We start from the raw sequence: 72,089 nt of genomic DNA, 5'->3' as shown, positions 1-72,089 counted from the left end.
TATTATTTAGCATTGTTTGTAAAAAAAATCTGCTAATGTCAGCCAACTGGTGACTCGTCAGCTTTCAGTTCGCAAAACCACTAAAAAAAACCCAGAATAAACCGGCGACCTGCCAAAACCACGCACACAATAAAAAGCTCAGGCAGAATCTTAGAACTATGGGAGGTTCAAACTCCACTCATCCATTTTTAGCTCACAGACAAAATGCTAACCTGCCAAATAAACAAAAGTAAGCTGGCCAATAAGATTTAGGCTGTGACCCCCACAGACTCACACAGATGTGCGCTACGTACAAGATATTTTGACACAAAATATCTTTTTTTCTCCACAATTTTGTTAATATTAAAAAGGGTTGGATAATAAAAAATACAATAACTATTCTTTTCTTTTGTTATTTAAAGGAAAATCTCAAAGTGCGTACAGCCGTACGAACTTTGCAGGCGCTACTGCAACAATCCATATTGTCATTCACTTGTGGGGAATTTAGAATAACAGAACTTCAAAAGGGAATCAAACTTAAAACTCTGTGAACCAAGAACTTCTGATCACATAATAGGAATTAACCATATCTGCCATGATAAATCATTACTGATAACTATTGTGATAGTCCCTAACATTAATATGATCAGGCAGCATGTAATCATATATACATATAGATTATTGTTACAGCTTGAGCCAAGAAAATGTATCTCTGTATCTATGTTACGTCCAACAAGGGCACAACATATCTGAGGCAAAACTGAGGGTTCAAAAAATTATTTTTTTCAAAACTCTCTTGAACTTTTCTTTTGGTTCAGATGCTTTCATTTTCTGTGGAGGAAAAAGAGAGAGAATTAAATATCCTCAGTTCTCCATGTCCATAAAAAAAAAAAAGGAAAAACAAAATATCCCAAAAGTATTAACAGAAAGTTGGACCTGGTGAGCCAGTCAAAAAGAACAAAATGGTACAGCAGGGGGCCAACCCTATACAGGGCCGTCGAAGAATCTACTGCAAAGAAAGAATCGAAAACAGGACAACCGGTCCCACCAGGCCAAAATCACAACAAAAAACGGCAAACAAACAAAGGCTAACAAAAATACCGCATGGCAGGCTGGAGACGTCAGCTGCGGCCGACAGCTACTGGAGACGTGCTCGCACCGCGTCAGGACGCATCCTCAGTGGTGGCGGTGGAGGAGCGAGTGGAAGGTCGGTAGAGTCGACCCCAAACATGTCGAAACCCAGCCTATTTATAGCCCACAAATTAACGAGACCAAGTTAATTACCAAAAAGGAATTATCCAAACTCCAAAGTATATTAAACAAAAGTCATTCAACTAAAGTCAGTACAAAACAATCTAGAAAGAATAAGCAAAAATAATTATAATGTGCCCAAAGAACATAACAATCAAACAATTAGCCCTTCGCGTTATTCTGTACCTGTGAAGTAGCTCCCAGTGTTGATCTTGGCTTACTTAACCTTCCGAATGATTCTGAGACAGAGAGGAGTGCCAATTATCCCACACCAGAATCAGCTGCAGATGACTCTTCTACACCACCCATTGGGTCCCCTGATTCAGTTTTGCCCGTGTTTACAGTAGTGGGGGTACAATTCAGGGAGTGCCTCATGAGAGCCGAGACGTCACCGGAGACCACCTACCAGGTTCGGGGAATGGGTGGACTGAGTTGTTATGGACATTGATATGAGAAGTTTAACTGCAAAGGTTTTTTTTAAAAAAAAAAGAGTTATGTCAGGTTTCCCTCTGCTTGTTTTTTTCCTGTATTAAAAACAGGGGAAAAAACTTAGGAAGATGTAATTTTCAACTACCGGTTTTGTGTTCACTTTATTTCTTGTGAATTGTTAGTCAAGAAACAATTCAGAGAATCACCTACGTTGATTGTTGTAATGACTAAGCTCTACAAGAGTAGTTGTTCTGTGCTCATGGTGTAATGGCAGTGTATATTGGACTGTACAATATGGGGGCTGGAGTGGAATCATTTTGTAATTATTCCCATCCTGAGTGTGAGTAGTGTTGCACTAGCACTGCCACACCAGCAGGGGGGACACACATGTTGTTCGGCATAGAGAGCTTTATTAGAGTAAGTGGAGTTCTGTGTGTAGGAGGGTGATCTGTATATGTTTGTTACCGCACTGAGAAATAAATGTGCAGCTTCCGAAGGAACCTTCGACTGTCTCTTGCTTGCTGCACCACACCGCCGTGATAAAAAAGGGAGTTAACTCTGAAGTCCCCAACCACTTCAGCCTTGGAGCGAGAAGGTGCTCCCCAGTGTTTCCCCCACACAATTTAGAGGTTCAGCAGAAAAGGTTAACACAGAGGAGATCAATTTTTTTTCAGAGATCTGTCTTATGGTAGGACAGCGAAAGTTTTAGTACATATGTAAAAAAAAGAAAAAAGTTTATTGTTGTTTAAGTTACATGCTGCAGCTTTAAGCAGTGTTCAGTGTGAGAGTTCATTGCTCAGTGGAGGGTGAACGGCGCTTCATCTGTGAAATATTACTACCAGTAGCGCGTAGTGGTAAGCCAACAGCGGGAGCAGAACCAGTGTTTTACGCCGCTAGCTCTTTGACTTAAATTATTTTTCGGGTTACTTTGTTTAGCTTTCTGACCATTGTGCTCTTCCGGGTGAGTGTTGATAGTTGTGCGCTGCTTTACTTGCTATCTGGCCACTCCGGATGTCTTTTTTTTTCCTGTAGTGAGCCTTGATGTAGCCAAACTCCGTCAAGTGCTTGTTTTTTTAAATATCATATTAGATTTGTTGAGTTGGCACATTTTGAAGACTGGGCGATGTATCGAGTATACTCGATGTATCGCGAGTTTTTCAATTTACGATGGTTAAAATGTCTCTATCGCAACCATTGAATATAAATTGTCATTAAAACAATAAACTTTCACCATCAAATTCACTGAGTATGGTTTATCTGACACCCTACGAATACATCACTAGTCCCTCCTCCTCCCAACCTGAAAATGTTATAAAATCACACTGCGCGGAGAAACAACCAACATGGTGGAGAGTTTGAAGCGAGTGGGTGAATGTGACGGTAACTGAAGAGGAATCAGTCTAGTTCCAAGGAGAAACAGAGCTGGATCAATAATTTGGCAGTGGTTTGCATTTTATATGGAGAACATCAAACAAAATGAGGCAATTTGCAAAACATTTCATAAAACTGTTGCCACAAAAGGTTGTACCACAAATTTAATTCACCACCTAATCAGAGTGTTTTTTTACAAGCCGTTCATAGCCGCACTGCTGCAGTAGAACTGACAGATCATCAGTAGAGCAGGTGTTTAAATTAGCTAATCAACTATCACTGTGTAAGATTGGCTAGTAGCAGCGATGTCTAATCTACCACAGCAATCACTTATTAATACTCTCAAAATACACATAAAGCCTAAAAACCAAAAACTAACTGAATGTTCTGTTCTGTGTTTGAGTGTTTTTGGTGCTGAATCCTGATACATAAAGTTGTGCTGTTGTCAGCTGCTATGGCAACAAGTCTACATAAAGCCCGGAGAGCGAGAAAAAATAATGTGCCATTTTGAGTTATTTTTCCCATTGCAGAGCGCTAAATGAATCCTACCAACATCTAAAGGTTTCACTTTAACAGAATAGTTGTTTGTGTGTTTGTGTTATTTTTAATCTGAACCAAAATACACCTTATTCCACAGCACATCTATATGTTAAGTTTGTCAAAGTCAACCAAGTAAATTACCTACTTTCCTCTCCCTCGCTATAAACTTTTTTCTGACCTTGTTATCTAGTCATAGTGTAGACAATTCATAGCAAAACACTGCATTCCTTTTTATGTCATATGTCTAGCAAGGAAATGGGGGTGGGAACTTGCGTGGGTGACATCATTCTGCAAAGGGTCTATCATTTAAAATAACGTTGGAGCTCATTTATGAATATCGTAATATGTATAGTGATATAGCGAAAATACAGTGATCCCTCGTTTTTCGCGGGGGTTACGTTCCAAAAAGAACCCGTGATAAGAGAAATCCGCAAAGTAGGAACCTTTATTTTTTTAACAATTACTATACAATGAAATACTCCATAATACATTTTAAACAAAGAACAAAACCTTTTTTACAGGGCCAAGCATTTTTTAACAAATAAAAGTACTGTATATACGTTTTTCTTTTTTTTTAATTATAAATAACTACTATACTAAAAGATAATAATTTTAATCATCAATACGAAGTGAAGGCTTCAAATTGCGGAGATCAGCACCGCCCCACCGCGACCCGAGTCATTGGGTTAGAAAGGGAAAAAAATTATTATGAAAAACAAAACAAAGTGCAGTAGCACAAATAGTGATTCACGTGTATTTCACTGCTCTTCTGACCGAGCAGCTGTATCCTGACTCCGCTCTGTAGCGTTTTTTTCTTTTCTTCTAAAGCCCGCGGTGCAGGTGTGTTTTTTTCGAGAGAAGAACATAGTTATCGGTAGCTGTTGTTGCTCTTTTTTCTTCTGGGCAAAAAGATTCTTATAAACCGACATGCCACCATCGATTATGTTAAATCTGGCAAGCTGTTTTACGTACGTGTACATATTAAACCGCAACCTTGTTGACACACAGGTAGAGAAGAAGCGGAGAGACTGTTTAGCCAATCAGAATGCAGAACACAATGCACGATGCAAATCCGCGAAGCAGCGAGACCGTGAAAGGTGAACCGCGAAATAGCGAGGGTTCACTGTATATTGGAATTTTTGATATTTTTAATATCCCCCAGCCCTATTTAGCGTGGCTATGAACGGCATGTAAAACTTGCTTTGTTTTTCATCCATACCGCTTCCCACAGCCCCCCTGCACTGGCACAGCATCCCCCCTAGGGGGCGCACCCCACACTTTGGGAACCACTGGGTTAGGGTAGGGATAAGTAAGAATTCGACATTCTCCTTATGAAATCCAAACCACTGCCAAATTATTTATCCAGCGCTGTTTCTCTTTGGAACTTCAAACTCTCCACCATGTTGGTTGCTTTCTCTGCACAGCGTGATTTTTAGAACATTTTCAGGTTGGGAGGGGGAGGGACTAGTAATGCATTCGTAAGGTGTCGGATAAATCGTACTCAGTGAATTTGATGGTGAAAGTTTATTGTTTTAATGACAATTTATACTCAATGGTTGCGATAGAGCCATTTTAACCATCGTAAATTGAAAAACTCGCGATACATCGAGTATACTCGATACATCACCCAGCCCTAGGCTAGGCTTCCCTTTTTGTCATCCTAACCCCCAACTTCTTACCCTAACGCTTCACAAAAATATCACCGCTTCTCATGGGGCCCAGGCTGTGTTAGCACTCGATCCCCACAATGCCGTATTCTTTAGAAAAATGGTCCTTACAATGTATCTTGTATGCAAGAATTAGTTCTTTTGGTCATGACCCAAAGCTCATGACCATAGGTGCTAACATGGAGGTCTAAATGGGCTGTTGCCCAGTGGACAGAAAACATCTAGGAGTTAGGAAGGCATGTCTAAGGTAAATTGGGATTGAAATCTAACATTTTTCTCTGGATCAAATAAGCAAATTTACAGGCAGAAAAAGAGAAAGATGGCCAGGAGCTTTTGATTCGCAAACCTTCGTTCCTTTCTTGCACCCAAGTTCTGTTTTTGGATTCTATTTTCATGTGTGTGGCAGCGTCTGTGTTATTGTGTGTATGCATACATTTCTTGAGTTCCCTCTTCACCTCACGCATTCCCACCACTCCCACAGAAAGAATCTGAGCCTTTCCCTTTGCAGAAGAAAGGCGTAATGCTGGGTGTGGCCTGCAGACATTTGGGGAAGTGATGAAAAACTAAAACACACACCAAGGTCATGTGTGTTGTGTGAGTGTTACTGTGTGTTATGCTGTTGGTCCTGACCGCCTGGAAGTCAAAGCGTCCCCATTGCTCAGCTTCATACAGGGCTGCCAGCTCTGACGGCTGCTGATACTGCTGCACTGTGGTTGTGAACCCCTCAAATCCCCCAACCCCCAACGCAGGGCATTGATTAAGTGGCACTAGCTGGCTAATACTAAAGCAGGGAGACATGTGGGGGCTGGAGACAAACTGCCAGGTAGCAGATAAGTGATTTTATTTTGTTGGCAAGAAAACTAAAAATCATTAAAAAGAAGTAGCATGGAGGAGGAGTGGGATGAATGATGAGATAGAGGTAGAAGGAAAGGTTGGTAAGATGATGGGAAGAGTGAAAGGTAATGAAGCGGGATGAGATGAATGACAGAAGAATGTGAAAAAGGTGGATGTAGAAAGATAAAGAACCAAGAAAACAGGAGAAAGACAGAGAAAAAAGAAATTTATTTTCAGACGGTACAAGGACAAGCGGGCTGGAGAAAAACGATTTACTGATTTTACACACACACATACACGCACACAAATATTTTGAGCCTTTTCACACTGCTTTAATGAAGCTGTCAAGATGAAAAATGAGCTAGTCATATCTAATAACGGAGGAAGTTAGGAAGCAAACTTTTCATGCAGAACTGTAAAGGAAAGTGGATTGTGTGCTGATTAGAGAGAACAGAGGAGACACCCAGTGTTTGTCAGGAGTTCAGTCATGAATTTTGTTGCTTTAGTCCCCTGAAAAAAAACAAGAGATTTAACAAATTATTAAAAGATTTTATGTTGTACATAATGTAAAGTCATACTTTGGTCACATTTCTGCTGCTATGAATACTAAATACATTGTGAAAGAAACATGTTTAAAGGTGTTGCATGTCAAAACCAATGATTTAATCTGAAAGAACATAGAGTACTTTCAAACAATACATATATATATATGTGTGTGTGTGTGTGTGTGTGGGTGTGTTGGGGGGGTGCGTGCGTGTGTGTGTCCATGCTTCTTTAATGCATTGGAATTTTTTGCTTTTGCATTTCAGTAGTTGAAAGTCCTGAAAACTTAGTGTCAAATGCAAAGATGATCAAAAGATGGTCAGAAAATATGACCTTAAATGCAAGTAAAATAACAAAGATTAGGCTGGACCTTTTTCGTTTTTAAAATGGTCAGAGCTTTAACAGCAAATTTACTCAGTCACAGACACCTAGTCCATGTATTTAGGATTTTGTTTACTGACACGGCTTGAGTGTTTTCTGTAGAGATTGTTTATCGTGGTCAACAGTGATGGCATAGTTACTTTGAAAAAGTAACCTTAGTCGGATTACTGACTACTTGATTTGGAAAGTAACTAAGTTACATTAAAAGTAACCTTTTTAGTTACTTTCAGCAGCTGCTAATAACAACGCTGTGAAAATTACATTGATCTTTGCCAATACTTAATTGTAAGCTACTGTATTTTATAATAGTAACATCAACAATGTGTCTATACTTATAAGGTTGAACTGAAGGGGAGATTTTTTTAATGGTTACAGTACAAAAAAAAAATGTTAGTAATTTTTGCATGTTTTTGTGTGGTCCACTATTGTCTGGAAAACTCTAAGAAGGATTTTTACGGCCCTGCGTTTGGTGTCAGAACGCAGCGCTCCTCCTGCGGCTCCACAATTCAGATGGCTGCTGCACAGATTTGTGACACTTATCTTAATATTAATAATTATAATAGCGTTTAGTTGCACAACTTTACAGACTCGTTCATTCATGGCTGTTTTCACGTTTATTGCGCTCCATCATCCGGGAAATGATGGACAGGGAGAGCCTGACTAAAACTAATTGGAGATCAGACACATTCTGGGGTTTATGTCTGCTTATTTCCAAGCCCAAATGAGCAACTTCACGTTCAAAAACCAGCGACTCATTAAATTTGCTAGCTACTTAAAAAAAATAAAAGCCCACAGCCGCTTACAATAATCGGACTTGGCGACAGAAACTCAAAATAGTTACTGTTTTTCTACCAACAAAATGAGCATCTCCCTCTTCCCTCCATTGTTTACATTTTTGTCGCTGCTGATACTGTCGCATAGAAACGGCGATCACTCGACAAGATGCGTAAAGGAAATAAAATTAAATTCCAAAATAAAATAGTAACGCACAGTAATGCAAAATGATTTTGATAAGCAACTGTAGTCTGACTACTGGATATGAAATAGCAACGTGTTAGATTACTCGTTACTGAAAAAAGTGGTCCGACGTCAGTAACTAATGTTTAATTTCTTACTAAGTAACGCGTTACTGACATCACCGGTGGTCAAGGACAAATCAGTAACTGGAATTTGGACCCTACAATGCTTAGAGTCCATTTTCTGTTCCGAGATCCGAGTATGGTGTCACAAGGTGCAATCCTCACGTTCAACAGGTTGAGAAAGTCCCTGTAAGATTTCTCCATAAGACTCTTAACACTACCTAGAGCTCTCTCAGCTAATTCTTTGGACTGAGGGTACTCAGTGCTACTTGTAACCTGAGTGAAGTCATACTGTTTGACAAAGTCTTTAAAATGTTGGCTTGTAAGCTGCCTGCCTTTGTCTGATATCAGAGTGAGGTGCGCCATGGACTGAAAAATGACATTTCAGCTTGCCAATGACTGTAGCAGATGTGAGATCGCGAAGCAAGTCAATCTCAAACCAGCTCCTGAATAAGAGTCGACAAGTACCAGACCTGCTTGTTGCACCATTCAAAGGAATGGTGGACTGGGATAGCTGTGGAAAAGAGGGCAAATGCAGTGGCTCATTCTGCTGATGGTTTAGTACTATTGCACACATAGCAATAGTACATAGCAATAGTACTTCCTCGTCAATGCCTTTTGTCATTGTGAGCCAGAACCCTATGCCTCTCACCTTGCGGTTGGTGGCAGGATGTCTTCTGTAATGAGAGGGATATTACAGTTTTCTGTCCCTGTAGGTGGCATTGTGGTAAATAAGGACGTACTGTCCAGTGGATTGGACATCACGTGAGTTACTGTGAGTGGCTGTGCCACATAAGCTGTTGCTTTACAGCGTGTTCCAAATTATTATGCAAGTGATATTTTCTCAAATTTTCTTAAATGGTCAATGCAAATGATGGCCAGCATAATTTTCAAGTCATGAACTTTTACAGTATAAATCATATTTTACTGAACAAAGCTCCCCATGAGAACAGTATTTTTTTCAAAAATAAAAAATTCAAAATGCACTGTTCCAAATTATTATGCACAGCAGATTTTCTAAACATTTTATGGATTATAAAAAACTGCAAACGGTCATTCTTTGAATGTGCAGCATTAAGTGGTCACATGTACTAAAATCAAAAGCTATTTCAATCAAAACATCTTAACAGACCGAGTTACATGTTAACATTGGACTGTCTTTGATATCACAGCATAATTCTTGCATCCATTGAACTTGAGAGTTTGTGGAAAGTTTCTGCTTGAATTTCTTTACAGGATGTCAGAAAACCTTCCCAGAGCTGCTGGTTTGATATGAACTGCATTCCACCCTCAGATCTTCTGCTTGAGGAAACTCCAAAGGTTCTCAATAGGGTTGAGGTCAGAGGTCAGAGGAGGATGGTGACCACACCATGAGTTTCTCCCCTTTCATGACTATAGCAGCCAATGACACAGTGGTATTCTTTGCAGCATGAGATGGTGGATTGTCATGTATGAAGATGATTTTGCTACTGAAGGTCTGGCTCTTCTTTTTGAACCATGAAAGAAAGTGATCAGTCAGAAAGTCCATATACTTTGCTGAGGTCATTTTCACACCTTCAGGGACTCTGAAGGGGCCGACCAGCTCTCTCTCTCTCTCTCCATGATTTCAGCCCAAAGCATGACTCCACCACCTCCTTGCTGACGTCACAGTCGTGTTGGGACGTGGTGGCCACCCACCACCAGTCCACTACTGCGTCCATCTGGACCATCCAGGGTTGTACAGCAGTCATCAGTGAACAAGTCTGTTTGAAAATGAATCTTCATGTACGGCTGGGCCCACTGCGACCGTTTCTGATTGTGAGCTCTGGTTACGGGCCCAATAGTAGGTTCATGCACCGCAAGCCTCTGGAGGATCCTCCATCTTGAGGTTCCAGAGGCACCAGCAGCTTCAAATAACTGTTTGCTGTTTTGTAAGGGCATTTTAACAGCTGCTCTCTTAATCCGATAAATTTGTCTAACAGAAACCTTCCTCATTCTGCCTTTATCTGCACAAACCATCTTTGTTCTGAATCAGCCACAAATCTCTTCACAGTACGATAACGCTTCAGTTTTCATTAAATATCTAATATTTTCATACCTTGTCATACGGCAAGGATGATTTTTGCCCCAGAGAGTTCCTTACTCTTTCCCATATTGCTTGAAACCTGTGGCCTGCTTAATAATGTGGAACATCCTTCTTAAGTAGATTTCCTTTAATTGACCTCACCAGACAAACTAATCAACCAGCTCTCTTAGAATCATTATAGTGATTCAAAGAGAGCTGACACACAATACCGTCTATAAATTTAATAGCACAACGAAAAATGTAATCTTTATGACACTTAAATCCAATTTGCATAATAATTTGGAACACAGTTTTTGAGTAAAGAATATCGGTGGTCAGGGTAATGACACAATCAAGCAAAGAATCTGAGAAGGGGACGCAAAGTTTTGAGATTAATTGTCAACACTATGATAGCAAGATAACAAGGCCTAAGGAGATCACATTTCACAGGTCAGTAAAAAGCTTTAATTAATAAACATATATAAAGAAAGTGGAGAGTATGCTAGTTATGCTAGCTTAACTTTTATCACCTTAACATGTACTCTTGCTGACCAGTTTGGAGTATTTCGGTTCAATTTACACAAAAATAAGAAAGTGCAGGTGTTTAAGTTAGCTAATCAACCACCGCTAATGTTCAGGCATCACTAATGGTTGCAAAATGGAAATTCAAAAACATAAATCTGCAACGGACAGAATATCAGAATATTCTGTCCGTTGCAGATTTATGTTTTTGAATTTGAAAAAACACCAAACAGATTTGGTGTTATGTCCTTTTTTGTGTGGAAAATGTTTTGTGGGTTTTTTTGTGTGTGTGTGCGTTAATTCCTAATGCACTTGAACATAATCTGTGCTATGGGTTAGGGGGTCCGGCCCGGGGCTGTTGTTTATTGGTTTCCATGGCAACGAGTCTGCGTGTAACATTAAGCTGACACACTGAGAAAAAAATACTAAAATCACCCGTTTTTCTACATTTTTCCCAGGACAAATTGCATCATTTGTTCATAGAATGTGGCAACATTCAGAGCAATCATCAAATAGGATGAAATATTTCATAAAGCATAAAGAGCCAAAGTTTGTTAAATTTTAAATCATGGCTCCTATTAATTAAAATTAAATTATGGGCCATTATAAAGAGAAATTCGCTTTGTTCTCTCTTGTTTCTAGAACTGACAGAAACCAAATTATAGATTTATTAGCAGAGAGAATATATATTTTACATATCCAAACATCAGTATCTCAGCTTTAAGCCACATTTTATAGAATCCAATAATGACTCTATTCACCAACTGCTCCAACCAGACCCAAAAAAGGTTTTGCGTCTTTAATATTTGCTATATTAAAGACACATCATATCTCATCTACTATCAATCAATCAATCAAATTTTATTTGTATAGCACATTTCAGCAGCAACACATTTCAAAGTTCTTTACATCATTACAAACACAGAAACACAATGCAACATAGAATCAATAATCAAAACACAGCATTAAGTCAAGTTCCATCAATAGATTTGTAATTGATTACATTTCAAATACAATTCTAAACAGGTGGGTTTTCAGTTGAGATTTAAAAGAAGTCAGTGTTTCAGCTGTTTTACAGTTTTCTGGAAGTTTGTTCCAAATTTGTGGTGCATAGATGGTGAAAGCTGCTTCTCCTCGTTTGGTTCTGGTTCTGGGGATGCAGAGCAGACCAGAACCGGAAGACCTGAGAGGTCTGGAAGGTTGATACAACAACAGCAGATCTTTAATGTATTGTGGTGCTAAGCCGTTCAGTGATTTGTAAACTAACAACAGTATTTTAAAGTCTATTCTTTGAGCTACAGGGAGCCAGTGGAGGGACTTTAAAACTGGTGTTATGTTCTCTATCTTCCTGGTTTTAGTGAGAACGCAAGCAGCAGCATTCTGGACCAGCTGCAGCTGTTTGATTGATTTGTTAGACAGACCTGTGAAGACGCTGTTGCAATAATCAATACGACTGAAGATAAACGCATGGATGAGTTTCTCTAGATCTGGCTGAGACATTAGTCCTTTAATCCTGGAAATGTTCTTCAGGTGATAGAAGGCCGACTTTGTAACTGTCTTTATGTGGCTCTGGAGGTTCAGGTCAGAGTCCATCACTACTCCCAGGTTTCGGGCCTGATCGCTGGTTTTCAGTTGTAATAACTGAAGCAGTGCATTGACTCTAGATCGTTCCTCTTTAGTTATAGTTAATAACTTCAGTTTTGTTTCTGTTCAACTGGAGAAAGTTTTGGCACATCCACACATTTATCTGTTCTAAGCATCTGTTCAGTGATTGGATGGGCTCTGAGTCACCTGGTGACATCGTAATGTAGCGCTGTGTGTCATCTGCATAGTTATGGTAGCTAATATTATTTCCTGTTATAACCTGAGCTAGTGGGAGCATATAAATATTGAATAAAAGGGGTCCTAGGATTGAACCTTGGGGTACCCCACATGTGACCTTTGACCTCTTTGATGAAAAGTTTTCAATTGAAACAAAGAAATCCCTGTTCTTTATGTAGGATTCAAACCAGTTAAGCACTGGACCAGAGAGTCCGACCCAACTCTCCAGTCGATTCAGTAATATGTCATGGTCAACAGTGTCAAAAGCTGCACTGAGGTCCAACAGAACCAGCACTGTGGTTCTGCCACAGTCTGTATTTATATGGATGTCATTGAACACTTTTACAAGGGCGGTCTCTGTGCTGTGGTGAGCACGAAAACCAGACTGGAAGGAGTCAAAGAGGTTGGTTATCGTTAGGAAGCTAGTTAATTGTTTACACACAGCTTTTTCAATAACTTTGCTGATGAATGGGAGGTTGGAGGTCGGCCTGTAATTCTGCATTAGTGATTTGTCCAGATTGTTCTTTTTGATCAGTGGTTTGATTACTGCTGTTTTCAGAGCCTGGGGGAAAACGCCTGACGAGAGCCATGAGTTACTATTTGGATCAGATCAGCAGCAATAACAGGCAGGACTTTCTTAAAGAAATGTGTGGGTAAAACATCCAGACAGCAGGAACTGGAGCTTAGTTGACTTATAATTTCCTCTAAGGTTTTATAATTAAGTAGTTGAAATTGGGTCATTTTTCCTGTATTTGTTTTGTTTGGGCACAGCATTGGTACTGACTTTATAGTGGATGTACAGATTAATCCTCTGATTTTTTGAATTTTCTCTGAAAAGAAGCTGGAAAACTGGTTGCAGGCGGCAATACATTGGAATTCAGGCGGTAACATCACAGGAGGGTTTGTGATTCTGTCAACTGTTGCAAATAAAGCTTGAGCATTGTTAATGTTTTTGTTTATGACATCCGCAAAGAAAGCCTCTCTTGCATGTTTTAGTGTTAAATGATAGTTACGTAGTCTTTCCTTATGTGTAAGTCAGCAAGACAAAAGGTTTTGCCAACCAGCTAAGGGACAACTGTGGAGTCAGAATCACATAATTGAAAAATACAAAGTTTGTACTGACAAGGATTCATTTGGTTTACACAGAAGTTACTTTTTCTGTTTTTGAAATGTTTAATAACATTTTCATTGCCACAGCATCTCATGTTGTTGATGTTTTTAGCACTTGATAAAATCAGACAATAAAAGGCAGCTATGTGATAATTCTTCACAAAAAAGATTACTAAATTGTAGGTAAACATTCAGCAAATACAGGCTGATTCCATAAATTAGAATATGACTGAAAAGTTCCTTTGTCAGCAGTTCCATCACCAAATGAAAGACATTATGTATATTAATTAGATTACGTATGTTTTAACATGTTTATATTTGTAGTATGTCTAATACCTGCTAAAAGATTATTTACAAAAGGTGCTATTAATCTGACAAGCCTGATCAGGACGTAAATCCTAATTCACTGAATAAGACTGGAAGGCATTCACATGTAAGTTTTGGCATTATTCTTAGCATTAGAAAAGAAAAGGCCTTCCAGTAACTGTGGGTGCATCATCACCCTAACCCCCCCCCCCAACCCCTGCTCATCTTCGTACCCACCAACTTGCAACACAAAGTTACACCCTTGCATTATCCAATCTATATTATTAGTAATACCTTGTAGGCATGGTCGTGTTCTTTTGATATGCCATCAGAGGATGAAAGTCCCAGTTATTTGACTTAAATTTAAAAGCCTCTCCTTACTCCTCCAGTGGTTTGAAGATTCACTTAGAAAATAGATTTCCAGACGTTTCTGCTTGCAAGGCTTCTAAAATCTTAGTTCCAGTCTTTGGCACTTTTCATTATCTATTTGACAGTTTTATTATTGTAATTTGTACTAAGAATTGTACTAATGTCCATAATTTCTTACCGCATCAATTAAAAGTTCCTCAAATGTATTCATCTCTCCTGGAGTTACAAAAACTGGATAGTGGAAGTGGGCTAACTGAAGAGAAATGTCAACATTTCTGCATAAGACATGGCAACAAACTTCTGTCCAGTCAGACCATGCTTTGCAGTATTTTGACAGAGCTCACACATAGCTCTGTTGAAATACTTTGACCCGGGTCTGGTGTCGAGATCAGCAGGCCTCTCTGTGAACAAAATGACACAATTTTTGCCACGTGCCTATATCAATGAGAACCTATTTTGGCACTTTGGATGAAGCATGTGGGAGACTCAATGCTAGAAATTTCTCAAACTCTTAAGAGAAAAAGATCCACTTCTGTGGGCAAAATGGTTCAGCGAAAATCTATACCTGAGAGGAGGTACTAATTTCTAAAAGTAAAACTCATACATTTAGAACTTTCACACTTCATCACAACTAACAACTGCTTTTTTGCTGAAGCAACTGATTCTACTTGGCTTCTGTTGGAACTGTGTGTTTGGGGGGGTCCCAGTGTCTTTCAGCAGCCTATTGTTCATATTCTTTAAGTCAAGGTTTGCCTAAAAGTTCGAGATCATCCAGTAATGGAAAAGTCAGTGTTTTTATTTGAAACAAAAGAAGCTGTAAAAATGAGTTCTTGTTGCTGGGCTTAGTGGTACTGCTGTTGGCAGAAACACAGCACAATGTCCACAAATTCCTAGAACACCCAGCTGCATGTAGGAATTTCCTGCCGTGAGAAATTTCCTACTGGAAATCTCAACTCAAATGGTCAACTACCTTTATGTTTTCAAGGTAGACAGAATGTAACACACGCTCACTGTAGTAGCACCAAGACACTGCTGCTTGCCTCACCAGGGGGCTTATTTGCTTAATTGGATTGTTACAGTACCAGCATGGCTAGATTTGACATGAAAGAAAACAAAAGGTTGACCTGGGATTAGATTGAGGGATTCTGTATTTTCTGCAGAATCCAGTGATATGATCACAGTTACACAAAAGACTTTAGTGTTTGAGAGAGAAGCTACATAAATGGAATCCTCTCATTGCGCAACAATCCCATCTCCTGACAGGAGCAGCTTTAGTGACCTGACAGGCTCACAAGATGCATTTGAAGTCTTCCAGTCTTTGTCTGAATGATGAGGGCTGATGTGACAACCCAGATGCTTGCACAGGAGGTTGCTCTGAGGAGCTGTCCTCCCTTCAAACACAAATAAACATTAGGTGCTACATCTAGACTTCCAGCAGTCCCCAAAAGCCTTGGGCCTGTCTGCTTTGTCTGCTGTATATTTTATGTGGATACATATTGAAAGTGTGTGTTGGCATGGATGTGTGTGTGCTGCTGTAATAGAACAAAGGAATCTCTTTTGCAGAAGCCTGTAGCACCAAGTTCCTGCTCCACAAACGCTGTGAACTGCATGTATTTTTCATGCATTCTTGTACATGCTTTACATGTGTGTGCATGGGCGCGTGCATGTGTGTGTTTCCTTGCACAGTGCTGCACAAGAGAGACTAGACCTCCACTTCAGTGTGTTTGCGTCCTCGCGGAGCAACACTTTCGCTGTGGGCTCAGCTGACTTTGGGCCTCCTGCTTTTCGTCAGACCTCTCCTACTTTTCTTTCCTCTGGCTTCAATCTCCTGGAATCCTGCTGTGGAGAATGTGAATCCTGTGCCACACATCTCCTTGCTACATATTTTTTTAAGTTTGATTCTGATAGTCAATGATGCCTGAAGGAAGGATGCTTCAAGATACATATAGCAGCTGAGACAGTGCATGAGTAATGTATTGTGTTTTTAACTAGCCCCTTTGATAGTCTGTAGACTCAATGCTAGAAAGTTTGAACATAATTGTTGGCTATTATGATCATTTTCAATCAGTTATTCGAAAAACAGGTGGGATTATGAGAACTGATGTGGTCAAAAGCTTGGCTCACAGTTGTCTGAATGAGCTTGTAAATTTTTCAGTGGCTTTTTTCAGAGAAGGATCTCTTCATCTTGCATCATCTCCTTCTTTGTTCAGCTTTTCTTTTTATACATATCTAGAGACTTCAATGTAACAGCTGGGTGCCAACAGCAGCACTCAGATGTCATCAGCTATTGGCCAATGTGTTTGTTGAAGACAGCCTAGGGTGGGAATTTATCGTATCGCTTGTCATTTATCATAATAAATGATACATTATGATAAATGATCATTTATGTATGGTTTTTATCATACCCTTATCATTTGTCATGATCAATAACACGTTAGAAGTGTGATAAGAATCCTGATTTATTGTTGTCACGACAAAGTCCAGTTAATTAAAAAAAAAAAAAAAAATCTGTCCTCATTTTCGGGATTGTTAGTTTTACTATATTCTTCACTATTTTTCCAATGAAAGTATAAATGAATATTAATTCATTTGAAAATGACTGAATGCAGTTACTATGTGCAGTTTATTAATATAAATCCCACTTTGTTTTGTGACTGGTCTTCTAAAGTAGCATATTGCATATGAATATGTTTTTCAAGAGTAGTACTTGTGTTTGTGGAGCTATGCCGTGTCACGCCGTCACTGCCATACAAGAGAAGTAATAAATAGTTCACAGTATTAGCACAAAATATTGTGATGAAACTTTAATCTCATATCATCTCTAGGCTTCTTATTATTTCTCAAAACTGTAAACAGCATACACTGCATGCTGCAGACACACTGTTTACACAGCCTATGTAACCCTGTCGTCTGTGCCAGTCCATCTCTGCATCCTGTGTTTGTTTGTGTTGTATCCAGTTCCCAGTGTGACATGCCATCTGCAGCTTCAGTATAACAGCCTACGCCAGGCCCTCACTAGCCTGCTGTTCTCAGGGCCTAACAAAGACCTCACTGACAAACACAGTCAAGTATTAGAGTTCACGATGAAAGTTTCAGAGCAGAGACTTGGATATTGTTTTATTTATCCACTTTCAGGGTGACTATTCTTCTCCATCGCACTGCCCTTAAACTCTGTACAGAGCCAAAGCTTTTCAAAGGAAAAGCTTCTTTTATATCAAAGTACTGATGCTGCTTTGCTGTTACACATCTTAAAGCAAACTGAGGCAAACTAAGGAATGCAATAATAAAGTGCAGCAGACAAGAACTTGCTTGTTACTGATTGTTTCTATTCGCAACCTAAGACCAGCACACGATGTACGAATAGTGAAGCAAAAAGCGAATAGTGAAGCAAAGCTCATTCTTATTTGTTTTTGTTATTATTTATTGTTGTACTCTGGCTTCCCACAATTTTGTAAGTTTGGTTCCTTATTTTTTCATTAAACTTTATCAAAATTTTTTTGCCTGCTCCATTTGGGTCCCTCTACAAACATACAACATGACACTTGTATCATGTCGTAGTGGGGAGAGACTTGGGTGAACCCTGGAAAGTCCATCAAAGGCCAATGCAGAAACAATAACCATGCACACAAACACTCAAATTTAAGGGGCAATTTAGAGAGAACAGTTCATCTAACATGTTTTTATGTTTGTGGGGATGCTGGAGTACCCAGACAGAATCCATACCTGTCCAGGGAGAACATGCAAACTCCATGCAGAAAAACTCAAGTCTGGGATTGAACCCCAGGACCCTGATGCTACAAGGTAACAGTGCTACCGATATGCTCCACGCATGGTATTTATACTTGTACATAATTGTTAAACCAGATTATCGTGGTACCAGGCATCTAGAAATTGTACCCAAGGATTAACCAGGTTTGTAGGGATCCATGGTTTTCTTTTGCATGTTGAGACATTCTTTGATTCTTCCATGAGGTGACTGTTTGAGGTCTTGCTTTGCCTAATTTGTATTATTATTTCTATAAGTTTTAATAAAAAAAACTTATACAACTTATAGAAAATAAATTAGCACCTTCACAGTAGATTGAAGAACCTGCAGCTGTAGAGATGTCACTGTACTTCTGCCAGCAGAAATGTTCCCTGTAGGTAAATCACTCTAAATGTACTGCTTCCAAGCACCAAGAAAAGGCTTTTTGACTTTTTTTTTTCCATCTCATGAAAATTCTCTGCCTTGCATTGCCTAGGCACTACCACTGGTTTAATATTAAATCAAGTCTACAAACTAAATCAGTTAAAAATATTACCTTTTCCTTTGTGACAATGTGATTGACAGTGTTGCTATTTTTCACTCTCTGTTCTCTCAAAGGTCCATGGCAATTCTGATGATTGCCCAGAAACCAAACTGTAATCATTCCATGCACTGCACTTGTGCAGAAAGAAAGATACTGCTTCCTATTTCTGTCCTAGAAAATTTTTGCGAGCTTCTTTGTGAATTTTGTTTGAAGCTGCAACTTGACAGCTTCATTTGTGAAGCGTCTCAATTAAGTAGAATATTCCAGCCGACATATCTCGACTCCCAGACTGTCTCACTAGAACATGAAAGCCAAAGCTTAAGGAAGTCATCACACACCTTGAGAAAGAAACTGACACACATGCACAGATGCAAAACTAAAAATAGAGGCAGCTATCCCACTAACACTGGTTAATGCTCTTCACCCAGACAGTTTGATTTGCATATCTTTAATGTGCCTTTTTCTCCTTTCTGCTACCCCCCTTTGAGTTTCTCCTTTTTTCACTCCTAATCTGTCTTGTGCGAAACTGTCTACTTTCTTATTGGAATTCTCAGGAGGGCTTGCTTGCAGGGAGTGAGCTTTTTCTATTCGAAAGGAAAGAGAGAAAAAAGCAGGCTAAAAAGATTCGAACAACTGTGGTAATTAGAGATTTTGCATGAGCAAGACAACCTCAGTACCACCTACTCCACCTTTCTCTGCCACTGTCTGTCCCTCTCAGGTCTTTCAGGGCACTGTAATGGCCTCCATCTGGCCTAGAAGAAGTTGAGGGGGGACGGGCAGGGAAGGAGGGCGGAGAAAAGCATTGAGTCGCTGTGTGGCAACTTTTAGCCATCTGGGACTAACCCCTCTCTATCTCTTTAAGACCACTTCTCTCTGTCCCAACCAACCAGCAGGCATTCAGGTTAGATGCATGTTATGAGCGTGTCAGTAGTGGGAAAAAAAAGCTCTGGTCTGCTTGTTCCATAAAATCTGTTTGGGCATTAAACAAAGATATGTAGAAGTGTCATGTTTGGTTCCAGTTTACGAACCCACATGCACGAACACAATCAGGAGACGCGTGTGCAAAACAATAATGAAGTTTATTGACAAGAGGGAATAGGGTTGGGGAGAAAACACGGAGCAGGAGTCTGGAAGGGGCAACCAGTTCAGCCACTGTCAACGAGGAGAAGCTGTTAGAATATACGAATCCAGGAAGGTGGATGAATATATATGTTGACGAAGGGAAAGGCTTACTAGGAGCGGATGGATGTTTCCTTTGGAGCAACAACGGACCCAGGGGCGGCGTGGAGAGGAAACGAACCGTTGGAGGGCGGACAGGTAAGTCAGGCTGAGTGGAGGAGCGAACTGACGGCTGGTCGTAGTCCGGGACAAACGACCCACAGAACTCTCCTCTCGGAAAACTCCGGAGGAATCCAGGTAAACCAAGGTAAACAAACACTCAGGCAAGGAAGTGTCAGCTCGCCGCTTCTTAAATACTCCCAGCCTCAGTCAGACAATGCGCCACAGGTGTGTCCCCGGGTTCGACCCCACGCCTCTCCAGGGGCTCTGCTCCTAGGCGGCATCTGGTGGAGGAAGTGGGAAGCAGCAGGCTTCCACAAAAAAAAACAAAAAATTCTTCCTGCCTCTTAGATTTATTTTTACATTCTATCCTGTTTCAACCACCAACGTTGATAGATTTTATTGGTATTTTATGTGATTGACCAACTCATTGTAATATATTTGGAAAGTGTTAGGAAAATGATCAGTGTGAGGAAATACTTTTTTGAACTACCTTGAACTGCAACTACAGGAGCAAGACCTTTATGTTTTTGTTTCCAGCAGCTTTGTGCTTCTAACGTTTCCCATATACTCAGGCATTCTTTGTGTATTTTGTGTTGCATTGTCCACAGACAGTTCAGATTTCATAGTTGAACATGCTGATTACATACGTTTCTTGTGACAAATTTACTTTCTCACAATCTGAATGGATACTACAAGTTTGATGAGCTAGTTGGGCTCCTAACCCAGTTTCTTCTCCACCATGGAAGTCACTGCACAACTGGTAATACGGTACAGAGTGGCAGTCTGGTGGCACTGGTCAAGCCAACTTTCAACATGATCCGATTGCTGTTGCCTACAAAACAGTGCAACTTGAACACAGTTTTCTGCCTAGTAGTTAAATGTGCAACACCAATAGGGGTGCCTGCAGGATATCATCTTAGGGTACGCACAATATTATCATTTCACCTGACCCAGTCACATCTCCAACACTCATATTTCTGTCGCACAAAACCAGCATAAACCTCAACCACACAGATACATGTCATGTAATGCACATGGTCCACAAAGACAGAACATTCAGTTCATTTATGTTTTCAGACCTGGTGTTTCTTTTGCAGTTATTAATAAGTTAACACAGCAGTGGCTGATTAGCCCCTTAACCCTAGCCCCCTAAATCACCAAAAACGGCTGAAAATATAAACCCAAATTAAATCAGCTGCTGTTCTTGAACAATTTGGAGTACATGCAAAAGCTTTGTTCTTTATGAAGATGACAAGCTAAATGTTCTATTTTTGCACTCAAAAATACTTTAACTGTAAGTAGTTTGTAGCTATTACGTTTGTAACACAAAAAAATGAAAAATTTTGCTTCACCCAGATTTTCCATTTTTATTTCTTGTAAATGCACATTGAGTTTTGAATGTATAGACTAGGAAATACAATAAATCTGTAGATAAAGTATTCTGCTCGTGGATCTCAAGACTGATCAAAATAGTGTTAAGGAGGAAAGTTATTAGGTTAGCTTAAATTTTGGAAAAAGCCTGGCTCTCTTTCCCTCCTGTTAGCCCGGGTCCCGATCGGATGTCGTCACGGCTGCAAGACAACGGCGAGGCACAATGACGTCACATATCACAGAGTTTAATTCATACAAAGCACCGCATGAATCCGTTAACAGAGCTGCAGAGGTACAGAGATATACATTTTATACAGACAAGGGGAAACAGACAACACGAAACACAAAGACAGACAGACAAAGGCGCCCACGTGGAGAAAAGATGGATAAAAACTCTAACTCTCGGGTGCTGACCTGGAATTATAAACTAAAGAGGTGTTTCCCTATTTAATATATGCAAAGAAGGCGTTCCTCGTGCTGACCTATTAGAAACTCCCTCATTATGGCAAAGGTGTCTGTTTTTTGTCGAAGCAAACCGGAGGGAAACCCCCACCGAAGTCCTGCTATAAATCTCGCCGACTCCCCTGGGGTTTCTCGCTCCCACATTCCAGCTGCCGTTTCCATGGAGATGCTAATTTTTATAGCTTTTGTATGCTCTTAAACAGACAGTGGAAGGCGTCTGCGTGTCTCCTCCGGGCCTCTTTCGAAGGGTCACACAAAGCCTGTTTTTTCAAATACGAGTGATTAACACATGTTGGAAGATTAACTGCATTAAACACCAAAATAATCATTTTCCTTTACAATAGAACAAAAAAGAAATGTCATTTTGGACATGTTTATTTTTGAGGATGTACAGGTGTTGTCCAACTGTGCCATCTGGAGTCTCCAAATGACACACTTGGACATCTGATATACAAACTTCAAATGACTGTAACTGCTCAGTGCTTCAACATACAGTCATCAGTGAGGCTCTAATGAAAGATAATGACCAGAGGAATCCTCCGACACATTATTACTGATAGTGGAAGTTACTTGTAATTATATAAATGAAATAGCATATCTGGAGGGGCAGGGGGGTTGCGTACAGTCAGACCTCCTCAACTTCTCTCCTTCGCCCCCCCTTCTAACGATACGCTAGCCCTCCCCTGCCCTACCACATTCTCTCCTTCTTCTTTGAAACCAACCCCCCACCCTTCCTCTATGCCACCATTCCCTCGGCGCCCCATTCTCGCTATTCAGGTTGCTCTACCCACCTCACTAAGACTGTAGCAGTGGATGACTAAAGGTTTCCGGTATTCTCAAATCCAAAACTTGTCAGCGCTCTTACAACCATATTAATCCACTCCAGTGAGTTGTGAAGTTCTGCTGAAGAAATAAATTCAGTTTTGACACGTTCTGACAACGTGTCTCTCCGTTGGTGAGAAAAAGAGAAAAACTGTGTTTACAGGACTTTTTGGCGCTGTGCATGAGGGCGCACAGAGCCTGGCTTTGACGCAGCAAAGACGCACACATTACGCGTGGTTACACATGCAGCTGGTGGATTCATGTCAAAACAAACCCCAAAATGCCTTATTTCCTTATGACAGGACACGTGTTGGCTACACATCAGTGGCTTTAGATTTAGTCTCCGAGTTGACCAGTCAGAAATATTCCAGAAAGAATACAGGCATGTCAAAACGAGCTCAAGTCGCTCTCTCTCTCTCTCTCTCTCTCGGAAAAAGCCATTCCATAACATTACTGGTCGAATGCGTTGTCAATCAAAAGGGGGGCTCTATCTGCCTAATAAAAGCATCATAATGGACACCGGCAGAGTTTAAACCCTTAAATCTCAGCCTCGGAAAATACAATGGAAAAACGGCACGCGGGCGTTCTGGTGCGGGTTAAGGAGTTAGCTAATTTAAACATCTGCTCTACTGGTGATCTGTCAGAGTTGGTGTGTGGGCAGCCTTTTTTTTTACTGAACCGAAACACCAAATTCCACTGCACATCAACATATTACATTTAAAAAAAAAAACTTGTGTTGACAATTAGTACCAAACCAATATGCTTTATTGAGAATAAAACATCGGTTTCCGAAATTTGCATGTCATAGCATTTTGTTTACATTGTTAATGTAACCTTGCTGTATTTGTATATTCTGTGTCATTTGCTTTTCTGTATTCTTTTACTTTATGGGTAGTGTCTGTTAGAAAAATTATCCTCCTGTTCATTTACTCATGAGTTTATTTTACAAGTTATGTTTTCATATTATTCTTTTTATATTTACTTAACTTTTCTTTCTTTTGTAGTATATTATTAACTTTGTTTAGGATGGTTGCTTGGAAGCTAAAAACGTTAAACATTCATGTGTTATTAGTTCCATCTGTAACTGATTAGTTGTGGTCAGCCACATGCCCTTATAAGGGCATGTCCATAGGAGGTTTCAGAATGTAAAGACGGTTGGTCAATTCTCTGTGTGACTGTGTGAAGAGAAGCCCAACCTCCTTTTTCTGTACAATAAAGAGAAATGCAAAGAAAGATCTGGCAGAATTGAGTCCAGACAGTGTTTGACAGCGATTCGTCGCGTCTGTTCTCAATTCTCCTATTCTGCAGAAAAGAAATCAAAAGAAACCTAATCTCTGTCTCTGGCTGATTCTTTGCAGGTTATGACAAAATAAACCTATCAGTGTCCCTTTAAGACATTACTTTACGGCAGCATTCCGACTGCAGTTGCTAGGGGAATTCCCGGGCTTTAGAGTTCAGACCTGCTGCAGAGCAGAGACATGCTAGTCTCAGCCTGGCTTCTGCATATCGCCTAACTTTTATGCCCATATGATGTTTCCCTGCTAGTGCATTGTTGTGAGAGGAACGTTGGGCCTTCGTGTGCCTGCAGAGGAGGAAGGAGAGGCTGCTGAATTTTCCGTGTTTGTGGACACCGGCTGCCATCATCATTTTGGGTCCCTATCCCAGTCAAGACAACCTTTTCATTTGTATGCACCAGACACACACGTACAAATATAGAGCTCTATATGAACTTTTTTTTTTTTGCTGGCCAGCTTCTTTTGGGGTTTTTTTCTCTCTACCAAGGACCCTGTTACAGTGAATGTTGTTCACTCTATGATTTTAGTTGAGATGAAGTTGGATGTATTTCAGTCCAGAAATTTGTAATAAACAAAACTGGTTGATAGTAAACTGCTATCTGAACCCGACTAAATTCTATTCTTTGGTTACATTAACAAAAAAAAACTAATATCCTAAGTCTTCAGTAAATGCTTTTGGAATATTTACATGTGAGATCTTTGTCAAGATAAAGTTGCAGTTACACCTTTATCCCCCAGTAAATGGGATAAAGTTTTGTCCTGCTGATTCTGATTTTGCTGTATACCATTTTTTGGTCTGATATGTCCTTAAAAATTGCTTTTGGTAACAGTGGGGTGACTACTGTTTACTGCAACTGTGCACACACGACCTGGTGGGCCAGTCTATCAGTCAGACCTCTCTCACAGCAGAGCAGAAGAGGACAGTGGATGATTTTCAGACCTTTGCTGAGGTAATAAGATTGGCTTCACTTGTAAGTATCGGCCAATCACCAATCTCAAAAAATTAAGGAAATCGTTCTGATAAATCACCGCTCCCCCAAAAGAGACTGCTGCTCGATATTGTGTTGGTAGTAAAATATTGTAGTAGTAGTAAAAATAGGTAGTAAAAGGTAGTAAGTTCAAGTCTAGAATTTCTGTATAAACCCTACTCATTCTGCTACAAGTTGGCTCAATTTTGACACGCAAGACATAACCGGTAAAATCCGGTTTAGGATTTTCAAAATAAAAGATCTGGAAGCAGTTAATTATTCCTTGCGCGGCCCGGTGGTTGGGGAACACTGCCGTAGAATTCTGCTTATTCGATTTTAGCTAGTTTCTCTTCATACTCACATTTAGCTTACAGTAAGAGCGTCAAGCCGCCAATCCATCTCCACAGACTGACACAGATGTGGGCTACATACAACATGTTTTTATACAAAAGACCTTTTTTTAATTCACATTTTTGTTAGTAAAGAGGAATAGATAGTATTTTTTTTCTTTACTTTAAGCAAAATCTCAAGGTGCGCACAGGGCGTATATGCCAGTCTGTCCAGCTGCAGGCGCTACTGACACCCAAGTATGCGAATGCGGTCATAAAAATCTACCTTCACATGAATTTGTCCCGCTGGTGTCTACTTTGAGTCCACTTTGAATCTGCTTCAAATACATGATGGCAGGGCCGGCCCGAGCCTCCATGGGGCCCTAAGCGAAATTTGATTTTGGGGCCCTCTAGTTCTGCTGGCAATGTGGACTGGCTGCAGTCAGCAGTCTGCTCATTAGATCATTCACACACCTGCTATAAACTTATTGTATCTCTGGCAGTGCTGTTTACATTATATCCTATGCATGTATAATATAGGATACATTTATCTGCCAGTGTTTTTCTGGGCATTTCCTTAATTTTGGGGGATCGTGATTGGCCGATACTTACATGTGAAGCCCATCTTATCCACTGATCTTATTTTTGTCAGCAAAGGTTTAAAAAACAGTCTGTCCTTTTCTGCTCTACAGTGAGAGGTTTGACTGACAGACCCACCAGATCAGGTCTGAATGTTTACAGTTAACAACATTCACCCCACTGTTCCAAATTATTATGCAAGTGATATTTTCTCAGATTTTCCTAAATGGTCAATGCAAATGATGGCCAGCATAACTTTCAAATCATGAACTATTACAGTATAAATGAAATTTTACTGAACAAAGCTCCCCATGAAAACAGTATTTTTTTCAAAAATAAAAAACTCAAAATGCACTGTTCCAAATTATTATGCACAGCAGATTTTCTAAACATTTTATGGATTATAAAGAACTGCAAATGTAACATAGTTAATGTATAGAATTCCACTTGTCATTACTTCCAAGTTTGGGTTCATGTGTTATGGGTGAAACAGCACCCCCTCCTGGTGGTTGGCAGTGTTAAATATACTGAACACAGACATCTCGTTGCCAGTTCATGAGAGATGAGCGCGAGGTAGGTTCACTGAGTTTAACGCTCTGGTAAAATGTTATGTTAGCTTGATGCTAACATGAAATGCTATTCCTCGTAAGGTGCTGTACCTGCTGTGATGAACCTGATTCCTGATCAGTCGTTATTCTGTTCCATACAGATAAAAATCATTTCATCTCATCCTGTCTCCTGGCCCTTATTCACACAACGCAGAATTGAGTTGAACTGAGCTAGAACCTGATCACGATTACCGAGGTTACACAAATGGTTCACCACCAATCCACTACTGCGTCCATCTGGACCATCCAGGGTTGCACAGCAGTCATCAGTGAACAAGTCTGTTTGAAAATTAATCTTCATGTACGGCTGGGCCCACTGTGACCGTTTCTGCTTGTGAGCTCTGGTTAGGGGCCCAATAGTAGGTGCTCTGGAGGATCCTCCACCTTGAGGTTCCAGAGGCACCAGCAGCTTCAAATAACTGTTTGCTGCTTTGTAGGGGCATTTTAACAGCTGATCTCTTAATCCAATGAATTTGTCTAACAGAAACCTTCCTCATTCTGCCTTTATCTGTACGAACCCATTTTTGTTCTGAATCAGCCACAAATCTCTTCACAGTACGATAACGCTTCAGTTTTCGTTAAATATCTAATATTTTCATACCTTGTCATACGGCAAGGATGATTTTTGCCCCAGAGAGTTCCTTACTCTTTCCCATATTGCTTGAAACCTGTGGCCTGCTTAATAATGTGGAACATCCTTCTTAAGTAGATTCCCTTTAATTGACCTCACCAGACAAACTAATCAACCAGCTCTCTGAAATTAATTATAGTGATTCAAAGAGCCCTGACACACAATAAAATCTATAAATTTAATAGCACAACAAAAAATTTAATCTTTATGACACTTAAATCCAATTTGCATAATAATTTGGAACACGGTATAGTTAGTATTCACCTAGTTCAACCATGAATCCAGATCCCATCACACAGAGCAGATAAATACATCTAACTTTTTCCTCGTAGTGAAAAAAACCACTGACTGTGGCCCCAATAACTTATAAAAAATGAAATTAAATGACTCCACTTAAATTATAAGCACTTCACCTGCTGGGGTCTGAACGCACAGCCTCACAAATTCCTCCTGGTTCGCATCTGCAGAGAAATCTGCGCTGGTTCATCAGTCAGGATCCATCCAACTGATCAACTGAACTCTGCGAGTTTTTTACCCTGTGTGCAGTCCGGACGTGCACTTTTACAATGATTTTTTTGCATGGTTTCGCTTCTCCGAAACAGACAAATGTTACACTTGCCACGCTCCTCCAAAACGCCGCTCTCCTGGGTGCGGGAGGGTAATGTGCACCCTTAAGGTTCCAATTGTTAAATGCAATGCGCTTCTGAACCAGATGCTCCAAAGCATCCTGTCCATAACAGTTAACTCTGTCAGCTCCCGGTCAGAAAGATGCATTTAGTTCAGTGTCCATGAGATGATATTCAGAAAGGATTTTTTTATTAATTAATTTTAGTTGCCTCTGCAATGACATCTAAAGTCTATAATGTCTGCCCATGTACACCAGTCAAGGGTGTGAATTATAAACTGTCAAATGACGGAAATTTTCAAATTTTAAATTTTCCTGTCTTTTAAAAAAATAAACAGTGAAATACGGAAAATATTCTGTTAACGCAACCTCTGCCTAGGAACAAGATTTTTACCTTTTTTTTCTCTACAAAATAGCTCTGGCTATGTCAGATTGAATTGACAGCATCTGTAAAAATTGATTTTCATATAATTAAATTAGATGCAGGCCTTGACCGGACTATTATAATACCTACATATTATTTGATCTAAATAAATAGATCAAATTTATCTATTTATTTAGATAAATGTATGTCTCTGACATACGGTCAGAGACTTAAAACTCTGACTGTATGTTTTAAGTCATTGCTGTGCTGGAATGTTATCCTTCACCCTGTACAGTATTTAGGTCCATCCACCTTGCTCATCCCTACAGACGAAGAGCATTCTGTAAGCATGGTGCTGCTACCACTATGTTACCCAGTTTACCATGATGTGTGATGTTAGTATACTGCTAAAAATAATGTTTCAAATAAACGCAGAAAAGTTCATAAAATCCAGTTACAATCAATCGAAACTTGATGTAACATGACACAATTGCCCCTTTTCCACTGGCTCTAATGGACCCAGCTCCACTCTACTCAGCTTACATTGCAAGAGTTTCCACTAGCTTTTTTTCCAGGTCAGTCCCTGCTTGCGTGGGTTCACTGATTAGCCGTGGGCGTGGTCAGACGTTAGAGCAAAGATAGAAGAAAAACAAACGGCGCAAAATGTCAAATATGCTACAACATGGAACTGATGGAGTCCTCTGAAGCCAAAAGCAAGCGATGAACAATGAGATGCTGGCTTTTATGTGCATCAGACTTCAATATGTAGCGACAGGTTGATGGAGGAATGAGTCGTTTTTGTCAACATAGCGGAGAGAATGGAAAACCTTGGTTAGCCCCTCAGATGCATGGTAACGCCACTGATATCCAGACAGCTCCATGATGGTCAGTTGAGCAGTGTATAGATATGTCTGCCCAGTTTTCACCATAGTTTATGGTTGCTTACATACAGTCATAGAAGATGTCGGAAACACAAAGTCTGCTGTATTTTTATTGCTCAAACACATGTTGCACACTCAAATAGTGATGTCAAGACATGCGGTGGTTGTAAATTTACTTTACTTAACTTTTTCTAAAAATACAAAACAACATTCATAAATCCAACATGTGTCACACTAATGGCTGCTATGTTCTACTGAGCTTACGTTCTTCAACACAGAAACTTAGCTTACCTGTCTTGACTGAGATAATCATATCTCCATTATTAACACAGCAATGTACATTTTGCCTTATGAAACTTTACAGCTTCATGTCACAAACATACATTGCGTCTTGGTAACTTTTCACAACTTCGGCTTACCTGAAAATATAAAACAATATTCATAAATCCGACGTGCGTCACACTAATGGCTCCTATGTTCTACTGAGCTTACGTTCTTCAATACAGAAACTTAGGACCCATGGCTGCCCTAAACGCCTGTTAAAAACGGATCCCTTTCTAGGCTCATTTCACGCAGTCAGAATAGTTACCAACATACACTGCCTGGCCAAAAAAAAAGTCGCCACCAAAAAATGGTCACACTCTCTAATATTTTGTTGGACCGCCTTTAGCTTTGATTACAGCCCGCATTCGCTGTGGCATTGTTTCAATAAGCTTCTGCAGTGTCACAAGATTTATTTCCATCCAGTGTTGCATTAATCTTTCACCAAGATCTTGTATTGATGATGGGAGAGTCTGACCACTGCACAAAGCCTTCTCCAGCACATCCCAAAGATTCTCAATGGGGTTAAGGTCTGGACTCTGTGGTGGCCAATCCATGTGTGAAAAAGATGTCTCATGCTCCCTGAACCACTCTTTCACAATGTGAGCCCGATGAATCCTGGCATTGTCATCTTGTAATATGCCCGTTCCATTTGGGAAGACAAAATCCATTGATGGAATAACCTGGTCATTCAGTATATTCAGGTAGTCAGCTGACCTCATTCTTTGGGCACACAATGTTGCTGAACCTAGACCTGACCAACTGCAGCAACCCCAGATCATAGCACTGCCCCCACAGGCTTGTACAGTAGGCACTAGGCATGATGGGTGCATCACTTCACCTGCCTCTCTTCTTACCCTGATGCGCCCATCACTCTGGAACAGGGTAAATCTGGACTCATCAGACCACATGACCCTCTTCCATTCCTCCAGAGTCCAATCTTTATGCTCCCTAGCAAACTGAAGCCTTTTTTTCTGGTTAGCCTTACTGATTAGAGGTTTTCTTACGGCTACACAGCTGTTCAATCCCAACCCCTTGAGTTCCCTTCGCATTGTGCGTGTGGAAATGCTTTTGCGTTCACAATTAAACATACTCCTGAGTTCTGCTGTTGTTTTTCTTTGATTTGATTTGACCAAACGTTTAAGTAATCGCCGATCACAATCATTCAGGATTTTTTTCCGACCACATTTCTTCCTGGAAGACGATGGTTCCCCACCATCCTTCCAGTTTTTAATGATGCGTTGGACAGTTCTTAACCCAATTCTAGTAGTTTCTGCAATTGTGGCATACAGGCCATTTTGATGGAATAGTCGAGGTAAATTAATACTGTTTTGTGTTTATTAATACTGTTTTGTGTTTCGTTGTGTGTTATTTACTAGTGGTGTCGCAGGTTGACGTGGTTGCGGAGGGGGTCAATATCACTCCGCCGTTGCTAGGTAACGACGGTTGTGGAACGTTGGTAAATGTGCTTTTTTTTTCTAACGGCTGTTAGGAACGAGACCGCTAACGGAGTTACTTTGTAACAATTATTAAATTAAAATGTTGCGGACTCAATCTGAATATCTCTTTTGATTGTTTGTCACCGTTACATTTTTGGCGAGCCAGCCCCAGGAGGAGTTTCAGCTAAAAGTAACTAATCCAAACGAGACGAACCGAAGACGGAGGAGAAACTACCGATGGAGCAGCTTCAAGACGAAGTGAGCAGAACGCTGCTGATGCTAGAGAAGTCAGAGCTAATTTTAGTTTGTAAACACCTCAAGAGTGATGAACCTCCAGGAGGGTTTACTGGCCAAACTCGGCGTTCCCTCATCAGACTAGCAGAGACCACACTGGACGATATCGGAAATGAGGAAGAACCTGAATCGTTTCAACGGTTTCTCCAGAATTTAATCACCTTCATGGAATCTTGGACGTCGGATGAGCCCAGAACACCAGAACAGACACAAGCTGACGAAGGTGAATTAAACTCACTAAAAGTCAAGTATAAGGAATTCCAGGAAGAACATAGCAAAGCCCGACAGCGCATAGAGGAGGAAATTGGGGTTTTAGAGAAGAAACTGAGCATGACAATGCATATGGAGGAGACTGAACCACACTGTGCTCCATCACCTCACATACCAGAAGTGACCCTCAGGCGGGAGTTTCGGATTTGTGGGCAGATTGGAGAAGCTGGTCAGAGGGATAAATTGTCCTATACGAGCCTGATCAACCAAATTGAATCTGGGCAGAGGAAAGGATATTCAGAGACTGAGATCCTGGAAGCAGTCATACGGGCCATAAGCCCAGGGCTTCACCTGAGAGAGATGCTGGAAATCAAAAGAGGACTGACACTGTCCACTCTGAAAATTATCCTAAAAAGCCATTTTAAAGTGGACTTTTCCTCTGACCTCCTTCATCAGCTGATGAACATCTCACAAGATCCAAAAGAATCTGCACAGAATTTCTTATTTAGAGCTATGGAACTGAAAGAAAAAATGCTCTGGAAATCAAAAGAAGAGGATGAAAGCGAACAATTCAGCCCAGAACTGATACAAAGGACATTTCTGCGTTCCATAGACACAGGACTGCTAAGCGATGCAGTAAAATTCCAACTAAAACCTTACCTGACTAATCCTGCAGTATCAGATGAGGTCCTAATTGAGCGGGTGAGTGAAGCTGCAAACTTAGAGCAAGAAAGACAAAAAAAACTGAGAAAAAGTGCAGTGAGTAGGTTCCCAAAAATAAATGAACTGAGAGCTGAAGGAGGCATACATGAGTTTCAACCTCCTTCCATGGAAGAAGCTGCAACCACAAGTGAGATAGGGGACACAGTGATGACCAAAGATGTACTGAGAGGGGCCAAGAAAAATCGAAACACAGAACAGGAAGCAGGAACAACTAAACTCATCGAAGGACTGAAGGCTGAAATGTTAGAACTAAAGAAACTGGTGTTGGAAACAGTGGAGATTACTAAGAAACATCAGACAGAGAGAGCTACCACACACAGCTACCGCAAACCCAGAGGTTGCCCAGCCTGTCTAGAAGCACAGTCAGGGGAGAGGTGCACTCACTGTTATAAGTGTGGTCAAGGAGGACACCTTGCCAGAGGCTGCCGTCAGAACAGGGGACAGCAGGGAAACTGGACGGGGCTGCTGGGCCGGGACCCTCAGTAGCCCCACACAAAACACTCAGTCCCACCACAAACAAACCAGGCTCCCATACAGAACTTTCATCTACCCCAACAGCTCACTACATGAATCCACGGAGCAGACAGAAACTTCTGAACCTCATAGGTAAGAGATGCATTGTTCATTGTTGGATGGATGCCACTCCAGTAGAAGCATTATGGGACACTGGTGCCCAGGCATGTCTCATTAATGAAGAATGGAGACAATTACACTTACCACACCAGCGAGTTAGACCTCTGAATGAACTACTGGAGGTGGATACACTTATTGGGCTTGCAGCAAATCAGACACAAATTCCTTTTCTGGGCTGGGTGGAAGTGGAATTTAGACTGGGCAAAGATTCACTCTCAGCAGAACCCCTGTTGGTACCAGTACTTGTGTCAAGTGACTCCAGTGTGGCACAACAACCAATAATTGGCTACAATGTCATAGAGGAAGTGCTAGGAGACAACACACTTAAACACAGGAAACCGGAAGTCATCCAAAATGTGTGTGGAGCCTTTGCTGTCACTGTCCAAACTGCACAGACAATTGTCAAACTAATTCAGACATCAGATAGTCAGGTTAATCAATCAATCAATCAATCAATCAATCAATCAATCAATCAATCAATCAAATTTTATTTGTATAGCACATTTCAGCAGCAAGGCATTTCAAAGTGCTTTACATCATAACAAACATGTGGGTCTTGTGCACACAGGGAGAAGTCGAATCAAATTAGCAGCTGAACAAATCACCATCATCCATGTTAAAGTTAATACTGGAACTCAGTTCAGAGGAGAGGACCTTCTTTTTGTTCCCTCGGAGGACTCGGTGCTGCCAGAAGGTGTCAGTGTTCAGGAGGGTCTCATGACAGTTCCTACAGAAAACCCAGGATTCGTATCAATCCCAATTTCCAACACCAATAAGTATAATGTTACTCTACATCAGCGTGCAGTCCTGGGGCACCTAGAAGCAGTAAAGACAGCTTATACTGTAAATGCACAACAGTTGAATATCACTGTTGGTGAACAACAAGATGACCCTTCACCCAGAACAAAGCCAGCTGCAGCTCAGTCCCTGATTATCAACAGCAAAGCAGAAAAACAGAAGTCAGCACAGTGGGATCCTCCAGTTGACCTCAGCCACTTAACGGAAAGCCAAAGACAGACTGTGAGACAGATACTGAGAGAAGAGTGTCATGCATTCGCCTATGATGAAGATGACATAGGTTTAATTCCCTCTTTGAAACTTCAAATCACTCTGCATGACACTACTCCAGTGAAGAAAACATATATGTCAGTTCCCAAGCCATTACATCAGGAAGTTAAAGAATACCTTCAAGATCTACTGAATAGAGGCTGGATAACTCAGTCACGTTCTCCATATGCATCACCAGTGGTATGTGTGAGAAAGAAAGATGGGGGTCTGAGGTTGTGCTGTGACTACCGGGAATTAAACAAAAAATCTGTCCCTGACCGCCACCCTATTCCCCGAATCCAAGACATGCTTGATTCTCTAACTGGCAGCTCCTGGTTCTCTGTATTAGATCAGGGGAAGGCGTACCATCAAGGGTTTCTGGGTGAAAAAAGTCAGCCCTTAACTGCTTTCATAACACCATGGGGTTTGTACCAGTGGATCAGAATCCCCTTCGGTTTGAGTGCTGCCCCAGCAGAGTTCCAAAGAAGCATGGAGGAATGTCTGATTGGTTTAAGAGATGTGATATGCCAGCCCTATCTGGATGACAATTTAGTTCACAGCCCAAGTTTTGAGGATCATCTCAACCACATGAGAACTGTGTTGCAAAGATACCAGAAGCATGGAGTGAAGCTGAGCCCAAAGAAGTGTGAGGTGTTCAAAAGAAGAGTGAGATTTCTGGGACGTCTTGTCTCTGGTGAGGGCTACACGATGGATCCAGCAGAAGTGGCACCAGTTCAAACTTTGAAGGAGAGAACCCCCACAACTGTAGGAGATCTGAGAAAAATGCTGGGATTTCTCTCCTATTATCGAACATATATACCCAACTTCTCCAGAATAGCTAAGCCCCTCTACCAGCTTCTGGCTAGTCCACCAGAAAATCAACCTGAAAATCCACCATCAGGAAAGCAAAAAGACAGACGGAACATCAACACTGCAAGAAATAAAGGTAACCTCCCATCAAACACTCCCATTCACTGGACACAGAACCATCAAGAGACAATAAACACACTTATTGACAAACTCACTGAGCCTCCCATCCTTGGGTATCCAGATCTCACCCAACCATTTATTCTGCATGTTGATGCTTCCCAGGAAGGGTTGGGAGCAGTTCTGTATCAGAGACAGAATAACAAAATGGGTATGGATCCATCGGGTATGGATCTAGAACACTGACCCCACCTGAGAAAAATTATCACATGCATTCAGGAAAATTGGAATTTCTAGCACTCAAGTGGGCAATATGTGAAAGGTTTAGAGATTATTTGTACCATGCACCTCATTTCACTGTATATACAGATAATAACCCCCTGACCTACATTCTCACCACAGCCAAGTTGAATGCCACAGGTCACAGGTGGGTTGCCCAACTTGCCGATTTCAATTTCACCATTAAATATCGACCAGGCAAACACAATACAGACGCAGATGGCCTCTCTCGCATGCCACTGGACATAAATGACTTATTGCAGCAATGTACAGAAGAAGTGACTCAGGATGTGATTAGTGCTTCAATTCAGGGAGTGACTGTGCTTCAAGATGCCCCATCTGTCTGGATAACCACGGCTCACATCAATACACTGGACTTAGTAAGGGATGCCTCTTCACCTTCATTGCCTGCCCCACTAACACCAGAACAGATCAGAGAAAGTCAAAAAAAAGACCCTCTCATCAAGCGAGTCATGCATTATAAAAGCCAAGATCAATTCCCCCCCAGAGGAGTGGTGAAAACCGAGCCTGCAGATGTTAGAGTGCTCTTGAGGCAGTGGCGAAAACTATATATCAGCGATGATGGGATCTTATACAGAAAAGCAGGACATACGTCTCAGCTAGTTTTGCCAAAAGAACATCATCCGTTAGTGTTTCAAGAATTACACAAAGAGATGGGTCATCTGGGGGTTGAAAGGACTCTGAATCTGATCCGAGACAGGTTTTATTGGGTCAGAATGCAGCAGGACACAGAACATTTTGTGACCCAAGTGTGTGAGTGTCTAAAGTCAAAACGACCACAGAGAGCAGCCAGAGCACCACTGATGCCAATTGTGACAACACGTCCATTCGAACTGGTTTCAATTGATTTCCTGCATCTAGAGGCCTGTAAGCAAGGCTATGAGTATATTCTGGTTATAATGGATCACTACACTCGCTTTGCACAGGCCTACCCCACAAAAAACAAATCCGCAAAAACAGTTGTGGAAAAGCTATTTGATGACTTTGCCCTTCGCTTTGGCTTTCCGGAGAAAATCCACCACGACATGGGGAAGGAATTTGAAAACCAGTTGATGGCTCAACTGCAGAGGTGTTGTCACGTGCGAGGGTCCCACACTACCTGCTACCACCCACAGGGTAACGGACAAGTGGAGCGATTTAACAGAACCCTGCTGTCTATGCTCCGTACGCTCACAAGTGCGCAAAAGTCTGACTGGAAAAAGTCGTTATGTAAGATGGTGCACGCATATAACTGCACCCGCAGTGACACCACCGGCTTTGCTCCATATTATCTACTCTATGGGCGATCCCCACGTCTGCCGATAGATCTCCTGTTTAACATACAGCCAAATGAAACACAGCAAAGCTATGCTGAGTATGTCAAAGATTGGCAAAGCAGGATGCAGCAAGCCTACAAGATCGCAACCAAAACTGCCACCCGTGAATCGAACAGAGGAAAAAAAGGATATGACAAAAGAGTTTATGGAGCTGACCTGCAGCCTGGGGGGCGTGTGCTTGTACGCAACTTATCAGAGAGAGGAGGTCCTGGTAAGCTCAGATCCTTTTGGGAAGATAAAGTGCACATCATCACAAAGAGAAGAAGTGATATCAGCCCAGTATATGAAGTAGTACCAGAAGGAGGTGGCAAAAGACGTGTGCTGCATAGGAACCTCCTGCTCCCTTGTGACAGTCTGCCAATCGACAGCCCAGAAATAGACTCAAAAATGACAAAAAGGACTAAAAAGACTAAGTCGAATACATCTCCATGTCATCTTTGTCAACGAGAAGAATCTTCAGACAGTGAGAGGGATGAGGAAATGGAGCTAGTGTGCCAGTTTCCTCCTGCTCAGCACAGTGGTCACCGAGCTGTCAGCTTAAACCCAGATGCTGAACCATTTACACCAGACCTGCCTGACCAAGACAACGCACCGAAAGTGAATGAATCTCAGGCTAATTGGATGAACAACATACCAGAAGAAGAAGATGGAGGCCAAGACATGGAGCTACACCAGGATCTCCCTGAGCCATCTGCAGAAACAGCTTCTGAGGAAGAAGAGGATGCAGCTGTTCCACCACCTGCATTCAGCTACCCAAAGAGAGAGCGTCGCCGTCCAAGGATGCTGACCTATTATGCTTTGGGTGAGCCAACCATGGTGGAATTAGGCATTAAAGAACTACCTGTGAGTATGATCCCAACCGGTAAAGAACTTTGGCGACCCTGGGTAGTTCCAGGTGTTAAAGTACAGAGTTAAAGACACACTGTATATAGGTTTAAGAACTACATTTAAAAGAAAAAGACTATACTTGAATTCTCAAAAGACAGTTTATTGACTGTGCTTTCAAGACAAAAGACTGGTATCAGAAAAAAACTGTGGCTGAAATTAAGGTTCTGTTACACTAGAGAGATGATCCGAACATATTTAGAAGTATTTGTAACTGGACATTTGTAATCTAAAGTGACAATATCCTCTGTTAGTGGTGGACACTATTACAATAATATGTAATGTATGTATGTAATGAATGTCATGTTAAGTACCTTACTTATAACATCACTTACAGTAAAAGGTCTTTAAAATGTCATAGGACATTTTTTTTTTTAATGAGGGGGAGAGTGTGGCATACAGGCCATTTTGATGGAATAGTCGAGGTAAATTAATACTGTTTTGTGTTTATTAATACTGTTTTGTGTTTTGTTGTGTGTTATTTACTAGTGGTGTCGCAGGTTGACGTGGTTGCGGAGGGGGTCAATATCACTCCGCCGTTGCTAGGTAATGACGGTTGTGGAACGTTGGTAAATGTGCTTTTTTTTTCTAACAGCTGTTAGGAACGAGACCGCTAACAATTAATTGTAACAATTATTAAATTAAAATGTTGCGGACTCAATCTGAATATCTCTTTTGATTGTTTGTCACCGTTACACAATCTCCTTAGATGTTTTCTCTGCTTGATGCATGCCAATGATTTGACCCTTCTTAAACAGATTAATGTCTTTTCCACGACAACAGGATGTGTCTTTTGCCATGGTTGTTTAAGAAATGAGGAGTTACTCGTTGCATCAGCTGGGGTTAAATAACTTGTTGCCAGCTGAAAGATAATCGCCTATGCAGTACTTATCCAATAGGAGGCTTGTACCTATTTGCTTAGTTAAATCCAGGTGGCGACTTTTTTTTGGCCAGGCAGTGTATATATGAATATTCAGCTTAACATAGACAATGAAACACAGTGCTTTTTAATAACAAAACAAAATATTCATAAGAAAGAGAATAGAGTCATATTTTAATGGAAGGGGTGGTTCCTTGATCTAAAGGCCCTAGCAACTGGTCCCCCACACGCAACAAGCACATTTTCTGATGTTATTCTACCCAGTTGCACATTCCTTAGGATTGGAGTGTGCTGTTCATAATTACTCTAATTTCTTTATGCTGAAACTTTCTCTATATTGTACAGTATGTTACCCTTAGTAATTTTTATTATGTTTCATCTTTGCGTAAACCTATGTGCTTCAGTTGTTTGTCATTTTGTAGTTGTTGCACCTGAGTTTACCCCATTGTGAGATATTAAACAAAAATATTGCTGTTATATATATTTATTCTTCTAGAATAAACAAAGCTGAAGTTGGTTTCCGATTGCAGCTTCTGGGAAATGGCCAAAAGGCGATTCCACCAAATTTTTCATCAACTAAAGCATTTCTTATCTACTTTAGTTAAAAAACTGCAACTCTTCAAACTTCACCTAGATTATTCTGCTCTAATAGCAGAATATTTAAAACCAAGTTTGTGATTTGTGAAACATTCATCTGATTTGTGAAACTTCAATTGATGTCACCACTTTTTACACATTTGGACCACACCAGAATAACTCTAATACCAAAACTACTCTTTAAACACCAAGGCTCTTTAAATCTTAGGGTTCGTACCGGTCATGGAAAACCTGGAAAGTCATGTAATTTCATTTCAGGTCATGGAAAGTCATGGAATTTGCAAGTAAGGGCAAAAAATGCTGTTTTTTCCGTGGTGCGTGTGTTTCTGTGGTTCTTGTCTCGGACTTGTAGATTTGTGATCTATATCAAACCCTCTCTGGCCAAGGCAGCAGAAAATGTCCATTGATCCCGAAATCAGACAGGCAAGTTGTAGAGCTCTGAATCTTTTCTTTATGCAGTTCTTCAAACATTTGAAGAACTGTTCACAGCAAGACATGCATTCAAACAAAAGGAGGGAGAGTTTCCCCCTGATCTAAACCACCCATCTTTTAAAGCAATAACTCCTACCAGGTCTAATTTGAGAACACCAAGTCCTTGTGTTTTCAATCAGGACACAAGGACCATGGAAGCGCACTCATTGGTGGAGACCACATTTATTTTTCCAGATAGGAAATACACATTTGTAGTAAACTATCATCCTAGAAAAATATTTACATAACTTCAACTACGCCAACAACTTCAAAACTAAAACCAAAACAATTTGGGCCCAAACAAAATCCAAAAAACATCTCTTCTCCCTCTCAAACAATGGATTTTTCCAGTGAGGCTGATTGAAAACACCAGGTCCTTGTCAGCACTGCTCCTGGGCGCACTTTCATGGCAACACATGACCAGGTGACCTCAAAGAGAAGAGAGAATGGTTAAAACCAAATATTAAAAGCCAGTTACTTCCTCCAAACAAAAACAATACATTTACCAGATAAATTAGAATATAGAAAGTACAAAAAACAGCACCTGGGAAGCGATAAATCCCTCACACTTCCCTCCCTTTCAGGAGACTTGCTGTGGTCTTCTTTGCTGTGTCACAGCGAGACTAGAAGTCTGTGACTGCGTTTTCTTTTCCTGGAATGTAGCCTATCTTGAATCGATAAGGTTGAAGAGACAGGAACCATCGTGTTATGCGACTGCTTGTGTCTTTCATGGCCTCCAACCATTTCAGTGCCCGATGGTCAGTCTCAAGGGTCAACTCTTGCCCCAGAAGATAATATCTGAGAGAATCAATCATCCATTTGATAGCCAGACACTTCAGTTCCACCGCCGAATATCTGGTCTCTCGCTGAAACAACCTTCTACTAATGTTGGCGACTGGTATCTTGTCCGCTTCTTCTCCCTGCAAAAGAACCCCACCAATTCCCCTGGCAGATGCATCAGTCTGAACAGTGAAAGGTAAAGTGAAGTTTGGGCTCTGAAGTACAGGTTCTTGAGACAATGCCTCCTTTAAATCCTGGAATGCCTTCTCTTGTGCTTCTCCCTACACAATTTTTGTTTTTGATGTCCCAGTGAGGTCAGGAAGAGCTGCTTTATCAGCTGTTCTAGCAGAAAAGTTCCTGATGAATCATCGATACCAAAATACCAGGCCCAAAACGGACCTGACTTGTCTCCTGGTTGTTGGTCTCTCCACACATTAAACTACCTGGTGGAAACAGTATTCACATCGAACTGGTTTTCATGTGACACCGGGCTGATAAGGTTGAGAATAAGGGTTATATGAGTTCATATTGTTTCAAAGTTGACATCAACATGATAAAAGTCAACATAAAGTTGTCACGTGATAGACACGTAAGCGAAAATGCTTAACAGCAACAGGCTTTATATATTCATGAAAATATTGACATGGTGAATTATGCAGAATTATAAGAACAAAAAAAAGACATCATCCCAGACTTCTTTATCAGCAGCGGAGCAGAGAGGTGATCCGATAAATTGAGTCTGACTTTTTTTTTCGAACAGCAAAGAAAGGATGATCGGGTACGTGCTCATTTTCGATTGCTGCACAAATTATTACACCAATCACAATTGTGCTTTCGGAACATAATAAACAAAGCTTATCGAATGGATCCCTGATCCCTAAAAGCCAGCGCAGCCTCCTGCTGCTCCTCTGTCCGCAGTAGGAGGCTGCGCTGGCTCCGGGCAGTGGTTCACTGTCTTTGCTGGATGAACCAACATGTGACTGCCATTCTCTGTCACGCACTGAGAGGTGAGTTAAGGCTTCCCAGATGGAGAAGAAACACGAGCTAAGGACCCAAATAGTTCATCAAACTTGCTAACTCTCATTAGGATTGTGTGAAATAAAGGAATTTGTCACGAGAGAATTTTAGGTAATCAGTACGCTCGAGTATGACGACCCAACCGTCTGCAGACATTAAGCGCGGAGTCCGCACGGTTCATGGAAATGCGCACAGTACGCCTGAGTATGAAGGTGTCAGAGTTCCGGTGTGAGAGCGTGTGCATGAGAGTGTGAGTGCGAGTGTTGCATCTTCTTTCAGCGAGGATCTTCGTGAGGAGTCTGTGGAGCCAGTGCAGGTGAAGCTGATCTGCCTCATCAGCGTGCTGGAATATAGGAGCGGCAGAACCCTTCAGCCTTCGCTAGATGGTTAACGCATACCGGTAGTCACTCTGGTCTCACCTGTTGATCTTGTTTCCAGAACTTTGTTGTGCAACTCGTAGCGACTAGCTCTCTGTGTCCTGTTCGTTTGTTTAATGAATTTTTTGTCTTCGCTTTTCAAGAACTTGCCGAGAATACCTGCCTGCCTGCTCCGCCGTTTCCACCGACCCCATCTCGCTCCTACCACCCGCGATTCCGCCTCGCGCCGGACCCTGGCACCTCACCCCCCCACGCTCTGAAAGATCCACGCCAAATGTAAGAAAGTTCCTGATTCCTCCTCCACACTCTCTCACTCCGAGCCCATTATAATTCAGCTCTCGTTTCAGGCCACCTGGTCGGGCGACCCTCGCCCTCCTGCCGAAGTCCAGAGAACTGAATATAATTTGTCCCGTTGTAAATAAATCACTTACCTTTTCCATCCAGCGTGTGGTTTCTGCATGTGGGTCCGCAAACTAAATCAAACCATGACAGAAGGGGCCTTAACACACAGTAATGAGTAATTACAAAAAGATGACCCACAGCAAAGTCTAGTCTGTCCTCCCAGTTACCTCAACAACTATCAAAAGCCTCCAGTCACTACAGCGTTTCCACATACTCCCAATTGGTCAAGCCATGTAACAGCATCTAGCTTTTACAATGCCAGACCTTCATGCCAGGAGTCCAGAGACTCTAATGTAAGTGATTTTATTAGGTATTTTGCTAGTCGTGAAATAGTAGCAACAGGGCTGCTCCAGTTCAATGACAAGCCCCAAAACTTCAGAGCTTAAAATGCTCCTTTGAAAATGCATTAAGGGGTTTGGATCCAACAGTAAGTGAGGAGATGGACTTGATGTGTGACTTGGCAAAGAATCTGCTAAGCAGGCAGAGCAAATCAGGGTTATACACATTAATAACCCAGTCAATGGCCTCAACATGATGTGGAACAGACTTGAACAATGTTACGGCTCAGCTGAAGTGATCAAATATGCACTTTTCAAAGGAATCAATGCATTTCCAAAAATCACATCGAAAGATTACACAAAACTGAGAAAGTTTAGTGAACTGCTCATGGAAATGCAGCGTGCTAAAGAGGAAGGAGACCTCCCTGGTCTTGCATTTCTGGATACAGCAAGAGGGAGTTTCCTATTGTCCAGAAACTCCCCTTCCACTTGCAAGAAAAATTGATTACAGTAGGAATTAACTACAAACGTGAACACAAATGCACATTGTGAACCCAAAGTGTTCACAAAGGAACACTTTGTGACTTTCATGGACACCACGTTAAATGGTGGTCCTTCCCACCATGGACTTGGATGTTAGACAAATGTAACTACTCTCAAAACTATAACCTCAACCAGGGAACTTGGTTCTGATAGGTTCAGCAAGTTTTCCACCTGGAGGTCTCTCACGTGCTCTTTCTAGACTATTGCATTTCAACTTCAAATCCCCACCAAGCATTAACAATCTCTGCTGTGGTTGGCATTACTGTGAGACAGGATTCACTGTGGACGATTTTGAACAAGCTCAAAACATTGTGATTCGAGCAGTACAACAGGATGTGTATTCTGAAGAAATCAGGTGTGAACAAAAACATGAGAAGTTAGCCAAAACCAGTTCTCTCAAGAACATAGACCCTTATCTGGATGAGAATGAACTCCTCAGAGTAGGTCACATCACTGACTCAAACTTGACTCATGGTGAAAAGAACCCACTTCTAGTTTCAGGCCACCACCATGTTGCAGTTCTCCTCATAAAGCACCACCACAATCAGGTTCATCATCAAGGTCGCTTGTTTACAGAAGGAGCAATAGGCTCTGCAGGATGGTGGATCGTGGATGGCAAAAGAAAGGTGAGCACAATCATCTACAATTGTGTAACCTGCAAAAGACTTCATACTCCAATGAGCACACAACATGTCAAACCTTTTTCCAGACCGTCTTGCAATGGACCCTCCATTCACCAATGTAGGCTTAGATGCGTTTGGCCCATGGTTTGTGTACCAGAGGAAGTGTGAACCAAAACAAAAGGTGGGCTGTCATTTTCACATGCCTGAGTATTAGAGCAGTTCACATCCAGGTGATAGACTCACTTGACACATCCAGCTTTATTAACGCATTTAGACGGTTTCTGGCTATAAGAGGACCTGTAAAACCTATTTGTTCTGATCTGGGTACCGATTTTGTCAGTGCATGTAAGAAACTGAAGATCCCCTCGAACTTGGACAAGGCAGTTCTACAAACCTACTTAAAAGAAAATGGATGTACTTGGACTTATAACCAGCCACATGCTTCTCATTTTGGTGGATAGAGGGAAAAAATGATAGGCCTGTCCCGGAAAATATTGGACTCTATGTTTTTCAAACTCAAGACCACAAAGCTCACTGATGAAGTTCTTGTCACCTTCATGGCAGAGGTGGCAGCTATTATAAATGCTAGACCTCTTGTCCCAGTTTCTTCAGACTCAAGAGATGCTTTCATCTTGACCCTACCTATTCTTCTAACCCAGAAGATTGTCCCTCTTAAGGCTCCAACTGGTAACTTCACTGCATCAGACATTTACAGACACCAGTGGCGTCAGGTTCAGCACCTGTCAAACATCTTCTGGGACAAGTGGAAGAAAAAGTTCCTTTCTACTCTCCAGTTACGTCGCAAGTGGCAATCGAGCCATCCAAATTGTGAGTATAGGAAATGTCGTCGTACTCAAAGACAGTCAAGTACCAAGAAATGAATGGCCTCTTGGACTCATAACTCAGGTGTTTCCAAGTAAAGATGATAAAGTACATAAAGTAGAAGTTAAGGTAGCCAAAGCAGATGGCTCAAAGTTGTTTGTAAGACCTATCTCAGAGATAGTAGTTTTGGTTCCTTCATAAGATAAATTGTTTCTGCTGAACACTTAATTTGCGGCGTTTATTCACGCCAGATGGGGAGTGTTCTGTTACGAAGTTGTACGTATTATGTTTTCAGTAATTAAGTTCATTTATGTAGGTCAAAAAGGGGGAAAGCCTGCCCTCATCTGTTCTTTTCAGGAATTACAATCTAGCAATCTTTTGTTGTTTTGAAATTAACTTTATTGAACAGCGGTAGCATTCAAGGAAATTACTTAATGTTGTGTTGTTGGTAGCTTAGATCTACACATGTAGACGTTTGGCAGAAACTCAATGAGGTCCAGTCGAGTGAATCTGCAGACATCTTTCGTTTATGGTCACATTGCTGATATGTTTTGTGAAAATAATCATGTAGGATTGTTTCTGTGCTAGATGTAGCTTCCTAATGGGCTATTTCACTGTGAATATGTTTTCTTTCTTGTGTAATTTAGGGTAATTGGGAAATTACTTAATGTGGTGTTGGTAGCCTAGATCTACACATATAGATGTTCTGCAGAAACTCAGTGTAAACGTGTAATTTATTCTGCTCATACTCATATATTTACTGTATCTTTTGTCTTGTTTTCAGTTTCACCCTTTTGATTGTCAATAAACCTCCTGACAACGGTCTTCGGTCTTCAGAGTTTTGATATGAGAAAGGTGTTAGCTAGCCTTTGGATCAGTAACGGCACACTAACAGTAGGCTGAATAAATGACAATGAATGAATGAATGGGGATGAGATTTGTATTTGTCTGTGTGAGAATAGTCACGGAAGAGGCATAATTTGGAGATCAGATCGCGCATGCGTTGATACTGCAGTGAAGTTAGTTTCAAGTTGTATATTGGATATTCGCACTCCGCAAAGTAAGCGGCGTTTAGCTCAAGGTTGATCTGATTTATGAACGAAAGAAAAATTGTATGTGTGTGTGATATTTTAATAGTGTATATGCGCAATCTTAGTCTTTTGTGTGCGTGTGAGAAAGAAAAATTGTATGCCTGTGTGACAATTTAATAGTGTATATGCGCAATTTTGTGTGTGTATGAGTCTTTAGTAGTGTGTGAGACAAAACAGTTTTTGTCCTAAACTGCCCCTCATAATAAACAGTGCAAAACATATATAAACTAACTTACATTGGTTTCAAAAATAGTTATTTTAACATTTTTATTGTGATTTCTATGATTGCTATAACAGTCATTGAACTTCGTGTTATAATGGTATGGAGGCTGTTTGTTGCGACTTAATATAATTTTCTTCATAAACTGGTTTTAATTAAGCTCAGTTTGCTAACAAGACTTTGATATTGTGAGGCTGCTGTTATAAATCGTTCATCATTGTTTTTATCTTCAACATATTTTTGCAGTCTAAGCAAATGAAGATGAAAGATTGAGCTAGGGATCAGGTATTAGAAAAACTAAAGACTTTCCTGTCTTAGAAGAGGCTCTGGCTCCACCAGATCACCAACCAGTTCTGAGGATGAACCTCCACATCGTCTTCATGGTGGAAGGCTTTTTATTTTTTACTGAGCAGCTGGCTACATTTTTAACAACAGCTAAAACTGGTATGTTTCCAACATTAAGTGCTTAATAAACATGATTTGATTTTGAAAATAATTGGACAGAATTTATTTCCCTTGTTAATCTACCATTTCTCTTTCATACATTTTATTCATTGTCAGCTTTCAGAGTCTGAGATGGACTGGTGACCTGTCCAGGGTGAACCCCGCCTCTTGTCTGATGACTGCTGGAGATAGGCACCACCAGCCCCCCTCACCACCCTGCAAGGATCAGTGTGTTCAGATCATGGATGGAAAGATTTTAAGGTAGTTTGTCTTCCTTAAGTCCACACTTAAAACAGCTTTATAGTTAATGCCAACATCAACTGATTCTATGATTTTACTGACTATTTTTTTCTACTTCTAACATAAACAAGCAAAGAAGACACCTGGAAATGTTTTTCCACCCCAGGCATCCGGTCCCAATCATCATCAGTTCTGATGATGTCACATTCATATCAAGTCCACAACCTCTTAAAATTGTAAGTCTTACTTTTTTCTTGGCTGTTTTTCTGTACTCTTTAAAATGCAATAGCTTTCTCTGTTTAATTGTTCTATTCTTCTTTTTTTGTAGGTTTCTATAAACTGCAGTGAATGGGAATGTTCTGTCATTGTTCCTCATTGTTCTTGGAAGGAGAAATGTCAGTTTATCTGGAGTAATACTGCAATACTGTGACACTGAATTAAAACAATACTGTCCTTGTCACATTTTCTCTAAAGTGTACCTGTTGTTTTGTTGTGTTTATTGTGCTATTTTTCATAAGCATGTTTGTTGTCTGTAAACTTTTAATTTATTGACAATTTGTACAATTCTGTGATATTATATTGGCAACGTACTCTTGAAAAATATGAATTTATTGAATACACAATGTAATTTGTTTCACCTGCGAAGTGTGTTGTAATTGATCCTTCTGTGTCCTGGACTGGTAGTCTAAACACAATATGTCAACCAGAGTAAAACATGAGTTTATCTAAGATAGTTGTTTTATGTGTTGATTAAGAAAATAACTAATGATAAAGAATGTTTGAATTGGCCTTTTGTGGCTACATTAAAGCAGCTTAGTCACTTTCACCAGCAGAGGCTCAGCATTTAGAATAAGGCATGACAACAAACATTGGACTGAGAAATAGTTCCCTATGATGAGCCTCAGCAGACGCTCAGTTCCACCAGGTGTTTGCGAATTCCTGCTGCTGCTAGTCTGGAGGAGCTGGTGATGGGAGGGGAGGTTCTGTGGGAGTGGCCTCAGCTGGAGCCTGCAGCTCCAAGGAAGAGCTTTAGGTAAACAGGCAGCACTTAGCGAGAGCAAGTGTTTAAGAACAACAAATGGTTGCCACGGGAGATTCAATTATTCTTCAAACATGCATGGCAGAATCAAAGCAATAGGTATATTTTTGATGAGGGAACAACAGGATATAAAGATGAAAAAAAGTTGACTTGACATAACTGTTAAGTCAAACTGTCTGTTTTTGATTGGAAATCAGGAAATTGATCATTTTTAACTGACTGACTCAGAATGAAGACAAAAATTCCTTCCTTCTTACATAGCAACACAGCTCTGTACCATCACTGAGAGGACAACACAATTTCAGATGGAAAAATAAACATATTTTTTGTTTTAATTATAAACCTTTTTTTATTATTATTTATTTATTTATGTTAAGTGACCAATTTAGATGGTGGTTAAAGGATCAGGCTGACTATCAGGATGACTGATGAAAAAATGTATTATACTCTGTTGTGTGGGTTGATCAATCGAAACAACTGTCAGATATAATTTTGTAATAAGTACATGGCTCTCAGTTCCAATCTTTTTTATTTGCTGACACAAATTTTGCAGCTTTTCAGCTGCAGACTGTACTCCATGGCCTTGAAAGAATGCCTGAGTCTCACTGCTTACCGTTTTTTGTGCTCCTCTCCGTGATTTAATACTAGCTTTTCTACTGGCTCTGTGGAATTTTTGTGGGTATTGTATTTCATGATGAATGTCAGTGCCTCTGAATTTGAGTAGAAGATTTTCTTTTTATTTCCCTACTGTACGATTGGTTTGTAGCGTCCACAGCGTTTAGAGTGCACGCTACATTAATTCCTTTCTTGCTTTCCTTTATTTCACTCCTCTGCAACAACAGTACCCAGACACTACCTTACAAATGCATGATGGGTACTGGTGTGGCAGGAGAGTGGTGGGGGGATGGCAAAAATATCGACTGGCAGAGTAACAAATGGCAGGCGGCCAGCTCGTTCGCTTGGAGCAGCTGTCCTTCGCTTGGGGATTGAGAAATGGAAATAGCAGGACAAGAGAAAAAGAGGAGGAGAGGAAGACAGGAAGGACAGAAAGAGGACATGTTTACGTCAGGCAGTTCCAAATGCTGGAAAAAGCAAGATTCCCGAAGCAGTCATGCCTATATTTTTAAAAACAATAAAATCTAAAGTAAAGGTGATGATAACTAAGCAAGGTGATATGAAAATAATTATTACGAATTATACATTTCAATTTTAGAAATATGGACCCATCAGTTTTTCTATTTTTTTATTCAATTAAAATGTTCTATAATGCTTTTTTTAGAGTGTTGAGTATTGTATTTAGAATGCCACGACTCAGATTTATTAGATCATTCGGATAATTGTCTATTGATTCATTAGTAGTTCAAATAATTAGTTGTGTCTGCATTCTAATAATTCTATCTGTGATGACAATCGCAGACCAATGATTTCCCTCTGACACTCTTCATTTTGACTAAAAGGCAACTAAAACCGTCTTTTTTCATTTTTACTGTAAAAAAAATAAAGGTTCTTCAATGTTTGCTTTGATCCTGTCTAAAGTTGCTTTTCAGCCACTGCAAGTCAGCAAAGCCATTTTCTGAAGTCAAATCAAACAGTAAGTGTTGGGATGTCTTAGGTTGAGAAGAAATGTCAATCTCCAGTGCCAGAGCTGCTGGAAATGACAAATCAACACAACTACTGTAGGTGAAGTGTTGCGACAGACTGGCGACCTGTCCAGGGTGACCCCGCCTCTCGCCCGGAACGCTACCTGGAGATAGGCACCAGCACCTCCAGTCCCCACTAGGGACAAGGGTGAAAGAAATATGGATGGACGGATAGGTCAAGTGTAAAAAGATAATGAGAGGGCATAATATGATATAATGTGTTTAAAAGTGGCCACATGCTAAGGAGTCACAAACAGGATTCTGCTGCTCTCTGGTATATTAGTTGTAAACAAAGAAAACTGCAAGAAGGAAGAAGACAACAAATGTACAGATGTTTATTCCAGTGTATGGAATGTTGCTTCTGCATTTTACAGTTTCTGTTTTTGAAAAGGTATGGCTGAGTTTTGCACATCTAAATGAAGCTACCAGATTTAAAGCATGAAGTAATGTTCAGGTGGTAAAACATGCAGTCGATAAGGTGGCTGTGTCTGCCTGGATGCAGATCTGAGACTAGAGTTTGGACCGGGCAGGGAGGTTGCAAGGATCCAGCTCCCTCTTTCACATTTTACTCCATTACTTATCACTCAACGATTTGCATATATCATTGTAATAGAAAGTTACAATAGACCATCTGTTTGACTTCTTTTAAAACTGCTGGCATAATTTTGCTTCCAGCAGGACAATGTTTTACTGGAATCAGACTTAGTTTCAATTTCACCTGAAGTATCAGGGCTGTATCTTTTTTTTGAACAATCAAATGTTGCTAAGTATCTTTTCCCTTTCGTCTTTTTCTCTTTAGATCGTAGAAAAATTATTTTACTTTTAATTTTCTTTCAGCCAAATTTCAGATAAAAACCATCTTAAAAATGTATGAAAAATAAGGCCATTATTGGCTTGGCATAAGAATAAAAAGGTTTTTCCCTCAGATGTGACAAGATTTCCAAGAAAAGTGTTCGTCAGTATTCCATTAGATTTTAGCCCTTTAAGTCGTTCATTCGGTTGGCCTCACAACTGTCAAGATATGGTTTTAGTAAACTTGTAAATTATGAAGTAGTTTGCATAGATATTATATATCTTAAAATAATATATTAGCTTCTGCTACAATTTCTGCAGATCCCACACATCCTGAATACAAACTGTTTAGGTCGGCACTGATTTTGATGACGTTACATTTTATGACTTAGTCAAACTTAGGTTATTTTTAACATGGAGGACCAACCAGAGGAGTTCATAAAAGAAAAGGTGGAGTTTGATAGTTAAGGAGTTATTGGCATCACATCTATGTTAACATAATTCAGGATAAGAATCAGTTTAAAATGATGTCGAATGTGTAGACATTTACTTTGATTTTTAAAATACAACTTAACCAATATTGACTGTTAGCTCTAAAGTGTACACCATTAAATAGATAATAGATGAACAGATTTGAGTGATTGAAATAAATAATGTGAGGAACATCCTAAAAGTTTTGTTAAGTGAGTAAATTTCAAAAACTGGAGGGCATTTGGGCTAACCCAATTGTTTAGTTTTCCTTTCCTTGTTAAACAGCCATAATTTATATCTGGAAATGTTCATTAAAATCTACCTAGATAAAATGGAAGTAAATTATTACACAACTTTGACTGGTTGCATTCTAACAGGTTTTCTTTTCAGTGTCCAAGTTGTTTTTTGGCAGCTCTGTTGTCGTTAGAATTTAGCAATCTGTTGGCTTGGTGTTCAGTATTTTGTTTTGTTGACAGCATTTCTTTTGAGTCTTCTAAAATGCAAAAGCTGAAAATGTTTATATGTTAGAAATTATCTGAAGCTTGATAAGTGAAAAGCATGACCCACAAATGGATTTTATCCACTCTGGAACAAGTCAAGAATTCAATTCTGCTCACAGTTTTTTTTTCTTTTTTTTGATAATTTTTTTTTATTATCAGTGTGTTTTTGTATGATTCCTTTATGTTTCACTGGTGCAGAAAGAAGTCAGATTTAGAGGAGAACTAGCCTGCTTGTGCTGTCAAAGCTTCCGTTTGTGTTTCAAGCAGCGAATCAAACAGTGACCTCAGTCAGTCATTCTTCTCTGTTCCATGTGGCTCAAATTGCAATTTTTCACCTCCAGACCTCCTGAAACACAGCTGCTGTGGACAGCATTCTAAACTAATTTGCTCTCCAATAAAAGTATTGCCTTTATATTTCCAAATACAGAGGAAGACATCAGCTATGCCAGATAACCATAGATAACCATTTGCATGGTGCAGCTAGTGCTACAGGATGTGTGATTTGCTTGCTAGTTCACTAGTTAAAAATCTATTATATCAATTAGAATACATATTAAGGTTCTACAGTGATCTGTGTGTATATAAATAGAATATTTTACCTTTTATTAAAACAGTTAGCATCATCCTGATTGTTCTTGTGTTGCACCACCCTCCATGTTGACGGAGCATCTGTGTGGCTGCCTGCTCTACACAGCCGGCTTTAATTTTGGTCCTTCTGCTTTCACTGAGTTTATCGGCAAGGGGCACAAAGTTAGCCATCCCTGCACCAAAGTCCAATCAGCTGCAAACACACACCCTCCACTTCCTGCTCTTCATTGTTCTCGGACATCGGACTGGACCGAATGAAGCCCAGATTTATTTATTTAAGTTTATTTGATAGGGACAGACACATATCGACATAGACAAACAGAACAGGACAGCATGTTTGCGTCACAGTGCAATAGCAACATCTAATTCGCAGAACTCGTCCCTAGGTGGGCTTTTAAACAGCACATCTTAAAACTACTAAAAAATGAAGTAAAAATCATTTAAAATAGCACAACATAATGTTGACAACATATACACAAACAGTCAAACATAAAACATTAAGTATGGATACAGTTTTGTTTTTAACATAACCAGATTGTTGGAGCCTATTAAGAATTACATAAATTTATTTTGTGCTAAATTATTGATGTCACAGATCCAAGATTATGCGAATGGTAGATCTATTGTTTATTTATTTGTTTTGCTTAGCCCCTCCTCCCTGTCAGTCAGCCTCCTGCTGTGATTAACAAGCAGAAGCAGCTGCTGTGATTGATCTGATTGTTTGGTGAAGGAGTGAGGAGTGAAACAGTTTTTCTACCACAAAATTAATGTTTATATTTAAATTTTTGTATGTCAACTCAGAGAATATTTCTGTTATTTTTATAAGTAAAGAAAACACACCTTTTGAAACCAGAAAACTCTCCGCGAGTGCTTATTATTTTGAGTGAGTCGAAAACCTCCTCCTAAAAAACTACCAGTGGTGGGAAGTAACGAAGTACAAGTACTTCGTTACTGTACTTAAGTACAATTTTCATGTATCTGTACTTTACTTAAGTAGATTTAATAATGGGTACTTTCTACTTTTACTCCACTACATTTTACAGTAAGTATCTGTACTTTCTACTTCACTACATTTCTACAAAAGTGTCGCGTTACTCGTTACATCCAAGTCGCACTGCTCTCTTTTTGTCCGTTAAAATATGAAGTTCAGGGACTTTAAGGTGGCGCCGTAAAATCCAAGCAATAACAATAACTTAGTGTCTGTTGTCACCCATCGCCTCCCCCTTTACTAGCACGCGGAGCTCCAGACATGCGCAGTGGTTTCCTCTGAGCGGGAGAAGATGTCTAACTAATCGATAATAGCTGCATAAATCATAAGATATGACGACATGTAAAACCAGCAGCGCTTCGCTTTCACAGACGGCGGGACTTTGTCCAACTTTTAGCGTCACTTGGAAGGAAAGCTTAAAGAAAGGTAAGATCTGTGGACGTGATGCTAGCAAAGCTAGCTGTACTGAGACACATGTTGCATCTGCGATGAAAAAAAGTTGTCACTCGCGCTGAATTATTGTGTGGATTCAGGAACGATCCGATTCTTCTGGACGGATCTTTACTAAGGTTGATGGGACTGAAGCCTCACTGAGAGCCATTCTTTGTTCTTGTATACACTGCAATAGCTATATATAGCTATATATATATAGCTATATATATATATATATATATATATATATATATATATATATATACACACACACACACACACACATTTATTTAATTGCCGAATAAGTAAAAGTTGAACGTATGAACACAGAGCATGCTCATTGATTGATTTTGTCTCCTGTCATGGTGGCAAACATGCAGTGGGAGGGAGGATGAGAACAGTCATGGTGCTCCTTCTGCTTGTTGCGCCGTTGGACAGTGTTCATAGTGTTGTTGTAATGTTACAATTACAACTGTAATTGTAACATAGCAATTACAGTTAATTGCTATGTTTCATGGTTTAATGGTGCAGACAGTTGTGGTTTCTGACATGGGCAATATGGGCAACCGCCCAGGGCGTTATTTTTATAGGGATGGCAGGCGACCTCTGCGGATTGTAGCACAGCGATGAAAGCAAAACAGAATGAAATGAGTTGTAATTGATACTGGTTAAATATATTTCAGCTCTAAGTATTTATATCTAGGTGTTTTTATGGAAATGTGGATCTTTCAGATCAATCTGAGAACCAATTTTGATAGGTGCACTTCATTTTATTGTGTCATGTAGCGCAGGGCGCTGGTCTTGGTCTCGTGTTCAGTGGTCTTGACTACAACTCTGCTACGTGGCTCCTCGATTGCATGTCTTCCCCCCCACACCTTCGTTCCATCCCCTTTCAGTTGGATTTCTTTCTAAATAAATGTCACTAATGAAGTTCATGCTACGTTAGGACAGGAAATAAGATGTTTCCATCCCTGAAATTATGATGCATAGAATCACATATCTAAGTCTAAACTCTTACAGAGAATAAACACAATAAGAACATGTTTAATCTGTGACATTGTTTATTAAAATGGCACATTTATGATGTATTCAAATTAAATACTATCGGCACACTTAATGATGTTAGCGATTAGGTTATGTATTCAGCAAGTACTTCTACTTTTAATACTTAAGTATTTTTAAAAGCCAGTACTTTTTTACTTTTACTTAAGTAAAATGTTAATGTGGTACTTTGACTTTTACTTGAGTACATTTTTGCCTGTGTATTTGTACTTTTACTTAAGTACATTTTTTGAGTACTTTCTCCACCACTGAAAACTACTCTGGCATTTTTGATTTTTGGACCTTATTAGGATGCAAGAGTAGCTACAACAAGGAGAAAAACTTCACTGATGACTTGAAGAAAAGAGCAAAGTTGGGGGATCCAGTCGATCACTCACAAACGAACAAATTTAGCAGCCAGTGGGCCGTGAGTAAAATCAGCTGATTGAGTTTATGAATGAAGGAGCAGCTGAGCTACAGAGAAACAATTGATCACTACAGAAAAGCAAAGTTGTGAATTTTGGAAAAGGATTGTAACAAAGAAGGATGTTTATTGATGAACCTATTTGAAAATGAAGGGATCTGTGTGATCATTAACAATGTCTGACCCTGAAACTCCGCCTGCGTCTGAGGATATGTTAAAAGTGCACGTCCTTTCGAGCAGAGGCAGATTGGGAGCCTGCACTAGAAAGATTAATGAAATAAAGGCTTTGATGACGGATGCAGGAAATGTTGATAGTCAATAATTCAGTACAAGCATTTAAGGAAGCCGTGGATGAGTTTAAAAATGCTCATAAGTTGGTTCAAGAGCTCTTAGAGGAAGAAAAGGAAAGTGATTACAATGACTGGTTTGAGCCTCGAATAACTAACCTAAATTATTTTCTGAAAGATGCTGAAACATGGAAAAAAGATATTGTACAATCAACAATCAGACCATCTGATAGCATATCTAATGTATCACAGAAATCAAAGTCATCTTCTTCCACTAGATCATCAACATCCAGATCTTCCTCAGTCTCTTCAAAGTTAAAAAATGCCAAAGCAGAACAGCCTGCTGCACTGGCACGAGTTACTGTCTTGATAGAGAAACATGCTTTGCAAATGGAGGAAGCAAAATTGAAGTTAAAGAGGAAATAAATTGAGCTAGAAGGTGATCTTGCAGCATAAACTGCTAAAATAAAAATCTTGCAAAGTGATGAGGTGGACCAGAAACCATCTTTAGGTGATGGCATGAATGAATACTATAGCTCTCATCAAGAACCAGATTCGATAGACGACAAGGTGGAATTTATGCAGTTAGGTGCTAAACCAAAAACTCCACCTCAACAGACCATTTGTGAGAGATGTAAATCTTCTCCCAGGAGTTTAAGCTCAGCAGAGAATAAACCTTAAAATAAGAATCCCACTGAAAGTGAAACTGCAACTTATGATCACAATGCATCTCAAACTGCACAAGATTACCCAAGTGTAGCTGTTACTGCTGATAATGAACATTTTTATGTTGTTATTCAAAGACAAAATGACATAGCAGAACTCATTGTCAGCCAGCAAAGTCTTTATCTCCGAGAAATAATTCTGTTTGATGGTAACCCATTAGAATACCAGTCTTTTGTTCATGCATTTGAACAACTGATTGAAGACAAGACTAAACGTGATAAAGACAAACTGTATTGTCTAGAACAATTTACATCTGGTTTGCCAAGAGATTTGGTTCACAGGTGTTTACATATGGAAGGAAGTAAAGGCTACAGAGAAGCTAAACAACTATTAAAGGAGCACTTTGAAAATAAAACTAAAGTTTCTGGAGCTTATTTGGATAAAGTCTTGAACTGGCCAGCGATTAAAGCTGAGGACGGAAAAATGCTGTATGCAATGTATTTGAGAGGATGTTGTAATGCAATGCAAGATTTACAGTATTTAGAGGAACTTGAAATCCCATCAAACTTAAGACTGCTAGCATCCAAACTACCTTACAAACTGCGAGAAAGATGATGAACCACAGCTTCACAAATTTGTAATTTTGGTTTAAATTACACTTTAAACCATTTCCTACAGCAAAAGATTTCACTCATTTTAAAACCTCTCCTCAAACCCTTTTCTTATTATTTCTTATTCTTATTATATCTTCACATCCTGAAGCTCCACCTGGCTCTCCTATACCTTCCTTGACCTGCTCTACTCATAATAAAATAGTTTAGTTTATTTAAAAATTAAAACCAGTTAATACTCAATAAACAAATTGAAGACCTTGCCAGAGCTTCCTAGGTCTCTTCACCTTTCTTCAACAGCATCACTATACTAGCACTGCCATTCTTCTGAATATATAATATAATATAATATAATACATGTTAAGTGGTCAGTATGATCAGGTGTTGTGTGGCCATTGCTCACACTGACATTACAATTTAAACAACAAAAAAGGCTCATTTTGCTCCTGTCTCGTTTTCTTGTGATGAAATACAATATTGTGGCTAGAGTAGCTAAGTTTTTAGATAAAGTTAGCAGAAAAATATTAGATGTGTGACTATTCCAGAATTAAAACGACTTAACCAAAAAGATTTGGTTCTATTTATGAATGTAAACTCACAACAAGATGTTATGTACAAGCGATATTCATGGCAGCATTCCCGACAGACCGTTTACCTCATTCAAATGGAGCTTCTGACTCCAGCTGCTTCCTCCTGCCTTTAAGCACTCTGAGCTGTTCAGAGGGGAGAGGAAGCGCTGTGCTGAAGGTGCTGTGGTGCACCTTCAAAATAAAAGCAAGCGAGCGGAAAATTTCAAAATCAAATATTTTTCGCAACTGTGGTGAAATTATTAGGGGGGACAAATGCGCCTGCCTCCAGTATTGGGGGGGACACGTCCCCTCCATCCCCCCTGGTTCCTACGCCTATGCCCAAGAGGCAAAGGTGAACTAAAATCAATAAGAGGTAAAAACAGCAGCTTTGCAACATCAATAGTTACAGAGAAGACAGGATGTGCTGTAAAGCAATCAATTTTGCCTCCACCACCTCCTGAAACCACACCCAGTCCCATCATCCTTCACTGTGGATTCTGCCAGGGAAAACACAACTTAATCGACTGTCTGCAATTTAAAACAGAGTCACATGAGAGTAAAGTTGAATTTTTGAGAGTCACAAATATTGCTTTGGTTGCCTACTAAAAGATCATTTAAGCAAAAGTTGTAAGAGGAGACTAATATGTCAAGTTTGTCGAATGAGACATCCAACAGTACTCCATATTAAAAGTGCAAAAGTTTCAAAGCAGGACAGTCAAACTGAGACTGAAGAAACTCCCATAAGCAGTGCTCTTGTTTCAGCAGGTGATGCGACCGGGGCCGGGAGAGAATGTGCATTTACAATTGTTCCCTTCCGAGTTAAGATGGCAAAAGGGGACAAATATATTCAGACCTATGCTGCCCGGGCAGCACGGCAACGTTTTGTACTGAAAGCTTGATGTACCAGCTAAGTTTGAAAGGACGCAAAACAGAGATACTTCTGCGAACAATGGGACAGGAAAAGCCTGCAGGAACCTATGAGGTCAGAGGACTAGGTGGGAGACTTGGAGGGCTGCACATATTTGGACCTGCCGAAAGTTTACACACAGGATAAAATACCTGTCTCAAAAGAAAATATCATCACACAAGCTGATCTGGAGATGTGGCCTCATCTCAGGGATGTCCATTTAAAAATTGAGGCAGACATTGAACTCCTCACTGGAACTGATTTTCCTCGAGCATTAGAGCCATGGCAAATAATAAACAGTCATGATAACGGACCGTACTGTCCGTTATCGTACTGGGTGTGGTACCGTGGAAACGGTACTTGGATGGGTGGTAACTGGACCACTTGGTGTTGATAGTATCACAGAATATCTTGGCCTATTGCAGTGCAACAGAATTTCTGTTACTGAATTGAAAGATCTGCTCATCAGACAATATAACCAGGATTTCTCTGAGAACATGTATGAGGAGAAAAATGAGATTTCTGTTGAGAATAAGTGTTTTATGGAGATTGCTTCTGTCTCATCATATATTAAAGATGGACACTATCACATACCACTTCCTTTCAGAAATAAAGACAAAGCTATGCCTGATAACTATAAAATGGTTAAGGAACGCACACTGCACCTTATGAAAAAATTTAAGAATACGTTGTATGCAGAAGAATACACATCCTTCATGGAGGACATTTTGAAAAAGGGCTATACAGAAAAGGTTCCATTTGAGCAGCTTTGCAGAGAGGATGGACATGTCTTGTACATTCCGCATCATGGTGTTTACCATAAGCGAAAGCGCAAACTGAGGGTGGTGTTTGAATGTACATCCTCATTTCAAGGAACCTCTGAACAAGGAGCTCATCCAAGGTCCTGATTTATCAAACACCCTTATTGGGGTATTGTTAAGGTTTCGCCAAGAACCGATTGCTGTTAAGGCAGACATTGAGGCAATGTTTTATCAAGTCTATGTGGATGAAAAGGACAAAGATTTCCTGAGGTTTCTGTGGTGGCCAGAAGGGAACATTAACAAACCTTTGGAGGTTTACAGGATGAAAGTTCACCTCTTTGCCTCTGTATCATCCCCAAGTATTGCTAATTTTGCTCTGCGTCAAACTGCTGCTGACAACCAGAAGCGTTATTCTGATGAGGTTATCAAAACCATTAAAAGTAACCTTTTATGTGGATGATTGTCTTCGATCAGTGACAACAGTGAACCAGGCAATGAAGCTTGTCACAGACCTCACCAAAATATGCAGTGAGGGAGGTTTCATATTAACAAAATGGGTCAGCAAAAGCCATGAAGTGCTGGCAAGCATCCCTGAACATCACAGAGCTGGAGCATTTAAGGAGCTGGATCTGGATAAAGAAAAGCTGAAAGAACAAATGACAGCTGAGTCTGCACTTGGACTCCACTGGGATACTCTCAGTGATACCTTCAGCTTTAAAGTGACCATCAGGAGTCGACCTGCTACCAGAAGAGGTATACTCTCCACAGTGAGTTCAGTATACGACCCATTAGGATTTCTTTCTCCTTTCATCCTGAAAGCCAAACAAATTCTGCAAGTCTAAGTATGGATGGGATCATGTCATTCCACAGGAATTTTCAAAGCCTTGGTAATGATGGCTCAAGGAGTTAAATCTGCTACATGACTTTCAAGTTGCAAGATGCATAAAGCCTGAAAACGTTGATCCCGTGGAAACTGCTGAACTGCATCACTTTTATGATGCAAGTGAGAAAGGCTATGCTACAGTAAGCTACCTCAGATTATCAAATCACTGAGGTCAAATCCATATCTGCTTCATACTTGGAAAAACTAGAGTGGCACCTCTAACGCAGATGATCATATCCAGACTGGAACTCACAGCAGCAACATTGGCTGTAAAAGTGGATCGAATGCTAAAAGAAGGAGCTGCAATTACCACTTACAGATTCAACTTTCTGGACAGATAGTACATCTGTGTTGAAATATATTCACAATCAAACTAAAAGATTTCACACTTTTGTATCCAACAGGGTTGCAGTAATCCATGACCTCTCCCACACCAGCCAGTGGAGATATGCAAGTTCAAAAGTCAACCCAGCATCAAGAGGGCTGTATGTGGAATCTTTCTTAAGATCAAAATGGCTGACAGGTCCTGAATATCGCCTCAGAAAAAAATGAACATGGCCGAAGCACATAGAAGGTCTGGAAAAAATACCAGCGAATGATCCTGAGGTGAGAAAGGAAATCACAGTTTGTTAACTGTGATAATGGAGAATCAGCATCCAATATGCAGGCTAATCAAATATCATTCATCATGGAACCGACTTCAGAAGTCTGTAGCCTGGATATTAAAGGTGAAAAGACATACTCTACTGCTAAGCCAGCAAAGAAAAAGTCAAACTCACCTGTCTTCAGAAGTGATGAATAGGCTGAAAGGTCAACATGAGACCCAAAACCTGTCAGTGGAGGATATGCAGAATGCAGAGAAAGCTATAATTTGTTTCAAAACAAAAATGCTACTTTCACTGTGAATTTACTTACTAGCAACAAGGCAAACCTCTCAGTTCAAGAACTATCCTCAAACTGGATCCGATGCTTGATGGTGGCATCTTGAGAGTTGGTGGCAGGATAAACAAAAGCGCAATGCCAATCCACCAAAAAACCCCAATCATTCTACCTAAAAGGTTCACATATATCTAACCTCATCTTACAACTAATCCATCACCAAGTTGGACATTCGGGAAGGAGACACATGCTCTCCAAGCTAAGGCAGAAATTCTGGCTCCTTAGCCAGAAAAATCATGCAGGCAAAATCTGGTGAACAGAAGATGTCAGACCTTCTTGAGGACCGTTTATTTCCAGACATACCTTCTTTTAGTCATGTTGGCATTGACTACTTCAGTCCTATTGAAGTAAAAAGGGGACAAGCTCAGGTGAAACGATTTGGAGTCATATTCACTTGTCTGGTGAGTCGAGCAGTCCACCTGGAGATGGCAAATTTCTTAACCACAGACTCGTGCATAAATGCTATACGCAGATTCATCTGCAGGAGAGGATCGGTGATGAGAATCAGAACAGACTGTGGGACAAGCTTTGTGGGAGCACAAAAGGAACTACAAGAAGCATTAAAAGAGCTAAATCATCAGAAAATCCAAAGCACTATTTTAGTAGAATTAATAAAATGGATTTTTAACCCTTCTTTTGGGGCTCACCACAATGGAGTCTGGGAAAGACTAATATGTCTAATCAAAAAGATCCTCACATCTGTTCTAAAGGAACAAACACAGGATGATGAAACCCTGTCAATAGCACTATGTGAAGTGGAAGCCATCCTAAATGACAGGCCAATAACTTCAGTGTCAGATGACCCCAATGACTTAGAACCACCAACACCAAACTATTTACTCCAACTACAAGGAAAAGTAACCATACCACCAGGAGTCTTTGAAAAAACAGATCAATAATCAAGAAGAAGATGGAGACAAGCACAGTATCTTGCAGATCTTTTCTGGAGACGTTGGATAAGGGAGTATCTCCCACTCATGCAAGAACGAAGCAAGTGGAACAACAAAAAATGGAACTTCAGCCAATAACTCAGCACCAAGGAGCGCATGGACAATGGGCCGTGTTATGAGGACTTTTCTTGATCCCAAAGGCTTTGTTAAAAGCGTTTTAGTTAAAACCATGCTAATGTCATCCAGCGACCAATAGATAAGCTCTGCCTTTTAATGGAGGCAGCAGGATGAAAGAAAACACTTTCTGATCTTTACTATGGACTGCTATATGCTTAAGCATTAGAAATGTTGAGAGGCTCTAGATAACATTTATGGACAAAAAGATTATGAACATTGATTTTTAAAGACCATAATTAAATTTATGTAATGTTTTTGCTAGAGATTAGGCTCCTATGAATATTATTTTTTATAATTGTTACTCTGCTAAGGCTAACAATTAGGGGCCGGGATGTTGGAGCCTATTAATTTATTTTTTTGCTAAATTATTAATGTTACAGATCCAAGATTATGCAAATGGTAGATCTATTGTTGTTTATTTATTTATTTGTTTGTTTTGCTTAGCCCCTCCTCTGTCAGTCAGCCTCCTGCTGTGATTGATCTGATTATTTGGTGAAGGAGTGAGGAGTGAAACAGTTTTTCTACCACAAATTAACGTTTATATTTCAATTTTTTGTATGAAGTCAACTCGGAGAATATTTCTGTTATTTTTATAAGTAAAGAAAACACACCTTTTGAAACCAGAAAACTCAGTGAGTGCTTATTAGTTGAAAAAACCTCTTCCTAAAAAACTACTCCGGCATTTTTTATTTTTGGACCTTATTAGGATGCAAGAGTAGCATAACACAGTGTTTTGTTTGGTTTTTGAATGTACTGAAGCTGGTTAAAGACTTTAAATTAACAGGAAGTGAGTTCCAAAGTGCAGATCCTCTCACAGATAGAGCGCTTTGCGCAAACGTTGTCTTTCGAAAGGGGACCTTACAATTTCCATTTAAAGCCGCTCGAGCTGCTGTTGCCCTGCAATGTCTGTATACAATAACTTAATATTGTAGGTGCAAGTCAATTTAAACACTGAAAAATCAATTTTAAAAGGTTATGACTTATAAAATTGGAAAAGTCCAAAATGCCAAATTATGCCAAAATGTGACGATGGAATTTGATTGGCTTTTTATATAAAACCTTTAAGGCCCGATTATAGAGACTTGCTAATGGCTTGGGTATTGTTTGACTAGTCTGCGACCAGACAGTAGATCCATAGGACAAATGTGATAAAATCATTGAGTTCAAAAACATCTCTGCACAGCAAAGTGTTAGACAATTTCTAATAATTAGATGTCCCCTTTCTCTCATTCAGGATTTTTTCCCCATCATCCGTTCCTGAAATGGGTGACTAGTCAGTGTTTGGAAATGCCTTCATCTGTGCCAATATTTTTAGATTTCTTCCCATTTTCTGATGGCAAATTAGATTAAAAACCCCTTGATAACTCCAAAACCCCTGTTACTGTCATGTTCGGTGTTTTTCCTGTGTATTTATTTAGAGTTTCTGTGTTTCTGAGTTTCCATGTTGTCCTGTCTTCCCCTTGATTGTCCCCAGGTGTTTCTCGTCCCTGTAATTACCTCCTGTGTATTTAGTGTCACCTGTGTGTCTGTGTCTTGGTCGGGTCCTCGTCTCGTTTGGCGTCTTGTCTAATGTGCGCTCAGTCCTTCGTGTGTCCAGTCGTAAAACCAGTTGCTACCGGCGTTGAGCCCTGGCTTCCGCTCAGTCGTGCTGCCTGTGTTTTTGGACTGTTTTGACTTCATTCCTTATTAAAACCATCATTTCTCACTGCATCCTGGGTCTGCTGCGTTTGCCTCACCACACCATTACATGACAGATACATTGAAGTGATAATGTAACAGAAAATGTGGTGGAGCTGGTTGGGACTAGAGACAGCAAATCCTAGCTGTGAGCATTATGAAAATGTATTAGTCTGACAGGCAGTCTGTAGACAGTTCCACTCGTGGCAATCGGCTTTCAGCGGCAACACCTGCTGTGTCCCATTCAAACAGGGACCGACACTGTCAGGCTGAGTGAGGTCACATGAGGACAGGTGCATGGTAGGGAGGGCAGGTTAGCAGGGAGGCATAGGGCTGGAGGGAGGAGGAAGAATGACGAGGAAGGTAAAGGGGTTGAGAGGGAAACAAGGAAAGGGTGAAAAGAAAAGCAAACAAAGGTCTCAACATGAATGTCTTTCAGTTGACTATAATTTTTGATTTGTCATTAAAAACTGTCTGGGAATCAGAATTATTCCATAAGAATATGCTAAACTGAAAATGTGAGATTTATATTTCCTAAAATACCAAAAGCTATTTAGTGAATCAGCTGACAAAGCACTATATAACAACCTTAACAAAAATAAAGAACAGGAGATAGCACTTTTTCCTTATGCTGCAAAAATAATGCATTACATTAAAGTTATAATTATCTTTAACATTTTTTATTTTTATTTTGGTACATTCATCTTCATCTGAAATTTAGAAAATGCATTAAATTGAGTTTGTGTTTTTAGTTAAACGTGTGCTTTGCTCCTTGTAGAGCAACATTGACAATATTCCATACTGGTGTGAGCTCCAGTCCCATGCTGTTCAGGTCTGCTAATTGTAGCTGCAAAACAGCAGCACCTTAATAAGAGAGTTGGGGGGTGTCCCTTTAGGTTTTCCTGCCATGCCTCTTTTTAATGATAGGAAATATTTCCAAGCCGCCAGCTTGTGGATGAGGGAAATTGAAGCAGCCTTTTCTTTGCCCACCAACAAGTGGGGAAGGGAGAGAGCTGGAGAAACCCTGGGCCCCTCTACCACTTTTTCTGACATCTCATTGAAATTACTAAATTGTTGGGATATCAGAAACATGAAGTGGTTTTAAAAACTTATTTTTCTTATATATATATATAAATAAATATATATATATTTTTTGTTTATTTTCTTTTCAATGATCAGATATTGACATCAACATTTTGCATAGCATACCTCACAGACAAAATTCGTAGGTATAGCTCAACCAAAGCTATGACAAGTAAACATTGTTCATTTGTGGCTATGTGGCTTTACACAAGATCATTTCCTTCTATCTCTATCCTGGTTTTGTTTGTGGAAACATGAAAGGAATACATCGAAAGAAGAGAATCTAAAAAACAGTGTCAGAGAGTGTAGCTATTACAGGTGTATCGATATATGAAACTGTAAATCCACAAAACATTACATTGAATCAATGAGTTTTGTTTATAAAGTGCAAACTAAAGTCAGGTGGCATCCTTTCATATTGAATTATTTGTTTCTCTCAAAAAAGAAAAAAAATGTATAAAAAAAATTCTAGATCATTTCTGGCATATATTGTTTGAGATATTTTTCCCATTTATTCCAATGTTTAAAAAAACAAGGCTATTTTTAAATCAACTGTGAAGGTTATTTTTTCCATTTTGTAAATATCTGGCACTATTTGAGCCCATTTTCTAGCAGTAGGTTCTTTCTGTACCATCCATTTTTTGTAATTGCCTTTTTTCCGGCCCCTACAAGTATATTCCACAGGTATCCATCACTTGATTGCATTTTGGGGGTTTTGCATCCTAAAAACATGGTTTTGAAATTTGATGGAATGTTGATTTGAAAAATTTGGTTAAATGCGAGATTTATAGCGACCCAATATCTTTGGAGAGTATAACAATCCCAGAAAACATGATAATGATGTGCATTCTGACAACCACAGTTCCTTCATTGACTATTTCCTTGTGAGAAATGGGCGCTTTGACATTATCTTATATCATAAGATAATGACATACATTTCCAACTAAATTCTTTCCAAATGTGAGATTTTGTGCACCTCAATTGTGATACACAAATTTGTTCCCATTCTTCATCAGTTATAGCAAGACCTGATGCCTTTTCCCATTTATTTTTAATATACTGCGTTGAGATTATATTGAAGTTTGATATGATCTTATATATTTTTGAAATTAATCCTTCTGACAGTTTTGATTCATAAGATTGTATTATTAATGTTCTGGCGAACTGCCAGGTAGCCACTCACCTCTGCCACTCCTTTCTGCTGCTTCTCTCCTGGCTAGTGATGAGAACCAGGTGGACTCAATCTCCTAGCAATCAGAGTGCATGTACTTTTGGTGTGACTAACCTATCACCCCTGTTTGAAGAAGTGCCACAGCATGAGAAGCAAACAGTGCTGGTGGAACATGTAAATTCTGAACTGTGCAAAAGTTTTCTACAAACTGTGAAACACAGCTGGTTTTTCAACTATGTGGCTGGAAGGCTAAAAACTATGATGACTATCATATAAAAATAAAGATGGATGAGCTAAATTGAACCTCTCCTTGGGCTGCCACCTTATCGTGGTGGAGGGGTTTGAGTGCCCCAATGATCCTAGGAGCTATGCTGTCTGGGGCTTCATGCCCCTGGTAGGGTCACCCAAGGCAGTCCTAGGTGAGGGACCAGACAAAGCGCAGCCCGAAGACCCCAATGAAGACACCATTGGACTTTGTGTTCCCTCGCCCGGACGCGGGTCACCGGGGCCCCACTCTGGAGTCAGGCCTGGAGGGGGGGTATGACAGCGAGCTTCTGGTGGCCGGGCTTTTTCCCATGGAGCCCGGCCAGGTTTAGCCCGAAGAGGAAACATGGGCCCCCCCTCCCATGGGCCCACCACCCGTGTGAGGGGCCAAAGGGGTCGGGTGCAATGTGTGATAGGTGGCGGCCGAGGGAGGGGACCCTGGCGGTCCGATCCTCGGTTGCAGAAGCTGGCTCTTGGGACGTGGAATGTCACCTCTCTGGTGGGGAAGGAGCCGGAGCTAGTGTGTGAGGTTGAGAGGTTCCGGCTAGAAATAGTCGGTCTCACCTCGACGCATGGCTCTGGTTCTGGAACCAGTCTCCTTGAGAGGGGCTGGACATACTTCCACTCTGGAGTTGCCCAAAGTGAGAGGCGTCGGGCAGGAGTGGGCATACTTGTTGCTCCCCATCTCGGCGCCTGTACGTTGGGGTTTACCCCGGTGAACGAGAGGGTAGCCTCCCTCCGCCTACGGGTGGGGGGACGGGTCCTGACTGTCGTTTGTGCTTACCAGCCGAACAACAGTTCAGATTACCCACCCTTTTTGGAGTCCTCAGAGGGGGTACTGGAGAGTGCTCCTCCTGGGAACTCCCTTGTTCTGTTGGGGGACTTCAACGCTCACGTGAGCAATGACAGTGAGACCTGGAGGGGCGTGGTTGGGAGGAACAGCGCCCCCGATCTGAACTCGAGTGGTGTTTTGTTGCTGGACTTCTGTGCTCGTCACGGATTGTCCATAACGAACACCATGTTCAGGCATAAGGGTGTCCATATGTGCACTTGGCACCAGGACACAGTAGACCGCAGTTCAATGAGTGACTTTGTCATCGTTTCATCGGATCTGCGGCCGTATGTCTTGGACACTTGGGTAAAGAGAGGTGCGGAGCTGTCCACTGACCACTACCTGCTGGTGAGTTGGCTCCGGTGGGGGGAAGGATGCCGGTCAGACCTGGCAGGCCCAAACGTGTTGTGAGGGTCTCTTCTGGGAATGTCTGGCGGAATCCCCTGTGAGACGGAGCTTTAACTCCCATCTCCGGCAGAACTTTTAACATGTTCCGGGGGAGGTGAGGGACATTGAGTCTGAGTGGACCATGTTCTGTGCCTCCATTGTCGAGGCAGCTTATCTGAGCTGTGGCTGCAAGGTTGTCGGTGCCTGTCACGGCGGCAACCCTCAAACCCGTCGGTGGACACCTTTGATGAGGGATGCCATCAGGTTGAAGAAGGAGTCCTACCGGGCCTTTTTGGCCTGTGATACTCCAGAAGCAGCTGATGGGTACCGGCGGGCAAAGCGGCATACGGCTCGGGTGGTTGCTGAGGCAAAAACTCAGGTGTGGGAGGAGTTTGGAGAGGCCATTGAGAAAGACTTCCGCATGGCTTTGAGGCAATTCTGGTCCACCATCTGGCCTCTCAGGATGGGGATGCAGTACAGCACCAACACTGTTTATAGTGGGGATGGTGTGCTGCTGACCTCAACTTGGGATGTTGTGAGCTGGTGGGCAGAATACTTCGAAGACCTACTCAGTCCCACCAACATGCCTTCCATTGAGGAAGCTGAGCCTGGGGACTCTGGGTTGGGCTCTCCAATCTCTAGGGACGAGGTCGCCGAGGTGGTTAAAAAGCTCCTCGGTGGACCGGAGGGTGTGCTCCAATTATAGGGGAGTCACACTCTTAAGCCTCCCTGGCAAGGTCTATTCAGGGGTCCTGGATAGTCAAACCTCGGATTCAGGAAGAGCAGTGTGGTACTGCCCCAAGTAGAGGGGTTCACGTATCTCGGGATCTTGTTCAAGAATGAGGGAAAAAGGGAGCGGGAGATCAACAGGCGGATTGGCGCAGCGTCTGCTGTGAAGCGGGCGCTGTACCGATCTGTCACGGTGAAGAGAGAGCTGAGTCAAAAAGTGAAGCTCTCGATTTACAAGTCGATCTACATTCCCTCCCTCATCTATGGTTATGAGCTTTGGGTCATGACCGAAAGAACGAGACTGCGGATACAAGCCACCGAAATGGGTTTTCTCCGTAGGGTGTCTGGGCTCTCCCTTAGAGGTAGGGTGAGAAGCTCAGTCATCCAGGAGGGACTCAGAGTAGAGCCGCTGCTCCTTCACATCGAGAGGAGCCAGTTGAGGTGGCTCGAGCATCTGGCCAGGACGCCTCCCCGTTGAGATGTTCATGTCCCACCGGGAGGAGGCCCCGGGGAAGACCCAGGACACGCTGGAGGGACTATGTCTCTCGGCTGGCCTGGGAACGCCTTGGGATTCCCCCGGAAGAGCTGGAAGAAGTGGTCGGGGAGAAGGAAGTCTGGGCCTCCCTTCTGAAGCTGCTACCCCCGCGACCCGACCCCGGATAAGCGGAAGAAGATGGATGGATGGATGGAGCTAAATTGAAGGCTCTTTGAGTGAAATCCAGTTAAGATTCATAGTAGAGACTATCCCTTTCAAGTGGGAATCGCACAGTAAACCAAACTTGACAGTGAAAAACCGCAGTCCAAAGACTGGAGGGACATTAAGAGTTTGTTGACTGGACCAAATGTGTCCACAAAGAGACAAGTCAAGATTGTTCTTTTGCCTTGCTGCTAAAAGCAAAATGGCTGACTCAGTAGTGTTGGAGCAGCTGAAGAGTGCAGTGAAGCATCAGTTCTCCTGTTTAGCCAATAATGTGCTATGAATGAACACAATGATGTCTGCGGAAGAGCTCAGGGACAACTTTGCAAAGCTCACAGCAGAAGCCAGTAAAGTTCTTGAAGCCAATGATGATGTTGCAGAACAATATACTGCTGAAAATTCAGATCCGGAGTGAACAACAAATGGCTGTTTTGGATAAAACAACCAGAGAGTGTGAGAAAAAAATGCAAGAGCTAAAAAACCTAATACAAAAGACATTGTGGGAAAATTTTGGGGAATATGAACTGATGCAAGCCATTACAACTGCAGAGTCACATGCAGATTATGTGGACACTGTGAATCCAAATAAAGGCACAGATGCATATGAGTTCATGATAGAACATCTGCAAAACCTTGTAAAGACAGCAAAGGCAGTGCATAAATATTGGAAGTGCTGGGCTGAATCGTATCAGAGCCCTTGAGACCATATTACCAAAACTAACATTAAGAAAAGCAGAATTTACTGAAGAACAAACCAAAGATGTGACCAAAAGGTTAAACTCTTCTATGAGTTTTCCTGTGGCACCATCCATTAAACTAAAGCCTGCTGCTCTACCAAAGTTCACTGGAGGTCGTAGAGAGTTTCATCAGTGGAAAAAAGATTGGGAAGCACTCCAGATGCAGGGAGAACCTACTGGATCCAAAGAGATTAAAAAATAACATCTTCTCGACAGTGTAGATGAGAAAATAGTATGAGACCATCGTCTCACAACTTACACAACAGCTGATGAGATATTCCGGGTTCTAGATAATTGCTTTGGAAATAAAACAACTATTGCCCTTGAAATAGTGGGGGAACTTCAAAAGGCTCCACCAGTTAAAGGCAACCAGTCCAAGAAGATTGTTGAGCTAATTCAAACTGTAAAAAAGCTCTGATAGATCTTGAAGAACTTGGTGTAACTGGTGCTATAAAGAATCCCCTTATAACAAAAGCAATAGAAAGTAAACTTCCAGACAGGCTGAAGAAGGAATGGCTTCTCCATATAGCCAGCAAAGGGACTGAAGCTGAACAAGACAAACGGTTTGACTACCTCCTGAAATTTCTTCAAGGTCAAGAAGCAATTTATGAAAAGCTGGATCAATTGAAGGACGAGGAGTCAAAACCAAGGTCTGAACCACACCAAGCCCGGACCAGAACTTCTATTCAGCCAACAAACATGTCTCAAGGATGTGTGGTTTGTGGAAACAGGAAGCATAAGAAAAGGCTGTATTTCTGTAAAGTTTTGCATGCTTAAGCTGTGAGAAAAGAAGGAAGCTGTTAAGAAACTGGGGGCCTGCAAAAAATGTCTGGAGATTCACAATGAGTATGAGAACTGTAAAACTAAATTCCTGTGCAGAAGGCCAGACTGCAAGGAGCAACGCATGGCAGAGCACCATTACTATCTCTGTCCAAAAGCCGATGTGTCCAGAGAGCATTCCATCCAGAGGCTCAAAGACACTGCAGTGGGAGGTGACGTAGCAGGCCGCTACACCCAAGCCCAAGAAGATTTCATTAAAGGCCTCCCACCCGAACAGGCAGAAAAGTGTCGTCATGTCTTCTGTAATGCAGTGGCTAAAACATCTGTGTCCAATCAACCCAACCTTCTGGCAAAAAATGGTTTGGTGGAGTGGCCTGTCATCATGATGCTATTAGAGGTCACAGCTAATGCAGGACAAAAGATTGGGACTCTAACTGGTCTAGCATCAGATACCAACTACAGTATATAACACATGATGCAGCTGATCGATTAAACCTGAGGAGCAAAGCCATAACCCTGGTTGTCCATGGTGTGGGAGGAATGAAAGTTCAAGTTACCACAAGACGGTACCTTCTAAAGATCTGGGTCAGAACAGAAAGCGGAAACTTCAAGTTCCACCAACTCCTCTGCTGTTGTTTAGACAATGTAATTGCAGACATCCATCAACATGTAACTGAGAAAGAACTTCAAAAGTTCTTCCCAGACATCCCTCTCAGTGAATTCGTGAGACCAAAAGAGATACAGCTGTTAATAAGTCACAAAGAAGGTCGGCTGGTTCCACAGAATATCTTCTGTGCTGTTGGAGATCTTGTATTATGGGATGGACCATTGGGAAAGACAGTCACAGGAACACACCCTGGGCTGTTTGAAGTGGCTACATTCACAGCGCACCAATCCAGAACCCACTTCGTCAGGTCAATGAGAACTGCTGCAGTGATGTATAAAGAGCATGTATGCTCCTCATCTACCATCAAGCATTTTAGCTCCGTTGCTACCACTCGTGATTTCCTTGAATGGTAGGAGTGGGACAGCATTGGTGCTGCTTGCACCCCAAAATGTGGTGGCTGCCGCTGTGGCAACTGCCAGCCCGGTGGCAAAGAAATGACATTGGCTGAAGAAAGAGAATTAGAAATGGTGAAGAGTGGACTGACATATGCTGGTGCTGATGACCACAGTGACAGTTCCCATTGGCATGCAAGCTATCCATAGCTCAAGGACCCCTCCACATTGCCAAACAACAAAAAAGCAGTGGAGGCGACCTTTCTCAGAATGGAGAGACAACTGGCCAAGGAACCACTGTGCAAAAAGGCTTACAGTGCTCAAGTTCATGAAATGGTTGACCGACAGGCTGCAAAAAAGCTGACTGAAGAGGATCTAAATACCTGGAAAGGATCTGTCTGGTACATAAGCCATCTCATCGCTCCCAACCCACACTCTCACAACCCCTGTGAGACTCGTCTGGAACAGCAGTCAAAAGTATAAAGGCCAAAATCTAAATGATCTGCTGTTGAAAGGTCCTGATGTTCTCAATTCCATCTGAGCAGTCCTCAAGTTCCGCCAGGACTCTTTCGCTGCTCTGGGAGACATCAGAAAAATGTATAATTCTGTCTGGCTTGAGGAGCGAGAGGTCCATCTGCACTGCTTCTTGTGGCATGATTCAGAGGATGAGAAGCTGGAAGAGTATGCAATTACACGGGTAAACATTGAGGACAAACCAGCAGGTTGTATAGCGCAACTCGCCATGAGAGAGATGGCTAACCTTCCTCAATTCAGCCACATGAAAGATGAGTGTCAAGTATTACATGAGCACAGCTATGTTGATGACATATTAACATCCCACTGCAAAAGACTTAAGGTCATCACAAAGAATGTAGAGTTGATTCTAAAAGCAGGAGGATTTGAGCTGAAGCCATGGGTCTTCTCTGGGTAAGTAAGGAAGAGAAACTAGAGACATCACCACATATGATTGTCCTGCTGAATCAACTGAAGGAGGAAAACACTAAGGACCTTGCCTTATCTGATGAGCTCCACAGAGATGCGGTTGATCTATTTGAGGAGTATGTACAGCCCTTACTCCTCCAGATGTCACTACTGAACGCATTGGATTATTACTTTTTTAAATGGCAGTGAAAACTCATTGTGCTGTTCTCTACCTATGGTGGAACTGCTGCAAACAAATAACAGTTCGACTAGTGGAGTCAAAAGGAAAGTTGACACCTCTAGACCAGAAAGTAGATGCAGTCAGAGCAGAGCTTTGTGGGCCGGTCTTTGCAAGTTGTCTTAAAAAATGCTTTGAGCAGCATGCCCAAATCAAGATGAGCCAGTGGTACCATTTATTGGACAGTCAAACAATTCTTGGAGCCATTCAGCGTGAGAGTTATGGATTTTGAACTTTCTTCGCTAATAGAATAGTAGAAATTCAAAGCAGTACACGGCTACAAGACTGGTGGTGGATCCCTGGACAACTCAACATAGCCGACATTATCACTCGAGGAGCTGGGTCAAAAGAACTTGATGTTAATTCAGAGTGGCAAGAAGGACCAAAGTTCCTACACCTCCCCGAGTGTGAGTGGCCCATTATGTCTGCAAAAGAGGTGTCTACTGCAGCTCGAGAAAGCATTAATAATATGCAAAAGAAGTTGTTTGCAGCAGCACTCACCAGAGCCCAAGCAAAGAAAGATCAAAGTTCTGGGCGGAGACCTCCTGCTGGGGCAGCTGTCAAAAACTTGGTGGATGAAAGGTTCTTCAGTAGCCTAATGTGACTGGTCAAGACTGTTTCTTTCATATGGAGAGTGCCAGAAAATTTATATCTGGAAACAAGTCCATAAAGACACCAAAGTGGGAGGCGATGCCAACAAGTGGGGTCATTACTGCTTACAAACATCAGGATGCCTTTAGAGACATCTGTCTTGCTGCTAAAGAGTTTCCATGAAAGTGTGGGATGTCGTTTTCAGCTGCATGCCCACCAGGGCTGTTCATGTAGACCTGGTAGACAAAATGTCAACAGAGAGCTTTTTGATGACTTACCAACGATTCACTGCAATTAGAAGCCATCCAAGGAAGATCTGGTCTGATCCAGGAACAAATTTCATTGGTGCCAAGTCTGTATTAAGAGAGCTGTATCAGTACCTGGATTCTCAAGACAAAGGTGCAATAGAGGAGATGTCAGCTCAAAAGGCACCCAATGGGAGTGGATAATTAATCCAGCTGACTCACCTCATCGCAATGGAGCTGCTGAAGCTGCCGTCCGCATCATTAAGAAGGCACTCCAGAGTTTGGGTACCAATACTGGCCTCAATTACAATGAGCTTCAGACAACTTTAAAACTTGCTGCTAATCTCGCCAACGAGCGTCCTATTGATGCCCAACTGCAGAGTCGTGAAGATTGCATCCTGTATGTATCACCCAACACACTCCTCTTGGGACGGGCCTCTCCAAGTGGTGACATCAGAACATTCGACTTTGGAAGCTATCCTTATAAAAGACTCAGAGAGAT

The 72,089-nt window shown here is 41.0% G+C and overlaps 4 long non-coding RNA genes across 5 annotated transcripts; 3 read left to right on the top strand and 1 right to left on the bottom strand.

Moving 5' to 3' along the window:
- Positions 1-19,595: 19,595 nt before the first annotated feature.
- On the bottom strand, positions 19,596-20,145 carry LOC116737314 (uncharacterized). Its single transcript, XR_004342777.1, has 2 exons — positions 19,769-20,145; positions 19,596-19,687 (listed from the first exon to the last, which is right to left on the bottom strand). It is a non-coding gene; the product is annotated as an uncharacterized LOC116737314 (long non-coding RNA).
- Positions 20,146-23,312: 3,167 nt separating this feature from the next.
- Positions 23,313-24,370, top strand: LOC116708103 (uncharacterized). Its single transcript, XR_004336605.1, has 2 exons — positions 23,313-23,367; positions 23,854-24,370. It is a non-coding gene; the product is annotated as an uncharacterized LOC116708103 (long non-coding RNA).
- A 13,378-nt stretch (positions 24,371-37,748) lies between these two features.
- On the top strand, positions 37,749-45,576 carry LOC116737207 (uncharacterized). Of its 2 annotated transcripts, none has more exons than XR_004342750.1 (3): positions 37,749-41,244; positions 41,316-45,391; positions 45,509-45,576. It is a non-coding gene; the product is annotated as an uncharacterized LOC116737207 (long non-coding RNA). The 2 variants fall into 2 exon arrangements; XR_004342749.1 differs by having other exon boundaries at positions 37,750-40,991; positions 41,112-45,391.
- A 48-nt stretch (positions 45,577-45,624) lies between these two features.
- LOC116708084 (uncharacterized) lies at positions 45,625-47,005 on the top strand. The gene is made up of 3 exons (XR_004336602.1): positions 45,625-45,652; positions 45,763-45,867; positions 45,960-47,005. It is a non-coding gene; the product is annotated as an uncharacterized LOC116708084 (long non-coding RNA).
- The last annotated feature ends 25,084 nt before the right edge of the window (positions 47,006-72,089 follow it).

The sequence above is a fragment of the Xiphophorus hellerii genome, chromosome 18, assembly GCF_003331165.1.
Source record: "Xiphophorus hellerii strain 12219 chromosome 18, Xiphophorus_hellerii-4.1, whole genome shotgun sequence".
Classification (NCBI taxonomy): domain Eukaryota; kingdom Metazoa; phylum Chordata; class Actinopteri; order Cyprinodontiformes; family Poeciliidae; genus Xiphophorus; species Xiphophorus hellerii.
This window is presented reverse-complemented; position numbering and strand designations above follow the sequence as displayed.